Source organism: Ylistrum balloti, unplaced genomic scaffold (genome assembly GCF_031769215.1).
Source record: "Ylistrum balloti isolate Yb309-2 unplaced genomic scaffold, AGI_CSIRO_Ybal_v1 Utg371150, whole genome shotgun sequence".
In the NCBI taxonomy this organism is placed as follows: domain Eukaryota; kingdom Metazoa; phylum Mollusca; class Bivalvia; order Pectinida; family Pectinidae; genus Ylistrum; species Ylistrum balloti.
The window spans coordinates 181-72,269 of record NW_026782630.1 but is presented as its reverse complement, the minus strand read 5'-3'; the positions used below and the strand labels follow the sequence as shown (position 1 = coordinate 72,269).

Below are 72,089 nucleotides of genomic sequence, written 5' to 3'. Positions count from 1 at the left end.
TTTATTTATTTAATTGACATCGTATTTACGGAGAATCAATTCCAAAACAGTTGTGGGTTAAATATCAAAGTGTATAATCAATAAAACCTTAAATTAACCTTACTGAATTTACAACACATCAGTAAAGATAGTATAACCTTACTGAATTAACAACACACCAATAGAGATAGTGTAACCGTACTGAATTCACAACACATCAATAAAGATAGTGTAACCTTACTGAATTCACAACACATCAATAGAGATAGTGTAACCGTACTGAATTCACAACACATCAATAAAGATAGTGTAACATTACTGAATTAACAACACATCAATAGAGGTAGTGTAACCGTACTGAATTCACAACACATCAATAAAGATAGTGTAACTGTACTGAATTAACAACACATCAATAGAGATAGTGTAACCGTACTGAATTTACAACACATCAATAAAGATAGTGTAACCTTACTGAATTAACAACACATCAATAGAGATAGTGTAACCGTACTGAATTCACAACACATCAATAAAGATAGTGTAACTGTACTGAATTAACGACACATCAATAGAGATAGTGTAACCGTACTGAATTTACAACACATCAATAAAGATAGTGTAACCTTACTGAATTAACAACACATCAAAAGAGATAGTGTAACCGTACTGAATTTACAACACATCAATAAAGATAGTGTAACCTTACTGAATTAACAACACATCAGTAAATATAGTGTAATCATACTGAATTTACAACACATCAATAAAGATAGTGTAACCTTACTGAATTTACAACACATCAGTAGAGATAGTGTAGTCATACTGAATTAACAACAGATCAATAGAGATAGTGTAACCTTACTGAATTTACAACACATCAGTGAAGATAGTGTAATCGTATATAATTAATAACACATCAGTAGAGATAGTGTAACCTTACTGAATTAACAACACATCAGTAAAGATAGTGTAATTTCATGATATACGGATAAAACATGAAGCCAAACCACAAAAGTAAAGATAATGTAATGATACATGTTTTAAAGTTTAAATATTACAAAGTTCGGTTTACCTCCATTATTGTGATATCTGAAGAAGAATATAAACATTACACTATACTGCATACTGCTTGTTAACGATTTGTTTTGGTTGTTTACAGGGCATTTGGATACCATCCCCTGGGTATAGACCAAATGTTAATCAGCCTTGACTCAGAAGGAACTTTGATTTGGGAACCTGGTATTGTAATGCAAACAATATGCGAGGTGAATATCGCCAAGTACCCATTTGACAGCCAGAACTGTGCAATACGTGTGATGTCTTGGATGCACACAAACAAATCAATGATTGTTGTTGTAGAGAAAAACAGTGTTGACATAACAGGTTACTACCCTAATGGAGAATGGGATCTGTTTACTACTTCCGTGAAGGCGTATTCCCCCGAGGACGGGTCCTATAACAGCGGGGAGATACTCCCCGGGGCGGAAGCCATATTGGAGCTAAGACGTCGGCCGGTGTACTACATCATCTCCACTATATTACCAATATCAATGCTGTCACTACTTAACGTTCTGGTGTTCATGTTACCCATGAATACAGGCGAGAAGATGACACTTGCTGTTACGGTCTTACTCTCATTTACTGTATTCATGAGTGTTGTCAATGACGTCATGCCGAAAACGTCAAACAGCATCTCCATATTAGGTAAGCTTATACACAGATTTTGTAACTTGTCACATGTACAGTATCAAATGGTTTCAATTTTATTAGGGTTAAACGGGCAAATGGTTCTTATGTCACGAGGGAGCTGTTGTCAGCTTTTGGTCGCTTTTTATAAAAGTAATGATTGAGATATCATCCCGAGGGTATGAAATGATGTTGCCAAACAAAAATTGCTCTGCTGTGAGATTTCCCTTCATATAGAGAAAGGAATTTCAACTTCGTTTGACATGGGATGCAGAGGGGATAAAGCAATTCAATGTTGTGTACGACAGCGGTGAGGTCATACTAAGGGCCTACACGAATTACTATTATCTAGGATCTATTATAAATGTAACAAGGAAATATATTAATGCATTCAATTAAAAGCGGATTCCATTCACCTGAAAGCTGGAAAAAATGAGAAATAGATGTAACTAGACATAGCAATTTAAAGTAATACTACGACACATGTTGGAAATAATAATCTCTGACACTGTTATATTTTACAAATGGATGTTCAGTTACCAACAGGCAGGTTGACTCCTGATTCCTTGACGTGTGTATCACAAATATACTAAAAGGATAAAGAAACGTAGGGTGAACTTTAAACCAGAAATTAAGTATGATATCGGGCTTCATTTAAAACGAAATTTTGTATACTTACAGATAAATTAAAGCTTAAAAATATCCAAAGTCTGTATTTTGCATCTGACAATTTGTTTAGAGGTACTAAGGATTAGATTGAATGGACCCATAGGATTTTGAAATTGAAATTGAACTGAGTCATCAATATCTTGTGTGTCCGCCGTTTGCTGTGTTCACGGCCCTTATTCTTCTGGTCATAGAGTTCATGAGAGCGTTAATCCGTCTTATGGGGATGTTGTCCCACTCTTCAATCAGAGCTCTGGTCAACTGCTCTCGAGTAGCAGGGGGTGGCTGGCGCTTTCGAACCTGTCTATCCAACTGGTCCCAAAGATGCTCGATCGGGGACAAATCAGGGCTATATGGAGGCCAATTTAGTGGTTGAATGTTGTTGATGGCCAGAAAGACTTGGCAAATCCTTGCTACGTGGGGCCTAGCATTATCCTGCTGGAGGATTAGATAATGCTGCTGTAAGAAAGGGATAGCATGGGGTCGGAGGATCTCATCTCTATACTTAGCTGCTGTTAAATTGCCATCAATAACAACCAATTGTGATTTAAACCCGTGTGAGATTCCTCCCCACACCATTACTGAACCGCCCCCAAACCTATCCCTCTCTACAATGCAAGCGTCCGTAAAATGTTCGCCACGACGTCGGTAGACACGTTGACGGCCGTCAGATCGATAAAGACGGAATCGAGTCTCGTCCGTGAAGAAAACTTGTCTCCACTGCCTCAGTGGAAACCGTCGTGGAGCATGTGCAGCGACCCAGGCCATACGACGCTGACGTCGAGCAGGGGTAAGGTGTGGACCTACGTAGGGGCGACGTGCTCTTTCACCAACTTCTCGTAATCGATTCCTTACAGTTTTTGAACTGATAGGACGCCCATGATTTCCACGAACATTAAGTGCACCCTCAACGGCTGTAAGGCGCCGATTACGCACATGAGACGACGATATAGCGATCCTGACGTCGTGACGTTACGCGCGGACGTCCTGACCTAGGTCGATCGGCCAATCGCCCAGTTTCCCGAAGACGTCTTACAAGACGTTCTATGGTGGAAACATTAACACCAAAGTGCCTAGCAACCTGATTTTGCAGCTGTCCTTGCATCAGCATCTGAATGGCCTGACCCCTCTGAACTTCTGTGAGTCGTGCCATTCTTAAAACGAATCAAATTCTCAATTAATTTTAGGGAAGCAGTTGGTCTGTATAAAGACTAACGAAGAGTGACTTGACCAACGCTGCATGAGACCAGAACAACACGGTGCACAATATTCTTGTTTTTTCCTTCCTCCATTTACCAGAGCTGCGCACTGTACCGTGACTAAATTTTCGATACATGACCAGGTGTAATATGACCTAATTACTCAATCCACAAAGTTTCACTTTATTTGGAGAACGCGTTTTCAAAATATCGGAATAAATATTACCCTGCGTTTCTTTATCCTTTCAGTATAGATAATGACTGCCTAAGATTTTGAAAAAAAATGTCCCTTTCCCAGGTGTTTAGAACATTTCAGCAGTTACCCTCGGCGATGTCTTGGTACATTTAGGTGTATACTTAGTGAGTAGCTTCAAAGGAATATATAGTTAAATCCAATCGAATTCCATACAAATATTAGCAGGATAAAACAACGAAAATGAATTTGCGATAATGACAAGCGATAACTAGTTTTTTAAAACAGTTTCTTTGTATGTCCATGGTTGGCTTTTCAGTTCAGGAAAATAAATTTGACTTTTTTTCAGCGTGAAGAACGCTAAAAGATGTGCATACCATTACAATACACTATCGTAAAAAAAACTATTGTCAACCATTTGCGTGTGTCAGGAAAGGTGGTATATTAATACCGGTGTTCCAAAGACTGCCATTTGACTTGGGCATTGAGTAATCATATTTCCAACCACTCCTATTTCATTACATTAACAGTGAAAAAGACATCATTTATGAAATGTTCTGTCAGACATTCAAGTGATTCCATCCACTAATGATAGATGATTTTTAGGATGAATTCTAAATTGATTCTTTTTTTTTTTTTTTTAATGATAAGATTGTAATTTACGGATTAATGGAATATGGAGAAGAGAGATGTATTTTTGTGACTGTTTAGGCAAAATATCTGCAAATATTTCAACGTTTTCATTTAGAAAAATAATTAAGAAACTGACTACTATGCCGTGTTGTTCCCCCAGTTTGTAGATAAATAACACACATTTCGATCCATGTGTGATATGCATGTCAAAAATGACGATTTTTTTCTATAAATACCGTTTGAAAGCCTACAAAGGCTTGAGCAGCTTGTTTCCCTTATTTATGTAGGGAGGGAGTTCTGTCGATCATCGACTCCAGGCCGATATATAAAATGTTGATAGAACGTCAGAATAATTTGGACTACGAGAAATGTTTGATATTTTGATAAAACAAGTGACCAGGCTCTATCGGTTGGAAAGATACCTTAACTGAAATAGAGTTGTATGTGTTGTACTGCATGATTTTAATATATCGTTGACGTTTCCCTCACTTCTCTATATTCTGATATCATGTAGTGTTCATTATCAGTTTCTTTAACAGTGTTAGAAGGATCCTATTCTGTCTAGAATTAATTGAATCGGACGTCCATTCAATAGCTTGCTGTACAAAGAGAAAATTGTCTCACAAATCACAAACATCTTTTTCAATTTGTTAATTAAAGACCTGAAGTTATATTGATTTTTTGACCCAGAAAAATGTCTTAAAACATGCCTTTTGCAATGAATGATGACTTAGCATGACAATAGTCGACAATATACCGTGCAAGTGTTAATGGCAAAAAGAAGAACACGATTCATTTACTGTATACATATAACAGGCTTCTGTATCAAATGTGTCTTCAGAGACGTTACCAATTTTACACAAAACGCTGCGAGTAATTTGAAGTATAAAAAATTTGACTCTGCAGCACAATTAAAACCGTGCAAAATGAACCTCGCAGAATCTATAAGTCAATCAGACACATCAGAATTTTACAGCTCTTTTAGTGCTTTGACGAATAAGATTGTACTTCTAGCAGCTTTGAGTCTCTAAGTTGGGCGCCCAGTATAACAAAGACTCCCTTATAAGGTCCCATGCGTACAGAACCTATAATCAGAATAAAGCGTATCCTCGGATTATCCTCAGGGATGTTACTAATTTACACTAAAACACTGATGGCACTCTGAACTATAAAAAATCGGATTCTTCAACACAATTACAACAATGCAAAATTAAACTTACGGATTTATTTAGTCAATCAGGCACTTCGGATTTTTTTAAGATTTCAAAAAGCGGAACTAAAAACTGTAAAACTGCAATGTTCTTATTATTGATAGGAATTACAATAGTTCTCTGACTAATAAAGTTTATACTACCAGAAGCTTTGAGCCCCGAAACTGTAAAACTACCAACGTTTTTATGGTATGGAGTGGACGCTGTGTTGATTGATATATGGTGGTGAAACAAAAGGACAGTTAAGACAACGTATGAATGGTCATCGTTCAGCAGTGAACCGCGGAGAGAATAAATGTTTGTATCAACATTTCAACCTCCCGGACAATTCCATACTGTCGATGAATGTCCGTATTTTGGAAACAAAGTCAAGACCTTACAAATAACCCCACCATCCTTCCGTAGACAACGTGAGAAACAATATATTAGACTCCTTGGCACTGCTGCGCCATATGGCTACAATGACCGTGTGGACTCTGTAGGAAATTTGACCAGTCCTTGATGCAGCAACACTAACGTTATGGCTTTATTCACTCCTCAAACTAGACTTAATCGTAGCCACGGACAGAGGCATTACAATAAATCTAGCGGATATAATGGATATATAAATGGATATATAATAGAAAATCAAATGGATACAGAAACCACTAGGTTCTTTAAACCTGTCCGTACAGATGTTTGCGATCCTCCAACAACTCGCCAGTTTATGAATGTTGAGTTTGTAAATAAAGCAGTTGATGCTATAGACATCAGTAATATATTACACTAGAAGTCTGCTCAAACTTTTCATGAAGGGTTCTAAATATCGTGAAACCCCGATGGTTAATTGGAATGTAAATTTCAAGATACTATGTATTCTGTTGAAAACTACGTCAGAGAATGGGCGAAACGGAAACATGCGGTGTTGGATTCACTTTCTGGGTGGGTTAAGTCTATTCGGTCCATCATTCGTTAAATAATATGCAGCTTGAAAAAAAAAAAAAAAACACAAGTCAGCTTTCCTTGATCCTGATGTTATATCCACACTTCAATATTCACATGACAGGTATGTTATTGCGCCTGCAGATAAGGCGTCCAATAACTTCACCCTGTATACAAAAACCTGGGCTTGCTTGATAACGAAGGAAATCCCGCCTATACATTACGCAATCTTTTCGAAATACTAGCTTATAATGTTTCGGTACTACAATCATTTAGATTGCCTATTAATGATAAGGACACGGACCTCCCCCGTCTATACTGGATCCCTAAGTTCAAACTAATCCATATAGACAACGTTTTATAACTGACTGGTCTAACTGTTCAACCAAGCCTTTGTATAAACTACTAACCGCCGTTCTAATTACTATCAAAAAGAGGAATTAGTAGTATGTGGATTTTGAAGAACTACGAGCTTTCGACCTTTCTTCACCACCCTCTTCTAATAACATCTCTTCTATAAGAACATTTGATTGTTAAAACCTGTACATGACCATACCTCATTCTAAACTGAAAGAACGCCTTCGTTCTCTTGTTATGAGAGCTGTCTTCTCCAAGAGAGGTGAACGGCTGTATAAACTTATTGTTTTGAACTATACTGAAGCATATTTCGTGAAAATTACGTCCAAATCAAGAAAGAAATATACGGAGGACGAAATAATAAAAATGATCGAGTGTCTGGTTGACAACATGTTCGTCGCGTTTGGTGGTAAGATCTTCCAACAGACTATTAGCAGTGGGAACTAATAGCGCGCCTCTGTTGTCTGACTTATTTTTGTTTCATACAAGGCTGACTTTGTTAAAGAGCTTATCAAAACCGGTCATAAAGACATTTCGTGCAAAGTTGTTTAATTTCACCTTCAGGTATATTGATGACGTCTTGTCTTTAAATAACAAGAAATTTGTTGACTACGTCCATCGTATATATCCACCAGAACTGGAAATCAAAGATACGACAGACTATTTCTTCTACATCAACTGCATGTCTCAATCTCTGATTGCGACGAAACCTACAAAGACAGCTTTCCACCAAGCTATATGATAAGCGTAATGATTTTAAGTTTGATTTGTGAATTTTTCATTTCTGGAAATCTACCACCTGTATCCACAATCTAAGTTATTTACATGTCGCAGTTGATTCGTTATTCAAGGCGCTGTTCCCATTATCACGATTTTCGTGCAAGAAGTCGTCAACTGGTGGACAAACTCGCAACACAGGGTTTTAAAACATGCAGGTTGGTGAAAATTATGGGAAAGTTTAACGGTCGTCATAGTGATCTCGTGGAGAAATACCATATTTCTTTGTGCGATATGAAGCTGGGCGTGTTTGCTGCTCGTTCATTTGTCTGTTGGTTCCGTTGTTGTATAGCTTGTTCACATTTGAAAACGCGACATCTCTTCCAGGGTTTACAAGGCGGGTGTTGTCGATGAAGCAAAAAACGCTTACTCTTTTGAAACATCTAGTCTGATTCTCCTTGTCCATTTTGAGAAGTTTCCGTGTAAACCTTTATTTTGTTTATATGTTGCCATGGTTTTATTGAATTTGATTTTGGATTATAATTACATGTTGGCATTTTCTAGCTGTTCTCCCTGTAATACCTCTATGCGGTTCTCTTTCAAGTCAAAATGCAGGTCTCAATAGATAACAATAATCACTGCAGTAGTCTTCAAAGTAGAAAATTTCACAAACTTATTAAGTTGCTCGTCCATTTCTAATTGATTTGATATACTGATACTGACTATGAAAATTGTAGTATTATAAACTCTCATTACATACTTCATACAGTGAACAGTGACTTTATGTTACAACATCCCAGAAAACAAAACACCCTTTACGGGATTCCTTACAACAGCATACATATGTCGAACAAGTATGGATTCCTCATTCCGGAAGAGAAATTAGTATCTTTTTGACCAGAATCAACAGAAGCAAAGTTACATCATGACAGCTCCACTTAGGGAATGTCTGAACCAGACAACTTAGGGGTACTCTATTGATTTGCGTTCGCATCCCCTGCAACTAAACGGAAATAAATGAATGCAAATTAGATTGGCGCTAATCGGTTAATTGAAACTTATTTGAAGTTGAACGTTATTTGATTTCCTATGTACTGTTGGACAGGACTTCATCAATCTTTTACAATCAAGTTACCAGGCCTAGACTACACAGAAAAGGACACGCACAAGTAACCTTCCAGTAGGTATAATAGTGACATGATTTAAAGTCATCTACGTTGTTGAAACGAAAGCTGCGTTTGTTTTTAACATTGTTGGCAATTTGGCGGAGATAGACGAGAGATTCACGTGTAGTCAATATAACACCATTCCGTTGCCGCCTTGCGTTTTAGAGCAGCCGAATAGCGTGAAATTCCCATTTTTATATTGCAATCAAGAGGTTGTAAAATTTTACAGCCGTTGTCGCTTCTGTTATCAATATCTTCATGTCTGTTACATGTTCTCACAATCCGATGTTCAGGTACCAGTGTCCATTCTGGTAATCTTACGTTCGGTTTAATCTAACCTTTCGCGTCACCAGGCGTTTCTGTACGCATATGCATGGTTTATTCGTGACCTGGCGCTCTTGTACCCTCAAATCCTTTTCCTGTTACCTGGCGCTCTTGTACCCTCACATCCTAAACCTGTTACCTGGCGCTCTTGTACCCTCACACCAATTACCTGTTACTTGACGGTCTTTTAATTTTTCACACCTTACTCGTAACAGTACGTGACTCACTTGTATGCTTACACTCTTAACTTGTAAAATGATTTGAATACTTACATCATTTATTTCCCTTATAGTGCTCTCGTACATTTGTTTGTTACTTGTTATTCCGACACCTTTCCACACTTGCCCTTTTGTCGTTATATGATAATCGTGTAAACGTTACCGTTATCCATGTTTTAATAGATTGAAGTATTCTCCATAACTGATGTTCTGTTTACTCAGCTAGTCTTCACTTTTTTATGGAACGGTTGGGAACTTTAATTTTTCATTTCAAAGTTATAGTATAGTTTTGTTTTTAGAACTAAGGCATTTACCAAATGTTCTGCAGTGTCCCATGACGCAGCCATTGAGTATTCGGGAAGTATGCACAAAGTTGGTCATAATTTAAGGTCACGTTTGACCCGAAATTCAAAACCATCCACGATTGAGTTTCCTGTATGATTTTGTTTTCATAGATTAAAAGAGATAATTAACTGCATGTTTAAACACACCAACTAAGCAAATGCGTACTTCGATTAAACTAACACCTAAAGCAAAGTATCTCTATTCCCTCAGGCATTTTATGTGTTGTCGTATTACAAGAATTAAAATATAATCGACATGTAATTGAAAAGCTTCATATTAATCTTTTAGGGTAATGGCTAACCACTCTGTTGTTCTTATGTTTAAATTGTAGCGACGGTTATTTTAAGAATTAGGATTTCGCTGTATGGTGAATTAAATTCATTGTTTAGCTCTATGTGTCCTAGTGCTATTCGCTTGTGCGTCTTGTACAATCTTCGAGATTGTAGATGGCAGGCACTGCTGATGGAATTTTATTCCGGTAACCTGCATGTCACTTTTAATTCACTCGAATAGTCGATTAGTCGAACTGGTGAGAGTATTCACATGTTCTCAAAGATGTTCTAATACCATCAAACATATCCTAAGTAAGAAATTGATTAAGTGATAGTGTTAATGCATCTCCCTAACCAGGTTTTACCTTTTCTTTTGGTCACACTGGGTTTTCCTTAGTCGCCTCAAAGGTTTCAAAATTGAAGCCATTAACATCGCTGACGAGAACGACGCAGTTTAATTCATTCTTTGTGTCTCTATTGTACCATATTCAGTAATGTCGCCAATTCGCATTGAAGAACTGGAACCCTGACGTCTTGTTATACAATAAGATTGTATGTCATTTTTTCTATCTATTGATAAGTTAGAATTAGAAAGAAACACCACATACGTAATGTTTAGATATCATATTGTCCTGTTACTACATCACAATGTATGTCAAGATTTTCTTATTCAAGCGTCGTGATAAAGCGCATTATAAACATGTTAAACATTGAATAAAATCTAATTCTTTGGTTTGATGACAGATTTAACAAAACCTTTCTATCTAATATTGATAACCTTGTAATTACAACATATTTCAGTAACTCTCATTTTAACAGTAGTTTTATAGTAGCATTACATGTGCGTCTTTTATACGACCCGCGTGAACAGATAGCTACAATTGAATGTCGTTATTTCAAACTCGAAAACATTGAATACTAGGCTTAACTCGAAGTATTTTTGAGTTATCTTTGAAAATGGTAACTGTATCTTATCTCTGATTTACATGCATTATATTAACTTCACCTTTGATAGATGCTTTGTTATACTGAGTACTGTATTTTATTAGGCACAAACTGCATCGAGTAACCAAGACATGTTTCTCGGTTAAATAGTGGCAAAGAGTGACTGACCGACACACGAGGTCAACCCGCTATAATTCACTTGCTACATATCGGTAATGTTTAGGGTATGCAGCAAGACCTCAATACCGTTTATCTTAAAACTGCTTTTATCCTCGAAACATCAATCATAGCACAGACACTTTTATGGGAAACACTTTCCATTGAAGACCAATATGGATATACACGTTTTTACTTTAGGGTCAAACTGTCGTCAATATTTCATTGTTAACATGGGGCAATTGGAGTACAAAGAAACGTGTGATACATGTATAAAATTTGCTGAAGGAATAATTCAATTTGAGTATTCATTTGAACGCAAAAAGCTATTGTATTTCATAACATAACTGAAAGTCGATATTTATATGACTTTCAATATAATGTTAAGGGTGACTACCATACGTTTCAAATTGTATATTTAATACATAACATAGATATATATAAATAACTTTCTAATAATATTTCTCTCAAGTCATTATTATAAGAACACTAGACCTTGGCCAAAAAACCAAGATTATATAGAATCTTAATACAAACTCAAAATGATTGAAACCAGGGCAAAGTATAAACAAAACATTTTCTGCTTTATCAACAATATCCGCCCTGTCATTCCTTGTCAGAGTAAGTAATGCTCTCAAACCCCAAGGTTATAAACAACGCCAACATCGGGTATGTTAAGGGCCAATAAAACTTACTGTTGCGTTTGAATAAAAAGAAAGTCGGAATAAAATCTGATGATGGCCAAAGAACTTCACTGTAGTCTTCATCATCCTACATTTCTCGAAACCAAGTATTATGAATATGTCGACTGTTGCATGCAAAATCTAATCTATGTCAAAGCGGAAAAGATTTAGAATTTAGTTTTATGACCCGTTTCGGTAACCTTTTCGATTCTAGCAGCCTTGTAAATAGTAAACAAAGCGAGTAGCACTGCTTGTTCCTATAGGTAGGCCAATAGTCTATATCAATGTATTACCAACAAACTTTAAACATATCAATCAGAACGTCGCTTATCGTCACGATTTCATCCTCATTTTTATTCCCCTTAGATCTAGATCTATTTACATAATACACTCCGTTAAAGTTACCAATACATTAAGTTCAACAAGATAACCAATGCCGATTTGATGGGTGCACACATTTAGTTTTCTTGTTTTTTTCCTACATTCTAAAGATGTTATTGCAAAAAGGATACTTTAATAATCCTGTTCCTTCATTAAAATGGATCAACGTTGGATAAAAATCATCAATTTAAGTAAGAATGAAAAACAACAACAAGAAACTGAAAACATCTTTGGTAAAGTTATCGTAAGTTATTGAACAAAAAATAATCTTAAAGAAAAGCTTCAGAAAAACACAAATAAACAAACAAATAAACAAACCCAGTTATGTTACCTTCTTCAGTATTTTATATAAATATTTTTTCTTCTTTTTTACCCCGGCGATATATTTTCATTAAAAGGTCGTTACTTGACGAATCGACCTTCGCTACCTAAATATATAATATTCTTAGTATGTACTTTCTTGTCCATATGAGTGTAATCCGATACAGATAAACAACGTTTCTGTTATGAGATTAGCTTTGCCCTGGGTAAGCTATGGTCTTGTATCGTGATAACAGATCCCATTACGACAAAGTACACTTGTCGGCAACACTGAGTGTAGGCCACCATTGATCCACATCTATCATGTGGTGTTGGTTTCCATCATTGTGTTATTTTGCATGTGCCACTCTGTGTTCAGTCTATAATCACATGCTAACCATTTGGTGTTAGGAAATAGCTCATGCGGCATTTGTGCTAAAAAGAAAATATCCTACTTAAAAATCATAACAAAGCTATTCGTCATTGCCAAGTACACATTTTGCAGGAACAACGTGTTGACACTATTTCGATACGCTCTATATCGTAAAACAATGGTATATAACCTGTGATGCAGGTCTTATGTCCTGGCATTCTTGGTGACAACAGCATATTTCTATATCGGATTGGACATCAGAGGTCTTGCTATTCTTGAAGACATATTAAATATGACAAATGGCGTTATTTATTTAAAGTCTGAATGATTGTAAAAACCGTGCTTGATTATAACACGACAAAAGAAGATATCATTGACTTTGCACGTTACTGACGACAGTGCTGAGTTAATTCATGATTATAGTACTGTATGAATTAACATTGACATATAATATAACTGAATGTTTGTTGGAATGTGTTTTTGAACTGCCGTTCCAATTTTTTCAATGAAGAGCCACGTGTTTTCATCTTCCGTACTCCAATTGTATTTCACGCCATTTTGTTAGAAAAAATATTATTTGTTGTGTTAGTCTGACGTACTGATGTCCTCTTACGTGTTGATATCGAAATAACGACGCAAGCTCAGAATAGTCTGATGTTCAGAAGAAGCTTAGACTGAACATTATGTGTGTGGTTTATCGCAAAATAGGAATATAATGATGCAAGACACTAGAGTGTGAAGTGTTCAGTCTGTTTAGTTTGTAAATTCATACGTTTTGAAACAACAGATGGCGAATAATTGTGATATCACTTGACATTTATCTTCAAAACCCCTATACCTCTGGGTCGTGGGTTCGAGTCCTAAGTTGGGCAGTCACTCGGTACTGGCTGTAGGTCGGTTTTTATTCTTCGGAAACGCCGGCTTCAATCTACCATCAAAACTTGGCACGTCCTTTAATGACCGCGGTTGTTAATATGACGCAAATCAACAATAAAAAATAACCATCCTCATTTTCTTTTTTATATAAAATCCTAGAGTTCAAATTTGATTTACCAATTACCAATTAGCAAAAGTAATGTTAAAAGACAACCTGTGCTCCCTTCAGACGTCTGAAAAGAGCATAGCTATGTTACATCCTTCCATGGCTTTGCACTTGTCTTCATACTTTAAAGTCGCTTCTCCTTTCGCTAAAAATAATGATAACAATACTTGATAAGTAGTTCAGACCAGTCTGGATTATTTGGTCATGACTCAGTTTTTAGGAGTTGGATTTAGGGCAGATGATTTATATTTTAAAAAAATCATTACAATGTTAATACATAGCGTCGTCTTTTCACTTCATATTTTTGCATGTTACATATGACATGGCTTATGTTGTGTTGAAAGCATCGTCTCATTAACGTACCGTCTTAATTATTGCACCGTTTACATTAACACGAAAAAGGCGTTCTTTTCATTTCTTCAATTACCTTTTTCTGACCACGAAATTTCTTTATATTTATCTATGTAGATAATTCGTATAAGGGATGCTAGTCAATACGTTTTTACGATGTTTTCTTTTCAATCAATCCCATATTGTTGTAAAGAAAATAACTAATGTCGAAATGTAAACCGTTTTCATTTCTCATGATGGATGAAAATTTACACCTATAAAATTAAAAGGAAACCGAGACCAGATTTTCCGGAAGGGTAAACTTTTCTGTTTTATCAATATTCATATGTAAATCTTGGTCAATAAAAATTATATGTCATGTTATTATCTCAAATAAGAAAATAAGTACATAACAACGATACAGTATATGGTGAAGAATCACATGAGGCGGACAGCAAATGGAACAGGGATAGTAAAATTAATTTAATGTTACTAGAACTAAGCTGGAATTTACGACCATCAATCCAAACATGTGAGAGACAAATCCGTTTGATATGACAGCGATCGATAATCGGGGTCTATTGTGACTACTTTAACACATCAGTATGTTAAAGCAGGACGATAAAATCTTGATCAAACGATAGTAACATTAAAGACGTGCTACTGTTTATATCACGTGTTACAGCGGGCAGTTGTCTGGTGAGGCAGTTTCTTTGATTTGTCGACATGCTATATTGTTATATAGATGTGTTTTCTATTACAAATTGTTTATATGATCACAAGGGTATTGTGAACTTTATAAAGCTTAACATATCGAAGGATCGGGGTCGACCTTCGGTGTGAGATGTCTGTTCTATCGATTTCAGACCCTCCTTAATTACAGGGTTTTAAGAGATACGGGATGATGCGAGTCTTATAGTCACCATTCTAGCTTTATTGAAATATATCGATTCCTTTGAGCGAATTTGTGGCCGATTGTTTGGCTCTGAAGAATATATTGTCTTTTCTCAACCTCTTTGTCTCTTTGATAACATGACATTGATTTAACATCGACTTCATTAAAGGAAGAAATCCGTTGTAGCTAATTAGTCCTTAATTTCAAAGTTCCCCGTATCCGTTTTCAAATTGCCAAACATCCGTTCGATCAAAACCTCAACTTTCATTCAGTTCGGTAGGTACCCTTTACTACGTTGTCTTAGTATTTGTTTGACTATCCCCCCTAGAATTATTTCAGTACTAAATGTTCTATCACATACAGTTTTAAGACGACATTTTGTGTGCTAAACGTTGATGAAAAACGTTTCTGTTACACCAATGTTCTCCGTCAATTTGCTTTACTTTTCTGCTAGTAAACATTGATGCTACTTACCAAACATTCGAGTTAAAATTATTGTTATAGTTTTACAACATCATAAACTGTATGCATTTTTTTCGTGTTTAACACTAATGAGAATGTCAATGAAAGCTAATATTTGTGCTGAAATGCATACAGATTAAAACGTTAAAGGTGTGTGTTGTCAGCTACATATCTTTCTTATCAATCCAGTTATTTTGCATATAAAACAAAATGCATGTTACCTACTTTTGGATGTGAATAATGTTCCTTGAATTGCATATTTTTGTTTTTTTCTAAGCTCGCATGTCTACACTGCAAAGACTTTTCAAATACAGATAAGTACCATGCTTTTGTTAAAGAATAAACCGTTTTGCATAGTGGCATGGAAGCAACCACGATGTAAAAGAATATTGGCTTTGAATGGATGAAGAATGATTAGTACTTCGAACAATGAATGATTTTGCCTGGAGATAAAGCATCCAATAACTTGATCCCTGTCTGCAGGCATTGTTACATTTGCTGCATAAAAACAAAATCGTTCGATTACAAATGAAATCCTGCCACACATTATCCTATCTTTCAAAAGGTAATCATGCGTTAATATTGGAATCATTCAAATTTAAAGATAAGGACTTTGACCTCTCATTTCCATTCGATTCCCAAACTAAAAAAATCCATATGACCAACATTTGATTGCTAGCTAAACTAGTTGTTTAACCAACCCTTTGTCAAAGCTTCTTACTGCTGTTTTAAGATAATATATAATAAGAGTTACTGTTTCATTGTGTACTGTTTAGAATCGAAGATATGTGATTTTAAAGAATTCCAAACAGCGTTTAGCCAATTTTGTACATCCTAGTCTAATTTTTGTTTTGATGAAAATATTTGGTTTTTACACTCACTACAATTTCTCATTCTTAACTGAAGGAACGTGTTCGTTTTCTTGCTATGAAAGCTTTCAATCCAAATTCAGTAGAACGGCGTGTAAAAACATTTAGAAAATATCAGTTTCTGAACAGAATCATAATCAAAACATAAATTAGATAAAACTAAGGCAAATATGAACAAAAGAAAGATTAATATGAAGACTGCTGACAAGATACAAGGAGAATAAGACCAAGTGTTCCGGAAGTGTAAGCGTTTTCTTCCTCAATGGCTACACTCGTCATGTAATTATTGGTCAATCAAAGTAAGTAATGTAACGTTCCCAAATGAGAACAAGGTAATAAACATTACAACCACGAGGTGCACACTACGAGCACCAATTATTTACTACATCATGTCGCCTTAGGTAATAGAATGTTCCCTGGTAAGACCAATGCGACGTATGAACCCAGCCATAATCATTATCATTTTATCAACACTCGAAACCTAGTGTTTAGGGTTCTGTTGTCGAAAAATATATAAAAACAAAAACCGTGACACATTGGACAAGCGCTGCTACATGTTAACACCATTAGTTATGGATGCAGGGTCATATCTGTTCAGAATATTCACTCTACGGATATTGAAATCGTCTGTTGCAATGTCTATTTTTTCTTGTTGTTTGTGTTTACATAAATTATATTCAAACAGCATTATTTAATATTTAAATCCCTTCAGCGTTGGCACTACATGATATAATTAAAGGATTTAAAGAACTGTTTATCACATAGAGTGCATGGATGTTCACGTTTGCACTATTGCATGGTGATAAACAACATACTTTATTAAAAGTCAAATTAGAACCTGTCTCATACAGCAAGAAATGAAAGAAAAAGAAAATTAAAAGGGTCTTTTTTTTCTGTTTTGCCACGGAACTTCTTTCCAAGTAAAATTATACAGATGTTCTATCACGTTTTTCTAAATGAGCGATGCGATGTTTGCCTTACATCATACAAGTGGACATTAAATTCTCTAACAAGATAGTTTAGTGCTTCAGAATGTCTGTCGGATCGCAAAAAAAATCTTCGAAACACTTTTGTATATATATTTATATGTAGAATGTGAAATGTTCATACAGAAGTTAATTTGAACGTGTTACGCAACTTTACCTAATCTTTACCAAATTTTGAACATCTATTTATCAATAGGTGCTATCGTCATATAATTTGTCTTCAGACTTAATCTTAATGGAAAATCTGTTGTAGTTTGGCCAAAAACATTTTGTAATTTAGTTATTGAGATCCTCATTAGCTAAGATGTGATTCCCTCTTTTAAACCCGATTGTCGTGACTGCCATCATAATACTCGTATCACCTGATGATGCGAGTATGATCTGACCGTCTGACCGACTGTGAAAATAAATAAACTACAGATTGTGTCATTTATTCTTATCCATGAATGTAAATAATGTCAATATACAGTATCACTATTAGGCTTCAGTCATTTTTATAAATGTTCACATTTGTTTATCAGGAAATAACATATTGCATTCACTAAACAACATTGGTTTCACTTTAGACTTCGTTATGCTATGATTATGTTATGATGTCTATGATAACGTTAAGATCAGAGGTTGAATGTTTCAGCGCCTGTTAACGAGTCATAAGACTGCTACTTACATCGTTGTATAAACCATGTGTAACGTTTCCATTTATGTTTTGCAAGAGCCTGACACTTGTATTCATATCTTTTTACTAAAAATACCACTGAAAGGACAGGATTATATTAACTATTATTTATTTTTGCTTATTTTTCTTTTAGGACAGAAACTGTAAACAACAAGGTGCCTGTTTCAAAGTTAACCTTATCGAACTATCTATAATGATATCACTCTGTTCAAATAAGGTCTAGGCTGCCTTGTGTTGCCATCAATCAGCGCCCTGACCTGTTTCGCCGTTTGATGGTAATTGTTCTTTGGAAAACATATCGATGATCAATTGCCGACAGCTTAGCGTCAGTGCCATTCCTCATTAGGGCAATGTTGTGTTTGATCTACATCTGTACATCTTTAAGTTGTTGGTGGTGTTTTTGGTGGCATTCTTCAGTCCTTAGATATAATACGTGTAAATATCCACTAGCAGTGTCTACCACCTGCAAACTTGCAAATTGTACAAAAAGCATATATACAATTAGATCAACTTCTTTTTTCAACACATGGACATTTATTTAGTGGACTTAACACTGTATGCGCGCGAATATTACGATGAAAAAAAATTAGCCAAAAGAACACCGCTCCCTAATGATACAAAATGACAAGTGTTAGGAATGTCTGTTCATATTGCTATACAGTTGCATTTTTCTCTTGCCTGTTGAGAGTATCAGATTCTTTATGCTTTACAAAACAAAGGCTTTCGATTTGAACATATATCATGTTATGTTAAATGCGTAGTAATCAGCCAGTATGCTATGACTAGATAGAATGTCATCCTAAATGGCCAGATGATGCCCATCCGTGTGAAATATGCCAGTTTGAAGTGATCCTGGCATGACTGAACAACCATGAACATATTCATGATATTATTTTAAGGCATAACAAAATAACAAAAATATGTATACGTTTGTTTTCAGAATGAATTTGAAAATGCCTTATACTCTTGTCAATAATCCGGTGTAAGCTGAATTCGATGTTAATCGAATATTCAAACATAGATTTTAAGTTATGCGATGTAGAGCCCATTCCACATCATTTGTTTTGCAAATGCTAAATTTGTGAAATTACAATAATAGCTGAATAACATTGTTTAAAGTCGTCTTTAGAGCAAAAGAATACTGTATAACACAAAGTGTTTTTTTGTGTAGACAAAGAAAAACAAACACAAGATATTTACAAAACAAAACAAAAATGAAAATTAAAAAAAACCAAACAAATAAGACTTTCCATAAAAGGACTAAGTATACATTATGTAACATTAAAGATTTATCATTATTATTGAAAGGATGTCCATGATCATATAATGTTTTACAATATACATAACGTGTCAAGGAGGCAATTTTCAATACGTATTCTTACTCATATGGCAGATTGTGTAATATGAATTGTTAACATTTTGTTTTTGCAGCCGTTTACCTGACAATTTTGCTAACTTTGAGTGGACTCTCAGTCGCATCTACAGTGATGGTGCTTCATTTCCACCATCGGGAGAAGAAGTCAAGAAACCAATACGTCACTGAAAGGGTTGATGACGTAGTACACAACAGCCGTTTGTATAAGGTTTGTCGTCCTAATTCAAACAACAATCGTAGAAAAACAACACAAATAACGAAGAATGGACTGAGACCATCAACAGAGAAACTCCTGCAGGATTACATGGAGATCGATGACTCTGAGGCTAATCCTGTTCCAGAAAGCTGTTGCTTGAATTGTGCGTCTAAAGTGACGAAGTGGCAGTGTTGTATGAGAAGCAGAAGATCTCGAAAATATCTAGGGAAGGAGTTTGCCCAGAAACTAGATAATGTATTATTTTGTATAGTCACAATACTAACAGTGCTTTCCACAGTCATTGCCATGATATTGCTGATATATTGGTGATAATGTCGGATGTTTTGCATATTGGCAACGGGCGAATTTATTTATTCTTAAGCTGACTAAATGGTATATGTGTGCATCACTTATGATTTGAACATTTCCGGTGAACTGTAAACATCCTAACATGCACTTTAAGAATAACTTTTAAGAATGTCACAATCAAATTATTTGATTTGTCTATCTCTTTATTTTGATAGATCTGACGCGCACATGCACATATCAAATTTAAGTAGCTTCTTCTGAAAACATTTCTGCTTCCTAATTCTTTAAATTTGATTTAGAACTAGTAATGTCCAGACAATCTTTGGATTCAGCGTTATTAAAGTTTCAAACATTTTACGTGAAGCGATGTATTAAATCACTGATATCTTATATACGGTTGTGGATTATGTTAAAAATCGAACATTAATTAAAACATTTTACTGGTATGTGATTGACAAATGCAATTCATACAGGAAGTCTAGATGTGAAATTATCAAGGTAACGACGTTATATTGATCTCAATGTATTTATGGTTTTATTTTCCTTAAAACATTTCCGTTGTAGCATCCTAAACATTTTGCACCGGCACTGGATGTGATAAGCTATTTAATATTTCTAGTCTGATATCATACACAATAAAACTGAATTTATCATGTAGTCAATCATTCACATAAAAATAATTATATAGTTTTTCTATTGCATCAAACATAATCAATTTGAATATGCACCACATGTTTATCTGTTAGATGATAATTGATCATACATTATGTCAATGACCCAGTATGACTCAAAGTAACCACTTATTTGAATGTATTTGCTACGGCTATAAAATAACACCAACATTTCTATAACGAATCTGCATGTTTGTTAACCACCTTCTACTTACTGGTGTTCAGATTTAAGTTACATAACACTTATCAGATTGACTATAGGTACATATAATTGATCCACAGCTGACAATTGAAATCATTGTTTTATTGATGCTTACAAACAACAATAAACAGAACAAACAACTCTTATATTATGGAAGGTCGGATGTTTTGTATAAAGCAAAAGTAATTTTATTAGAAAAAGTCCATAAATCAAGATGTAACTTTTGATAGATTAGATGCCGGGTTCATTAAAACATGATTCATGGGATTATGTTACCACTACCCTCACCACAAAAGGGGTACATATAATTTAATTTGACCCTGTCAATTATAGATTGATTGCAAGAACAAGACTCCCGATGCCGCATGAATTCGCATATAATTAATACTTTTAAAACAGTTTGATTGGAAATGATCATTATCCAAAACAATTAGCAAATATATCAATTGTAAAAAACATTTTTTTTTAATTGGAATAAATTTGATGACAGCGATATTGACTAGTGTTATAATGAGTTACATCAGTCATTCGCTGTAATGTTTAAAAGAAATATCAATGTAACCTGACGATGTGGAGGCATATCGCTACACTGTTGTCCCATTTTCAATTTTTCTCTCTTTCCTTCTATGTTGGTGCTAGTTCAGTCGAATCTGACATTGAATTATAGCCCTGTGGATATGTCGATATTTTGTGTGTATTTTTTCTTAGGTTCGCTTTTACTGTTGTCCTTTGATTGCATTCTCAGCAGCTTAAACTTATCCTTTCTCTGCAGACGTGCAAAATGCATAAAAAATTGATTCATGTGAACTCTTTCTACAGTGCCAACCATAATAGCAGTAGTTCGTTCAGATTTATGCACAATAGGAGCATTTTGTCTTTTGTTTTCCTGATTCAAAATTCACCTCATGTTGTTTCAGTCATGGTTCCACAACATATGATAAGTATTATCCAAGTCGCACTTGATTCAGTCATCGTAGACTCGCTGTAATTTCTTGTCAGGATTTCTGGTAAAGATGACAGTTGACAGGTGTGGGAAAGTTACAGCCCAGATTTTGGAGAGATGTAGGGTGATGGAAGTACAGCAAGATTTTATGACTGACATCGTGAACCCGCATTGGAAAATAACGTATGGCTTGTCTTTCTCCCGCGAGAAAGATGCTACATAGCATCAACATCACTAGTGAAATAAAATATCTGCTTTAGTTTTGAAAGGAGTTCGTCGCGAATACATTTATAGTAATCGATTTATCAAATGCTTAAAGCATGAGTGATAATTTAATTGCATTTAATATTATGTCTTTTAGTATTCAATTACGTGTTGTAATTTTGTTTGTACAATTAACAAAACATATGTTCTATACACCAAAGCATTACTTACTAAGAGTTGTCCATATGTCTCACATACACGAGGTCTGCCATTGCACTTCCAATACTATTTATCTGACGTGAAATATATTATATGATAATTTAGATGTATTTTTACATGAAAATAATTATCCTAATAAATGTATATGTACGAATATGTTCCTAATTAATGTATATGTACCGATGTGTAAAATTTGTTGATGATCTCAATATCTCTAAACTGAATTTTTCCATTCCTAAATTGTGACTTTCCAGGATCCACAACCGAATGTGTTTACATGTCGCATTTGAGTCGGTATTCTCGCAAGAGGTCGTCAGTTTACTTTCAAACTCGTAATACAGGGTTTAAAAGATACAGGTTGATGAAAATTAAGGGGACGTTTTCGGTTGCCATAGTGATCTCATCTTATTTGTGCGATATAAAGCTAGGGCTATTTCGTGCTCGTTAGTCTGTCTATTGACTCCCTTGTTGCATACCTTGTTCTCATTTGAGAAGTTGGCATTGCTTACTTGGGTTGACCAAGGTTAACATGGCGGGTGCTGTCGATAAAGCAAACTACGCTCGCTTTCCGGAACACCTGGTCTTATTATCCTTGTACATTTATTTCAAACTTCTCCGGGTAAATCTTTCTTTTGTTCATATTTTGCCTTACTTTTATTGAATTTGAGTTTAGATTTTGATTATGTTCCCATGTTATTTTCTTGTTCTTTTTGTAAACGAACTTTTATGATATCGTATGATAAATATGACTTTTGTGATTGTTTAAAGGAATGAAAACGTGTGTGTGATTTCTTCTACTTCTGCACTTTGACTACAATATCATGTGCCTACTACATTAGTAAATGTAATGATATTTATGTAAATATTGTACCAATGATTGTGTGATTTAATTGTAATATGAACTGCATTTTCCTTATCATGATCAGTTCAGTGAAAGCAGGAAACCTTAAATCTTCGAAGGCCACTTTAGAACATTGGTTGTTAAACGTGTAATTCACTATAAGAAACAATAAAGAAAATACCAATATGTCCGCAAACATGATGCATTCCTTATTATGGATGGAAATATTGCATGCAACAGTTTCGTCTGTTTAGGACCGTCACTTTAAAGGTATCACGGAATAGAAATTGACGTTCCGATACGCCATAGTACAACCGGTTGGTGAATTATAGAAATCTTTACATGAACATCTATCACGTAAATGTATTCCTATTCTAAACCGCTGTTTAGGAACACTGTGTACACAGTGTGTAAACTACCTAGTTACTGATGAAAAATATAAGTATACGGAAAATAGGATTTCAGACATAACTTTCGACATTTTCGTAGCATAGCTTTGTATGGCGTTATGACAAAAATCAAAATGAAAGCGAAACAAGTGAAAGTCATACAGAATGAAAACAATAAAAAAAGATACTGACATGTTTACCGAACCTTAATTCAAACAAACATTCCTTGAAACTACGGCAAGCGATATTAATATCAAGAAAAAACATAACTTGTCATGAACATTAGCTCTTTTATATGGATGAACGTTAGAAAATAATTATCAAACCATTGCTTTAAATGAACTACAACCAAAAGTTGAAATCTGTCTTTATCTTATTTTTAATCCATCAAAAACTTAATGTACTTTGTACTTATTGTTCATGTTTCGTCATTTCTGATTGTCATTACATGCATTTAAATGCCGTTTATGATATTTTTAATTCATATATATATTGTGTATATCAAATGTGAAGGACACTATTGTAAAATATGTATTATAACTTGTCATCCAACATCCCTGAGAGGAAAGTGCATGCGAGGTAAAATACTGTATTAAATTTTTTTACAAGCTTTGCACAATTTAGACACTTTCTTACACATGATATTTACAGCAAATATTCTATTTATATAACACTTTCACTTTAAAATTTTTATCAATAACTCTACCATGTCTAGATAAAATATTGTGAACATCTACTAAAATGATCATCAAACATATGTTGTGTTGTTAACTTCGTCTTTAATTCATGTATTTCTATAATTCCTTGTGTAGATTACGATAATGAATTATTGTTGCTGTGCAACATGACATCCTAGAGGCGGACCCTCGGGTGTAGAGGTAAGTATGTCTTTTAAGTGACGACGTCAGTGCGAAAGATAACGTAATATACTAAAACTAGTGAAGAACGAGGCGTGAGACTTTGATGATTTAAAATGTTTTATTAATAAAATTTTCCTTTCCTAAACATGAATGAAGTCTTGTTTATTCAAGCGATACAACTGTTGATGAGTCAAACGTCTGCAAAAATGTTGCTAACCCAGACAACCTTGTCCCCCTCCCTGAATATTTATTCGAAATGAAATCTGATGAAGCGAGGACACATCACGAACATAGGCCATATTAAATCAGAAATCTTAGAAAATAAATTGCAAGTAATGTCACGTATACAAATGAGAACAAGATTAGCAACAACGAAACCACCAGACAAACTAATAAGCATCATACACATCCAACGTCCTAGGAAATCAAATATTTCGCTATGAGATCATTGTGACGACCAGAAAACTTCCCCATAATGGTCATCAACCTGCATCAATCACAAATTGAGAGTGAATCTGTCAGCTGTCGACTTCTTGCACTGAAATTGTGATATATTGAACAGGCATTGGAATATTACATAAACTGCGATATATAAAAACATGCATGTAGGTTGGTGAAGCAGGAATGTTACAAATCAGTAATGAAAAATTCTCAACAAAGAAATCGAAACCACTCTGATCATATAATGTATTGGCGAATTGTTCTTAATGTAATATTTAAGCGCATTATCTCTCTAGATGTTAGCTACAAATTTGAATAATGAAACAATTAAAAGAATAAGTCAATATCTACCATTGGTCAATCAATGCCATTTGCCAGTCAACAGTCTGTAGGCTTAAAGGTTATTGTGATCTCACTGAGAAATGTTCTATATCTGTGTGTGATATAAAGCTAGACGTGTTTGACGCTCGTTTGTTTGCCCGTTGGTTCCGTTGTTGTAACCCTTGTTCTCGTCGTGAGAACGTGACATTACTCACTTATACTGACCAAGATTTACATGGCGGGTGTCGTTGTTAAAGCAGAAGGCGCTTACCCTTCCTGAATACCTGTCCTTATTCTCCATGTGTTTTTTCGGGAGTCTTCATGTAAAGCTTTGTTATGTTCATATTTACCCTAGTTTTATTGAGTTTGCATTTTGATTCCGGTGACTTGTTGGTATTTCTTGTTGTTTTAGGCACAAGTTAACACGGGTAGTTGCTAAATCATCACTTAATGATTCAAGCACATGTTAATTGATCCTTGTTTTCAATTCAAGCTGACTAATCAAAAGTACGCTCAGTCACAGTCGTCTTCAAAAGTATCATTATAAGACGCTATTATTAAAACAGATAAATACCTTGACCCCAAATTAACCTGTTTTTAGTTGATATGATAGAGAATGGTATAAAGGAAGGTATACTTGAACATTATAGGACGTGTACTAAACAATGTAATTCTTTGACCACTCAACAACCTGAAACAAAGATACATTGTAGGTATAATTTAACGAACCTTCAAGATCCCCCAAATTTTGCAGCCCTTCATTATATTCTTGCAGACTTTCAAGATTTCATGACCAGCCATTTATCAAATATACAAGTACTTATCACAAAAGTAATGATCCGTTCTCACTAAAATTAGTAAAACACGGAATACAGATACATTACAGACAACACTGTTCCGTGTGAGTAATGGGTTCAACATTTAACAGTCTGTAGAATGATCTTTCATTTTACTTTGTTAATGTAAACTATTTTACAAGAAATGTATATGTGTAGATATCTGTCGTATAAAATAAAAATTATTATTGCATTGCGAATAGTACACAATATAATCAAACTGTATCATCAATTCTAAACACAAGAGTAATTATGTAAAATGTTAATTAAAAAAACGATATTTTTCAGCAACTTTACCAGAATTTAATTGCTGGCGACTGATAATATTTCTACATGCAAAAACTACATAAATATTTGCGAGAACAGGATGCAGTTTAGGCCATTTTGACATGCTCGATAAAATCTATATAATATTCAATTAAACAAAACGTAGTCAATATGTCATAATGTGATGCTTCGTGCGGCAGTAACATTTCTATCTTTGACCGATGTGGTAACCCCGCAAGTGCTGTGTGACTACCACTCAGCCAGCAGGACATAGCTTGCCTCCAAACCGTATGATAAACGTAAGGTTTGAAGACTTCAGTGTCATTAGACGAGTTTGGTGTTCCTTTAGTGCAACTGGTAGTATCGTTTTACAAAGCTCGATTTCAATTTGAGAACTGACAAATTAAGAAACACGCGACATGAAAACTTCAACAACGTTAAAGGAGAGGACTCTTACTGTTTCATCCTTCACCGTTCTGATCCCGATGTCAAGTGGCTTCTATCTTTGTCGCTACCATTTCCTGTGTTTGTTTTATTCAAGTTCAACACGATATCATATCAATAGGATAAGTCACTGTACCGTGTGTATTAGTGTTACTGCCAATCCTTATCTACAAAATACGCTTCATTCCTACTACAGAGTGTGACGTTGAGTTCGATATCAAGTAATTATAAAAATGGCCTTCCTTACTATTGTCTTACATATAGTTATGTAGCTTTTCCTGTGTGAAACGTCCGGTCTGGTATATACTCTTTTTGCTCACAATGGCAACTTGTGTACCAATATGAGCAGCTTTTCTATGCTATTTGTTACGGAGGTTGTATAAGATAATCTATAAATAAACACTGCCGAATTTTTGGGTGTTTCATTTCTTTAACATCTATCGGCATGGTGTTTGTAGATACACAATGATACCAAGCTCAAAAGGCCACCTTTTCTTACATTCACTATCTGTATATCAAGGCCACCTTTATACAAACACTATATGTCTATAAAGGCTACCTTTCTCCAAACACCATCTCTCTATAAAAACCACCTTTATACAACATTATCGGTCTATAAAGGCCACCTTTATACAAACACCAACTGTCTATAAAGGTCACCTTTATACAAACAACATCTGTCTATAAAGGTCACCTTTATAAAAACGCCATCTTTCTATAAAGGTCACCTTAATATAAATAATATCTGTCTATAATGGCCACCTTTATACAAACAACATCTGTCTATAACCGCCACCTTTATACAAACACCATCTGTCTATCAAGGTCACCTTTATATAAACACTATCTGTCTATAAAAACCACCTTTATTCAAACACCATCAGTCTATAATGGCCACCTTTATGCACACACCATCTGTCTATAAAGCCCACATTTATACAAACATCATATGTCTATAAAGGCCACCTTTATACAAACAACATCTGTCTATAAAGATCATCTTCATACAAACAACATCTGTCTTCAAGGCCAACTTTAGGCAAACAACATCTGTTTATAAAGGCCATTTGTGTACAAACATCATATGTCTATAAAGATCACCTTCTCATCATATAAAAAGCCACCTTTATACAAAACATCTGTCCATATTTATAAAAACATCATCTGGCCACCTGTCTATAAATACCACCTTTATAAAGGCCACCTTTATACAAACACCATCTGTCTATAAAGGCCACCTTTATACAAACACCATCTGTCTATAAAGGTCAACTTTATATCAACACCATCTCTCTATAAAGGCCATCTTTATACAAACAACATCTGTCTATAAAGATCACGTTTTTACCAACACTATCTGTCTATAAAAACGACATTAATACAAACATCATATGTCTATAAAGGCCACCTTTATACAAACAACATCTGTCTATAAAGATCATCTTCATACAAACAACATCTGTCTTAAAGGCCAACTTTATGCAAACAACATCTGTCTATAAAGGCCATTTGTGTACAAACATCATCTGTCTATAAAGATCACCTTTATACAAACATCATCGGTCTATAAAAACCACCTTTATACAAACACTATCATCTGATACAAACACCATATAATGGCCACCTTTATACAAACACCATCAAATACCATCTGTCTATAAAGATCACCTTTATACCAACATCATCTGTCTATAAAGGTCACCTTTATGCAAACACCATCTGTCTTTATACAAACACCATTTATATCAACACCATCTGTCTATAAAGGCCATCTTTATACAAACAACATCTGTCTATAAAGATCACGTTTTTACCAACACTATCTGTCTATAAAAACCACCTTTATACAAACATCCTCTGTCTATAAAGGCCACCTTTATACAAACAACATCTGTCTATAAAGATCATCTTTATACAAACAACATCTGTCTTAAAGGCCATTTGTGTACAAACATCATCTGTCTATAAAAACCACCTTCATACAAACACTATCAGTTTATAAAAACCACCTTTATACAAACACTATCTGTCTATAAAAACCACCTTTATACAAACACCATCTGTCTATAATGGCCACCTTTATACAAACACCATCTGTCTATAAAGGCCACCTTTATACAAACATCACCTGTCTATAAATACCACTTTTATACAAACGACATCCGTCTATAAAGGCCACATTTATACAAACACCATTTGTCTATAAAGGTCACCTTTATGCAAACACCATCTGTCTATAAAAGTCACCTTTATGCAAACACCATTTGTCGATAAAGGCCATATTTATACAAACACCATCTGTCTATAAAGGTCACCTTTATACAAACAACATCTGCATAAAAACCACCATTTGTCGATAAAGGCCATATTTATACAAACACCATCTGTCTATAAAGGTCACCTTTATACAAACAACATCTGTCTATAAAGGCCACCTTTATACAAACAACATCTGTCTATAAAGGTCACCCTAATACAAACGCTATATGTCTATAAAAACCACCTTGATACAAACACCATCTTTCTATAATGGCCACCTTTATACAAACGCCCATCCGTCTATTAAGGCCACCTTTATACAAACATCATCTGTCTATAAAGGTCACCTTTATACAAACACCATCTGTCTCTAATGACCACCTTTATACCAACACCATCTGTCTATAATGGCAACCTTCATACAAATACCATCTGTCTATTAAGGCCACCTTTATACAAACATCATCTGTCTATAAAGGCCACCTTTATACAACACCATCTGTCTATAAAGGCCATTTATGTACAAACACCATCTTTCTATAATGGCCACATTCATGCAAACATCATCTGTCTATAAAGGCCACCTTTATACAAACAACATCTGTCTATAAAGACCACCTTTATACAAACATCATCTGTCTATAAAAACCACCTTTATACAAACATCATCTGTCTATAAAGATCACCTTTATACAAACATCATCGGTCTATAAAAACCACCTTTATACAAACACTATCTGTTTATAAAGGCCACCTTTATACAAACACCATCTGTCTATAAAGGCCACCTTTATACAAACACCATCTGTCTATAAAAACCACCTTTATACAAACATCACCTGCCTAAAAAGATCACCTCTATACAAAAAACATCTGTCTATAAAACCACCTTTATACAAACATCATCTGTCTATAAATACCACTTTTATACAAACAACATCTGTCTATAAAGGCCACCTTTCTACAAACACCATTTGTCTATAATGGCCACCTTTATACAAACACCATACAAATACCATCTGTCTATAAAGATCACCTTTATACAAACATCATCTGTCTATAAAGGTCACCTTTATACAAACATCATCTGTCTATAAAGACCACATGTCTCTGCTCCCTCGAGTGGCCTTAATAGACAGGTGTTACTGTATACACTTCCAGGCTATAACTCTTTGTACATGTCAAAGTGTAACAGAGTTTTTCCTAATTAAATTAAGTCAACATCGGACCATTGTAAACACATGAAGTACAGTGTAGAACCAAGGGGCGAAATGGCGAAGCAATATCTGGAGCCACCAAATGTTTCTGGGGAGTGTTACCTCACACGTGTGATACGTCACAGCGAACACTCCAGATCTGTGACAGAGTAGACAGAGGTTATCTATCTAACACAAGCACTTGTTAATCATGGTTTGAAATATGATTACAATGACCAAAATGATTTCTTAAACAAAAACTAAGCAATTGTACTCGATATTAATGAAGACAAATGTCGGGAAATATTGAAAGGCAAGTAAACAAATTAATAAATCTAAAATGAAAAAACAAAACAAAACAAAATTCAAAGCAAAATTAAAAACAAGACAAAAAAATCTGCTTCAGTCCACATTAGTATACGTAGATTATATACATTTATCTGTAAATCTATCGGGGCTTTGTATCTGGGCATCTTTCAAAAAAATTAAATAAAAAAGAACATTATACTTTTTAGGCTAAACGTACTCAGTACGTACAGCCTATTGTGACGGCCTTCCAGACAAAATTTACCGATCCTGGCCTTTTCATTGGCTGAAATATCGAAAAGAGTTAGAGCCCTCTAGCGGCAATTTTCAGCGTAAATAATGCCGCGATCTTTCAAATCGCTATTTTAAAAGCATCCAAAATTAGTTTATATTTTTTATAACAATACGATTACTATATATTTCAAAAAAGAAGCACAGTGTGGTTGAACTATTGATAAATTTTGAGCAATATATTTTACGGAATTCTCGACAGAAGCGTACAGAACACTGCACGTGCGATTTGATAAGAAGCTAGTCTGGGGACTTGGTTTGAATTATCAACTAACAACACTTATAAACAAACAAAACTTACGAACAGAACATCAATTTTGCTTTAATCCTTGTCGTTGTGGCAAGATCGTCTTAATATATAACATCACTTTACCTCATTAGACGTCAAGAAATTGGACTGTTCCGATATGACACTTTTTCAGGTTTTTCACACCCACCACCATGATGCTTTTCCAAGTTTTTGAAGATAAAAAGTTTGCGCTTCGTAGGCAAGGTACATTTGGTGCTCATGATTTATTAATAATATATTTTTGATACTGTACTGATCATGATGTCGACTCTGTTATAACTTATATTTTTATGTCTTTTAGTTTTATTTGATGAAGGTTGATTGTGCTGATTTCTCAAGGTTTGTTAATGTGTATCAACGTTCCTTGAATTGAAATATTTCTTCAAACAAAGCGCGTATAAAAAAACCCAAAATATTCGTGTTTATAATTATCAATTAACTAGAACGAAATATTTCCATAACATATTTATTAATTTTGCATATTATGGTGACATTATCTAATGCATTGGAGATCAGAAATAGTTGTAGCAATAGTGAAAATATTGTAAATTTTGTATATATATGGAAGTCTGGTTTAATCTCAAAGAACTGTCTTTATAGACATAATTACTGGAAGAAAAGTCTAACCATGATATTTCAAGGAAGATAGGCATGTAAATACATTTAATGTAATTACTTACACTTTAATCGATCTGAAATGCTGTGTACACCTTATCTACTTTCCTCAACTACAAATATAATTATAATAAGTAAGGACTATTACTTTGCAATACATTCAAAATAAAGAAGTAGGTATAAAGTCCTTTCGATTTGTCTAAATCCTCATATTGATAGAATAGTAATTGCAACATCTTGGGTATTTCAAAGGTTTTATTTAGTCAACTTCATCATAGAGCTATTTATCATTTGGCTTGTTGGCGATGAATATATGGTTGTGTTTATTTTGTTATTTTTTTACCTATTTTGATTTGTTCACATTATTGTCGTCAAATTTGAAATAAGAATTAAAGAAGATATAAAATCGCTTAAAATTAAGATAAATTGCCTCTGGTTCTCTTATTTTAGTAATTTTTGCATTCCAAACCGTAGCAGTATGGGGAAAGTAATATAGCTTAGCGGTTATTTGTGAACATTTTTCAATACGTTTAGCTTTTCACTACTTTCAGTACTTTAATTTGTAATTGGAATCCAAATCTTATTAACGTATGGGATACTCACTATCATATAGTAATTTCTAACACTTTTCCTGATGTGAAGTATATACACTTATCAACCATACACACAGCTTTAATCTGTTTACTTTATCATCATAACATCGATCAACTTTTAGAGAAGGAATTAGCAGTTTTCACATACCCGATACTGGAATCGGTATTCCAGTCATAACTACCGCTCTAAGGAAACGAAGGAAATAGTTTTTTTTATAAACTAGAAAGATTGTTGTCTGCGTTGGTCGTTAACGACTTGTATACACTACATGTTGTTCCAATTTCATCATTACTTTGGAATAACATAACGGATATTACTGGGAAATTCCACACAAGTGACATAACTCGGGGATTGGAGTCACTCGTCAAATGTGTCTGTACGATCGGATTATATCGGGGGAAATGATGATGGTGTAGAAGGAGAATAAGACCAAGTATTCATGAAGGACACCCCCGCATGTAAACCCACATTATCAAATCAGGCCAAGGTTAAAATAACAACTTCAACAGGCATACTTAAGAGTATCCATAATAACATACTACATACAGTTTTAGCAATCCTGTTCGAGAATTCGGAAAACAAGAGGTGCATGGAATCCACTGGCGCCGACAGCTAGGTTAAAAATCTACGGGTTGTATGGGTAGTTTTGGGAAGAGCGGTTCATTAAGCAGCGTAGATTAGGTGTTTTTGTTTTTATTTATTTTTTTATTTTTATTTTTATTTTTGTTTTGTTTTTTTTTTTTTTTATTATTATTATTTTATTTTATTTTTTTTAAATTTTTGTTCATGTTTAAGTTTTGACATGTGAATAGTTTAAATAGGTGTACTATGACACATAGTTTTGATATGAGGGTATTTTGTTTCAGGTTGTGCTTTATGTAGCAGGGTAAAATGTGCATTTATTTTTCTTCCAAAATTTTAATTTGACATGTTTTTTATATCAAAACGTTTTCTCAATTTAAGTTTTGAAACAAGTTTTGAGAAATTTTACTACTTTATATCAGTGGGGATCTATGCCTGAATATTCAATAAGTTTCGTAAATTTTGCAAGGAATTTATAAATGATGGGCATGTTGCTTGGAATATCCAATTTAATTCCTCTGAAGGTTAACTGATATCTGTCTCTCCATCAAACTTGCTTGGTAGTATTTCAACTTCAACGACCAACTTAAAATGTCCTCGCTGTATCAAAATCGATTAATTCAATGTCACAGAAACGAACTTGATTCGGCGGAAAGGGTAAGACCTCGTGGCATTTAATCAAAAGACAGTACCAAAGATGATGTTGTTTGATGGTGGATGGGAAGTAAAGGACTCAAGATAAATACTATGGTGATTGGTATCTGTAACTTTTTCCTTTCCACCGAGAAACCAACATTGAACCACATCAAATGTTTAAGATACCTAATCTAAACTACTAGAACAGACAATAAATTGGGACCAGGCAAGATCAGACTAGAACAAAACGTCATTTTACTATGTCGTACAAATTGACTGAAGTACAATAACGCCGCACAGCTAACTAGATATATTTTGTGATCCACACAGACGGGTCTGTTTTCTGTTTAATGAAGTACTATAACGCCGCCCAGCTTACTAGATATATTGTGATCCACACAGACGGGTCTGTTTTCTGTTTAATGAAGTACTATAACGCCGCACAGCTTACTAGATATATTGTGATCCACACAGACGGGTCTGTTTTCTGTTTAATGAAGTACTATAACGCCGCACAGCTTACTAGATATATTGTGATCCAGACAGAAAGGTCTGTTTTCTGTTTAATGAAGTACTATAACGCCGCACAGCTTACTAGATATATTGTGATCCAGACAGAAAGGTCTGTTTTCTGTTTAATGAAGTACTATAACGCCGCCCAGCTTACTAGATATATTGTGATCCACACAGACGGGTCTGTTTTCTGTTTAATGAAGTACTATAACGCCGCACAGCTTACTAGATATATTGTGATCTACACAGACGGGTCTGTTTTCTGTTTAATGAAGTACTATAACGCCGCCCAGCTTACTAGATATATTGTGATCCACACAGACGGGTCTGTTTTCTGTTTAATGAAGTACTATAACGCCGCACAGCTTACTAGATATATTGTGATCCAGACAGAAAGGTCTGTTTTCTGTTTAATGAAGTACTATAACGCCGCACAGCTTACTAGATATATTGTGATCCACACAGACGGGTCTGTTTTCTGTTTAATGAAGTACTATAACGCCGCCCAGCTTACTAGATATATTGTGATCCACACAGACGGGTCTGTTTTCTGTTTAATGAAGTACTATAACGCCGCACAGCTTACTAGATATATTGTGATCCACACAGACGGGTCTGTTTTCTGTTTAATGAAGTACTATAACGCCGCACAGCTTACTAGATATATTGTGATCCACACAGACGGGTCTGTTTTCTGTTTAATGAAGTACTATAACGCCGCCCAGCTTACTAGATATATTGTGATCCACACAGACGGGTCTGTTTTCTGTTTAATGAAGTACTATAACGCCGCCCAGCTTACTAGATATATTGTGATCCACACAGACGGGTCTGTTTTCTGTTTAATGAAGTACTATAACGCCGCCCAGCTTACTAGATATATTGTGATCCACACAGACGGGTCTGTTTTCTGTTTAATGAAGTACTATAACGCCGCACAGCTTACTAGATATATTGTGATCCAGACAGAAAGGTCTGTTTTCTGTTTAATGAAGTACTATAACGCCGCACAGCTTACTAGATATATTGTGATCCAGACAGAAAGGTCTGTTTTCTGTTTAATGAAGTACTATAACGCCGCCCAGCTTACTAGATATATTGTGATCCACACAGACGGGTCTGTTTTCTGTTTAATGAAGTACTATAACGCCGCACAGCTTACTAGATATATTGTGATCAGCTTACAGATATATTGTGATCCAGACAGAAAGGTCTGTTTTCTGTTTAATGAAGTACTATAACGCCGCACAGCTTACTAGATATATTGTGATCCAGACAGAAAGGTCTGTTTTCTGTTTAATGAAGTACTATAACGCCGCACAGCTTACTAGATATATTGTGATCCAGACAGAAAGGTCTGTTTTCTGTTTAATGAAGTACTATAACGCCGCACAGCTTACTAGATATATTGTGATCCACACAGACGGGTCTGTTTTCTGTTTAATGAAGTACTATAACGCCGCCCAGTTTACTAGATATATTGTGATCCACACAGAAAGGTCTGTTTTCTGTTTAATGAAGTACTATAACGCCGCCCAGCTTACTAGATATATTGTGATCCAGACAGAAAGGTCTGTTTTCTGTTTAATGAAGTACTATAACGCCGCACAGCTTACTAGATATATTGTGATCCACACAGAAAGGTCTGTTTTCTGTTTAATGAAGTACTATAACGCAGTATAGTGATGTGTGTTTGTACAGATACACACTGATTTCTGACGAGACAATTAATGGATACAACTGTATATGTGATGTGTGTAGCCGATACACACCTTACTGATATATTGTGATCCACACAGTGTGTTTTCTGTGTTAATGAGATACACACTGATCTGACGAGTTGACAATGCTGTAGGATACACCACTGTATATGTGATGTGTGTTTGTACAGATACACACTGATCTGACGAGTTGACGATGCTGTAGGATACACCACTGTATATGTGATGTGTGTTTGTACAGATACACACTGATCTGACGAGTTGACGATGCTGTAGGATACACCACTGTATATGTGATGTGTGTTTGTACAGATACACACTGATCTGACGAGTTGACAATGCTGAAGGATTATTTAATGATATATGTGATCCACACAGTGTGTTTGTACAGATACACACTGATCTGACGAGTTGACGATGCTGTATGTGTGTTGTGTGTTTGTACAGATACACACTGATCTGACGAGTTGACAATGCTGTAGGATACACCACTGTATATGTGATGTGTGTTTGTACATATACATACTTATCTGACGTGTTGACAATGCTGTAGGATACACGACTGTATATGTGATGTGTGTTTGTACAGATACACACTGATCTGACGAGTTGACAATGCTGTAGGATACACCACTGTATATGTGATGTGTGTTTGTACAGATACACACTGATCTGACGAGTTGACGATGCTGTAGGATACACCACTGTATATGTGATGTGTGTTTGTACAGATACACACTGATCTGACGAGTTGACAATGCTGTAGGATACACCACTGTATATGTGATGTGTGTTTGTACAGATACACACTGATCTGACGAGTTGACGATGCTGTAGGATACACCACTGTATATGTGATGTGTGTTTGTACAGATACACACTGATCTGACGAGTTGACGATGCTGTAGGATACACCACTGTATATGTGATGTGTGTTTGTACAGATACACACTGATCTGACGAGTTGACGATGCTGTAGGATACACCACTGTATATGTGATGTGTGTTTGTACAGATACACACTGATCTGACGAGTTGACGATTCTGTAGGATACACCACTGTATATGTGATGTGTGTTTGTACAGATACACACTGATCTGACGAGTTGACGATGCTGTAGGATACACCACTGTATATGTGATGTGTGTTTGTACAGATACACACTGATCTGACGAGTTGACAATGCTGTAGGATACATCACTGTATATGTGATGTGTGTTTGTACAGATACACACTGATCTGACGAGTTGACGATGCTGTGTTATTCACGACTGTATATGTGATGTGTGTTTGTACAGATACACACTGATCTGACCAGTTGACAATGCTGTAGGATACATCACTGTATATGTGATGTGTGTTTGTACAGATACACACTGATCTGACGAGTTGACAATGCTGTAGGATACACGACTGTATATGTGATGTGTGTTTGTACAGATACACACTGATCTGACGAGTTGACGATGCTGTAGGATTCACCACTGTATATGTGATGTGTGTTTGTATACACACTGATCTGACCACTGTATATGTATATGATGTGTGTTTGTACAGATACACACTGATCTGACGAGTTGACAATGCTGTAGGATACACCACTGTATATGTGATGTGTGTTTGTACAGATACACACTGATCTGACGAGTTGACGATGCTGTGTTATTCACGACTGTATACGTGATGTGTGTTTGTACAGATACACACTGATCTGACGAGTTGACAATGCTGTAGGATTCACCACTGTATATGTGATGTGTGTTTGTACAGATACACACTGATCTGACGAGTTGACAATGCTGTAGGATACACGACTGTATATGTGATGTGTGTTTGTACAGATACACACTGATCTGACGAGTTGACAATGCTGTAGGATTCACCACTGTATATGTGATGTGTGTTTGTACAGATACACACTGATCTGACGAGTTGACAATGCTGTAGGATTCACCACTGTATATGTGATGTGTGTTTGTACAGATATACACTGATCTGACGAGTTGACGATGCTGTAGGATTCACCACTGTATATGTGATGTGTGTTTGTACAGATACACACTGATCTGACGAGTTGACAATGCTGTAGGATACATCACTGTATATGTGATGTGTGTTTGTACAGATACACACTGATCTGACGAGTTGACGATGCTGTAGGATTCACCACTGTATATGTGATGTGTGTTTGTACAGATACACACTGATCTGACGAGTTGAAGATGCTGTAGGATACAGCACTGTATATGTGATGTGTGTGTGTTCTGTACGATGCTGTGTTAGACGACTGTACACACTGTTTGTCAGATACACACTGATTGAAGTTGACGATGCTGTAGGATTCACCACTGTATATGTGATGTGTGTTTGTACAGATACACACTGATCAAATTAGAATGCTGTATTCACACTGGTATGTGATGTGTGTTTGACAGATACACACTGATCTCCAAGTATTTGACACCATGTTCATCATTGTTCACACTTGATATTAGCCTTGTGTTATGACAGATCATCTGATTTACTGTAAGGATATAATTTCGGAATTTGATTGGTTTGTCTATTACATGTCTCAGGTTGACAGAGTGGCTGGTATCATTCCATATTGTAGTGTATTTTCATTCGATTTCTTTATCATCAAATAGACTTCCGTTTTAGAAAGTTTGCCTTCGATGTCAATTACACCATTATCCTGTCTCATTCGTCAGCTGTTTCGTTTCCGGGTATATTAACTTGAGATGGGATCCATCCCTCTACACATTATATTTAATTTCGAGTGACAGATTTCATGCTATTTCTGGTGTCTATTGATTGTAGTATTGAAAAGACTAGATGTGAGGATGACTTCCATGCTTAGTTTGGTTTGATACATGCTGTCATCAGGGAAGACAACTCCTAGAACTACTACTTTATCTGTTATTTGATGTTTAGATTAACCCGAACTATATTTAACTTTTTTTATTTCTCTTCTATGATCGTCACAGATATTGCTTTGCCTCTGAGTGTTTTAGTTGTACTATCAGAATTTCGTAACTGATTTAAACTTTTTATCGATTTGAATATGGTCTAAGCCAAATTTCCTTAATGAAGTGATTACTTGATGATCGTAAACTGGTTTCCATGTTGTATTTTCTATAATTGATTTCTTGATATCTCTTAATGATTTATTAGATGTTAAGTCTTGTCCTAAAGTTTCCGTCCTACCCCAATATTTAAGAGATGGGATTACATCACTGACAGCCCTATGTAGAACTACAAGTATGCACTTGACATGGCACTGAAAGAGTTGTAGCAGACACCCAAAACGGATTTTCAGTATGTGTTAACTATTCACATATATATTTACTTTCCGACTTTAAATATATGTCTATTAATAACAAGTTCTGAATTGAAAAACAAATTGATTATATAGTGAATAGTATCGTGTCATGATAAATACATTAACGACAGGTTTCTGATAACAGAACATTGAGAAAACAGAACACCTGGGAAAAACATCTTTAAAAATTCTATATATATGGATTGAATAAAAACCAATCTGGTCTTTCCCACAAAATGATTATTACAACACAAATGAATACGTAGCCTGATATTTATCGTTAATTTATCTCAATAGAAATGTTTTTTATACGGTCAAAAAACTTCAACGAATTCACTAAATAAACTACTGTTTTAATTAGGTATATTACAAGTAATGAACTTAAATACACAGAAACAATGAACGTAAAATCAACATTCAACAAAAATTTGTCTTTCAAAAAGTCTTTTTTTAACAAATCCTCTGTATGGAGATTGACCCTGCTAAATCCTTTCAGACTTAAAACGTCTGATTGTGTGCGTGGGAAAGTTGTACCAAAGTATCTAGACGCTCCACGGATCACTGTATTGTTTCGTCCTTCAGTGTAAACATTTCACAGATTACTTAAAGTAAGCAGGTAAATATTTGTAGTTGGCATCGATAATTAATTCATATTCATAACTTCATACATTTTTGTTAGTCAAAGTAGCAACATATTCTTCTTGGTGGGTCAGTGTATCCATTTATTTCAAACTTGTTCATCCGAAGGTCATTTTCCTTCAAAAGATTTATTAAGCAATAGTCAACTCAGCAGACGGAATTCATATGAATCATATTTTCGGCACAAGTAAACGGCAACCTGACAAGTTTAAGTAGTGTATCACAGGCTTCGTGACAGACTTTGATGCACGCCCCAAAAGGAAGCAGTAACACATACAGCCAAGCAACAAAGAACGCTATTGGCCAAGCCAGCAACACTAGGATAAAGAACCACAGGATAGCATTTAATAGTCCAGCTCCTCCTCCACCTTTCCCTTCTCCCTGGCCTTCACCTTTGCCCATGATTTATATATGTCCTGCAAGGTAAAGGAAGATTTTTAAAAAAGAAATGCCCGATCGCTATCAGAAAAGTGAACGTTCATATCAAGGTATGTTTGTATAAATAGGTACAACAAATGATAAAAGCAACACCCACAAAAGGTCAAGAGGTCAAGAATGATAGCCATACCTATATAGATACGTGTTATTATATAACGATGGTATCAAAATTAGTGATACAAACAATTTATGACAATTTGTGAACATAAATGTATTTATTCTAACGTGTAAAGTTTAACGATCTCCCTAACCAAGGACAATGAAATGTTACAAGACAACAACTGGAGAGAATAATAACCGATAAATCATCTTCTCGTGATGTGTAACCAATACAATGATAGATAAAAACAAATAGATTAAAACAGTAATTTACATCTTAAAATACAGTCATGTCGGTTATCTAAGCCATGGGGATGAATGAAGAAATTTATGTGTAGTTTTCTGTAGGGTCACGTTCGGTTCAGTACTTTGCTGTTCTCTGGTTTTGTTTAGAAGTAATAACAAACAACACTCTCACCTTTTCATTACAGCAAATATCATTACTTTGGACACATTAACAAGACATACTGATTAACGAATATGTTTGCTAGCGGTACATAAATACATACATTGTACCCTAAGGTAATATTTTCTCGTTGCATTTTTTTTTTTTTTTTTATTATTATTATTTATTTTCATCACCAAAAGGAGCAGTTGTCACCTATCCACAACAGGGAGAGATAATTTGTTACTTCGTATCTTAGGAACCAGTTGTCCACGCACATGCTTATTTAGCCATTTTTTACTACAAAAGATGATGGTGTGAAACTGGAGAAAAAAAACGTATTAAGTTTTAATTAAGCCTAAATAACGAGTGTTAACACTATAGTCTACAACATGATAATGAATTAACATCAACATACCTTTGTTATAGAGATGTCTAATTGCTTTCTCTTCATTCAGATGTATATCAACCTTGTAGTTTCCACAGCTTTATCTCAATGTCCACTACAACAAATATTCACTTCCGCCAGCGTGTATGTAGGACATTGTCAACTTACTCAACTGGGAATGATCGGCACATTTCATCTCAAATCTGAAGCATCATTCATAATTTTCATCGATATATCCTTCGTCAGTATAGTTTGAAGTTTGATTTTAGTATAAAGTTCTTCAACAGTTAATATTGTGTGGTAAAATGCTGCAAGAAGATTTTTTTTTTATTTCAGACTGTGAGATGACATAATTATAATCTAGTGTTATGATACATTCAGAGTCACGAGACGTGAAAACTTACCTCGTCATGTCACAGTATAGGGTCGGTGTTACGGTGATTTATTTTAACGAGGTTTAACATCACCACAGTATAGGGTCGGTGTTACGGTGAATTGATTTAACGAGGTTTAACATCACCACAGTATAGGGTCGGTGTTACGGTGATTTCTTTTAACGAGGTTAAACATCACCACAGTATAGGGTCGGTGTTACGGTGATTTATTTTAACGAGGTTAAACATCACCACAGTATAGGGTCGGTGTTACGGTGATTTATTATAACGAGGGTAAACATCACCACAGTATAGGGTCGGTGTTACGGTGAATTGATTTAACGAGATTAAACATCACCACAGCATAGGGTCGGTGTTACGGTGATTTATTTTAACGAGGTTTAACATCACCACAGCATAGGGTCGGTGTTACGGTAAATTGTTTTAACGAGGTTTAACATCACCAAAATATAGGGTCGATGTTACGGTAAATTGTTTTAACGGGGTTTAACATCACCACAGTATAGGGTCGGTGTTACGGTAAATTGTTTTAACGGGGTTTAACATCACCACAGTATAGGGTCGGTGTAATGGTGAATTGATTTAACGAGGTTTAACATCACCACAGTATAGGGTCGGTGTAATGGTGAATTGATTTAACGAGGTTTAACATCACCACGGCATAGGGTCGGTGTTACGGTAAATTGTTTTAACGAGATTTAACATCACCACAGTATAGGGTCGGTGTTGCGGAGAATTGTTTTAACGGGGTTTAACATCACCACAGTATAGGGTCGGTGTTACGGTAAATTGTTTTAACGGGGTTTAACATCACCACAGTATAGGGTCGGTGTTACGGTAAATTGATTTAACGGGGTTTAACATCACCACAGTATAGGGTCGGTGTTGCGGTGAATTGTTTTAACGGGGTTTAACATCACCACAGTATAGGGTCGGTGTCATGGTGAATTGTTTTAACGGGGTTTAACATCACCACAGTATAGGGTCGGTGTTACGGTAAATTGTTTTAACGGGGTTTAACATCACCACAGTATAGGGTCGGTGTTGCGGTAAATTGATTTAACGGGGTTTAACATCACCACAGTATAGGGTCGGTGTAATGGTGAATTGATTTAACGAGGTTTAACATCACCACAGTATAGGGTCGGTGTAATGGTGAATTGATTTAACGGGGTTTAACATCACCACAGTATAGGGTCGGTGTAATGGTGAATTGTTTTAACGGGGTTTAACATCACCACAGTATAGGGTTAGGGGCTACAGGGAATTGATTTAACGGGGTTTAACATCACCAAAGTATAGGGTCGGTGTTACGGTAAATTGTTTTAACGGGGTTTAACATCACCACACTATAGGGTCGGTGTTATGGTGAATTATTTTAACGAGGTTTAACATCACCAAAGTATAGGGTCGGTGTTACGGTAAATTGTTTTAACGGGGTTTAACATCACCACAGTATAGGGTCGGTGTAATGGTGAATTATTTTAACGAGGTTTAACATCACCAAAGTATAGGATCGGTGTTATGGTGAATTATTTTAACGAGGTTTAACATCACCAAAGTATAGGGTCGGTGTTATGGTGAATTGATTTAACGAGGTTTAACATCACCAAAGTATAGGGTTAGGGGCTACAAGAAATTGATTTAACGGGGTTGAACATCACCACAGTATATGGTTCGGGGCTACAGGAAATGGATTTAACGGGGTTTAACATCACCACATAATAGGGTTCGGGGCTACAGGGAATGGATTTATCGGGGTTTAACATCACCACAGTATAGGGTTCGGGGCTACAGGGAAATGATTTAACGAGGTTTAACATCACCACAGTATAGGGTTCGGGGCTACAGGGAATGGATTTAACGAGGTTTAACATCACCACAGTATAGGGTTCGGGCCTACAGGGAATGGATTTAACGAGGTTTAACATCACCACAGTATAGGGTTCGGGGCTACAGGGAAATGATTTAACGAGGTTCAACATCACCATAGTATAGGGTTCGGGGCTACAGGGAATGGATTTAACGAGGTTTAACATCATCACAGTATAGGGTTCGGGGCTACAGGGAATTGATGTGTTATACTGTACCACATTAAAGGATCGTCATTATGACTTAAAGAGTGGAAGAGTGTGGTATATAATGCATTACAACAACGTCAGCATTTTAAGGTATAATCAGACGTTTCATTTGACGAATTATACTCATTATAACGATTCTTTTATTTTGAGATGATATCGATCTAAAATCCGGAACTATAAAATGACAAAATGTTGCTGTTATTTATACCAAGTCGCGCTCGCGCAGAATAGGATTCTTTCCTGTGAAAAATACTGTACATACAAACTTATAGCTGTGACACACCTGAACGATGACCTGGATAGTTCACTTCTTTAATTGTTAAAAACAATACTACCCAAATTGTTACCATGGCTGTCATGGTTCGGTGATTTTGAATAAACAATAGTGTACATAGAGTCTATGCAAGGATTAGGCTTTGAAATGCGCTTGTTTAGAATTAAAACCTGATGCAATTGTATGACACAAATACAAGCACTCTTTACCGAAAACAGAGTAATGAATACTAAACAGCCAATATAAGAGAAAAAACTCAATAACTTTCATTATTCACAGCCTAATAGAAATAAAACCATCTTTATTTTCAATTTTTTTGTGAAAACACATTTAACATTTATCCAATTTTGAAGTACATATAGATGTATTTGGGTAAATATTTACACCGAATTATATAATTGATATAGGTATTGATATGTAACACGTTGAATATAGAGATAATGTCACCCCAGTGTAGAATATGCTTATCTCGAACACCTGCATGTGGTTGACTTGTTGTAGATATTCTGATCTCACTCACTCCAGAGTAGAATTTGCTTATCTCGAACACCTGCATGTGGTTGACTTGTTGTCGATGTTCTGATCTCACTCACTCCAGAGTAGAATTTGCTTATCTCGAACACCTGCATGTGGTTGACTTGTTGTAGATATTTTGATCTCACTCAGTCCAGTGTAGAATATGCTTATTTCGAACACCTACATGTGGTTGACTCGTTGTCGATGTTCTGATCTCACTCAGTCCAGAGTAGAATATGCTTATCTCGAACACCTGCATGTGGTTGACTTGTTGTAGATATTTTGATCTCACTCACCCCAGAATAGAATATGCTTATCTCACACCTACATGTGGTTGACTTGTTGTAGATATGCTTATCTCCCAGAACACCTACATGTGGTTGACTTGTTGTAGATATTCTGATCTCACTCACCCCAGAGTAGAATATGCTTATCTCGAACACCTACATGTGGTTGACTTGTTGTAGATATTCTGATCTCACTCACCCCAGAGTAGAATATGCTTATCTCGAACACCTACATGTAGTTGACTTGTTGTAGATATTTTGATCTCACTCACCCCAGAGTAGAATATGCTTATCTCGAACACCTGCATGTGGTTGACTTGTTGTAGATATTCTGATCTCACTCACCCCAGAATAGAATATGCTTATCTCGAACACCTACATGTGGTTGACTTGTTGTAGATATTCTGATCTCACTCACCCCAGAGTAGAATATGCTTATCTCGAACACCTACATGTTGTTGACTTGTTGTAGATATTCTGATCTCACTCACCCCAGAGTAGAATATGCTTATCTCGAACACCTGCATGTGGTTGACTTGTTGTAGATATTTTGATCTCACTCAGTCCAGTGTAGAATATGCTTATTTCGAACACCTGCATGTGGTTGACTCGTTGTCGATGTTCTGATCTCACTCAGTCCAGAGTAGAATATGCTTATCTCGAACACCTGCATGTGGTTGACTTGTTGTAGATATTTTGATCTCACTCACCCCAGAATAGAATATGCTTATCTCGAACACCTACATGTGGTTGACTTGTTGTAGATATTCTGATCTCACTCACCCCAGAGTAGAATATGCTTATCTCGAACACCTACATGTTGTTGACTTGTTGTAGATATTCTGATCTCACTCACCCCAGAGTAGAATATGCTTATCTCGAACACCTGCATGTGGTTGACTTGTTGTAGATATTTTGATCTCACTCAGTCCAGTGTAGAATTTGCTTATTTCGAACACCTGCATGTGGTTGACTCGTTGTCGATGTTCTGATCTCACTCAGTCCAGAGTAGAATATGCTTATCTCGAACACCTGCATGTGGTTGACTCGTTGTCGATGTTCTGATCTCACTCACACCAGAGTAGAATATGCTTATCTCGAACACCTGCATGTGGTTGACACTTTTTCTTGTGTGGTGTTATTTCTGTATACATATTACAAAAGTAAAAATAGATACTTATCCCATCTTAAAGTTTCATAAAACATACATGTATCACACTTATGTAGAAGATGGAAGAAATGCATATCAATGTCATACATTGTACAATACATAGTCAATCATTTACTTTTAACACTGAATAATGATACCAGAAAGTCACATTATTTCTACTGAAGTATGATTCAAAGAAAACTATTTTTAAATTAGTTAATCAACATTAAATCTTATCATCAAAATATACAGGCTTATTTTAGTACTTAATTGGTCTAAACCAATTCGATTTTTCTTATCTCACATACGACATTGAAAAGAAGGCTGCATGACGCGTCATCCCACATATAATTAAAACTCGTTGTAATACTTCCACAGTTTTGTGAAAGGTAATTGTCGGGTTGACCAGAAGCAAAGTTTGAGTAAGCAGATAGACTTTCTCCATATTCGGTTCGCCAATCACCCTCCAGATCCAGGTCGTTTATTCCCAGCCAGATACGGTCAAGACCTGTATGTGATGAAATGTGTAAACACGACATAGACAACAGCAACAAATACTGACATGGCAACAGCAACAAATACTGACATGGCAACAGCAACAAATACTATGGCAACAGCAACAAATACTGACATGGCAACAGAATCATGAATGAAACTCAACCTCGATAAAAGTAGGACAAATTATGAACCAAAGAAAAATTTCATGCGGACTCCTGAAATATAAAGGCAAATAAGACCAGGTGTTCCATAAGAGTGATCATCTTCTCCTTTATCGATGACACCCGCCATGTAAATCTTGATCAATCCAGTTAAGTTCTTGATTAATCCAAGTCAGTACTGTCACGTTCTCAAACAAGGTAAGCAACAACGGAACTACCTGATGCACTAATTAGCACAAAACACATGCAAGGTTTCTTGCCATCCAGAAACGGAAAATTCACAATAGGGAAATTAAAATCATCACATTTATCACACAGGTTGGTAGAAAGCTGTCCTTATTTTGGTATAATTGCAGGAACATGCAACGTATACCGTAAAAAGAAATTGAAAAAAGAGAGAGAAAAAATCAAGACAATAATACTGATATAAAAAGCAGGCGGTTAGTTTGTTTTTCCTTTCCCCTATACCTCGACAACATGGCGTACATTCTGAAAACATTGATTTACAATGTCAAAATTACCATATTGATTTCGAAACGCAGACACAATTCAGCGTGTTTCAGCAATTAACATGTATCCTCTTTAGCCCAGCTTTATAACACAACACGAAGTAATGACTTAAAATGTTGGAACTACACCATGTATGAACATATAGAAGTATGAACAACACATTTTGGTAAGTATTTAAAAGAATGTTTTGTTGTTGTTGTTGTTGTTGTTGTTGTTGTTGATGTTGTTGTTGATGATGATGTTGTTGTTGTTGTTGTTGTTTTTGATGTTGTTGTTGTTGTTGTTGTTGTTGTTGTTGTTGTTGTTGTTGTTGTTGTTGTTGTGTATGGATGTGAATTAAATGTGGCACTTTACCTTTTCGGCAATATATGTAACATCTAGATAAAATTTAGAGATGTGAGGAAGCATTGGATTTATATAGAGTATAACTACTGGCATGACTGTTTATTGTAATCCTGCTTGCCATTAGTAAATATCAACAAATATAACCACTGGAGTTGGTACTCTACATCTGGAGACTTTACGACGCAATTATAGATATTTGAGTTCGTATTTATAGAAAAATCAGAAAGCGAATAACATAATACATCCTAGTGTTACAATGAAAAGGATATGGATCCACAGCTGTAGTTAAAACATTCTTCAGATGTCTACACTTGTTAAGTAAATATTGGTGTTATCTGTGCTTTAGATATAACTACAGAAACGGACGGAAGAAAAATGAAAGAGATACAAATATCATATAAAACACGTTGTTGTCTTGGTAACGGTAGTATCTCATCCCTGGAACATTAACGATCATATAGAATTTTTTTTTTACTTCATCTATAACATAGAAACATGCACTATTCGAAATACATTGTATTTAACGTATCCAGTCTTGGTCTTCAAATGGTCTACTGCATTCTGTTTCTATTACTATAGTGTCGCCCCTTAATTAGAAAAAGAAGAAAGTTAAACAAGAGTTTTCAATATTCATTAGGATATAACTGGTTCAGATACACAAATATATACTCTCATTTCACAGTATAGAAAGATTACCTCTGACTGCCATGTACTGTTGAATAGCCGACTGTTCAATACTGCTGTCAATGCTAGGAAGACTGGCACCTTCGGAGGCACATTCTATTTTGCCCTTCGTCCAAGTGGCTAGAGAGAGCAGCTTCCAACATGTGTCCGTAAATGCGCTACATTCGTATCCATTGATAATTTCGCTGACAACTAAAACATATTTTAACACGACGTTTTATTCTCGTCTATTCCAGGTTTTAATCAGTGATATTGACATTACTTTGTATTTTTAATCTGGACCTCCTAATGGTAAATATGGAAATATGATTCAAGGCCCTATAGAAGTCGGAAAGTATTGTGATACAAACTCCAATTAAATGTTTTTTTTTTTTTTTTTTTTGGGGGGGGGGGGGGGGGGGGATATCTGAAGAAAATCTTCCTCAATTTACAAGATTCGTGTCTATACATACTCTCCCTATGAAATTTGCCACAGTCGTTTTATGCGTCAACCCCCATTCTTCCCAAACCCATCCCATCAAGGCCTTTGGTAACAAATATAGATAACATGACATAAGTATTTGTTTTCAATCATATATCGATGATTACAGGGATCATAACTGTTATGTATTGCAAGTCTAGGGGATTAACAAATGTTCTGGGTTTTATTAATGTCACATAAATACAAAGACCGATGTTTAACATACCTTCATATTGAATGGTATTAGGTTTCCAAGAACAGTCGGAGATACTCTGAGAGAGCCTGTAGTTGAGGTGACAGATCTTGTTAACTGTCTCGTAGACAATGGACATACAACTGGCCATTTTACACTGCATCCCGCACTCACTTACGGAATTTACTACCCCTACAGTTGTTAACGGAGTGCTAGGAAACCAGTCTTCAAGTGCTTCATTCTTTACTAGAATCACTTGTCCAGATGAGAACAATACTGAAAAAAAAAACATAATTAGCAACATCAGGCAATTCTGATATCATGAACAAGTTTTTGTTTCCACATAAATGAAATAAAATACCAGCTTGCCAATAGTAACATGAAACTCGAATTCAAGGAAACCAGGCGAAAATATTGAGAGAAAGATTTATATGGTGACTCATGTAAAAAGTACAAGGAGAATAGAACCTGGTGTTAAGGAAGAGTATGCGTCTTCTGCTTTGTCGTTGACATATGACATGTAAATCTTAGTCAATCAGAGTGAGTAATGTCATGTTCCCAAATGAGAGTAAGGAATACAACAACGGACTACCACTTTCCCATAATGACCTTATCTTGAAATCTGTCCAACGCTTTCTTCTATGCGTCACAATATAAGCGAGTTAGAAACATGTTTCAATGTCAAGAAAGATATAACGTACATTTTGCGATTCATGTAATAAATTAACACGGGCAGGCAATTTATGTACACGTATAATTAAAATAGTAAAAAGCTGGCTCATACTTTTAAAAAGTTTTGAATAATAAAGTCACATTATGTATATTTTTCTCTAATATCTGTACACAATTTAAATTTGCCTTAGGTCTCCGTTGATACCGGCTCACATATGGAGTTGAGTTCACTGTTCAACCTTGCCCTGTGAGTCAGGTTGTGGGTTTTATGTCATGACAAAGACATACGAGAGAGGGTTTTTTGTTATTTTTTAGAAAGTCCACGTCTTTCCTAGTTCATTATATAGTGGTTTAACGATTGATTTGCCCGTTGATAGTATAAATATGAATTTCATTGCAATCTGAACTTGTCTTCCAATGTGACGTGTATACATTATCTCAGATTTATACCTATATATATCAATGTTTATGATTATAAGATTTTGTTAACCTGTTAAATTATGTTCACAAATTCTTATTTTCTTGTTGTTTTGTAACTATGTAATATGTAAAAGATTTTCTTACCTTTGAATGATATGAGGATATATGTCCAACCTATAAACATATTGAAAACAGACAAAAGCTGATGAATCAAAAAAATTATACGAGTCTTTGCAATAACTTCTGCCTACTGGTGAGCAGGGTTTCGGAGGTGTGACGTGTATTATTCTTATACGGTCTCCATATGTGAATAAAAATCGAACCGATCGATAATAAATCTCAACAAACTGGATATTGTAGAGGAGTGGCACTGTACGGTATGCGTTGTCAAGTTACAAAGGTGAAAGTGTTTGTAAATAAACCACAAAAGAAAATCATTATCATTTTTTATAAATTGTATGTTTACTTAGTAATCGGTCTATTGGAAACATAAGCAACACAGATCCATCTAAATGGGGTTAAGTAGTTGTGCTGTAAATGACGATGCTCGCTGTTGTTTCCATTTCCATACGATCTGTGAATCAATTCTCAAGTTTAAACATTCAAACGTGTTATGAAGGGGAATGTTACATGATACGGATGACATCAAAGAGCAAAATCTACGTCAAGGAACAGATTCAAATCAACAGATGGACATTTACCATCCAAGTGGATGCCGAACCATAGCTAGGAATTAAGAAAAGAAATATATTCAATAAACACCACTTGAAAATATTTTAGCAGATCTCTATGAGAATAAATCACAGGGTCTGACCATGTGAATTTGTTAAGCAATGTGGGAAAATATTAGTAAATTACCATCAGTCATCTTTAACAAATCCCTTTTCGAAGGTAAATCAGCACTTCAAGTGAAACAAGTCAAATCACTTCTATCTTCAACAAAGAAAACCTGATGAGGATCAAATTCTAACGTTAAGAAATAGTCTGGTCAGCACCTGTAAATTTCCGACAGAGTTTCAGTCACTCATAGTCTTCAAAGAATAAATACAGATCGTGTGTAAATGTGATACATCAAATGTTACTTGCATGCTTTCATGTAGCTCAACAGCGACTCGTGAAGAAACTTCAAGATATATCGCCCAACGTCAATTAAGAATGTTTGTAGAAAACGTCTGGAATATGGAGAATCTTCGGATGTATACCGAGTCAATGGGATGCCATAACAGACTGTATTAAGACATCTTTTAATAGTAAACTGATTTGCAAGAAATAACCGATTTGCCTTCTCACCTCTCCCCCTGACGACATTATATTATTTAAGGGAATATAGAGTATCCTGGATATTGAGACATCAGAGGTGACTTCTCAGATTTCATCTAAGCAAATGCTAAGTACTTTCAATTTAATCTAAAATCAAGTCTAATAGAGCTTTTTATGCCTCGGTATGATTAATGCAAATGATCTAGTTTTTGGTTGACAAAATATTCGCGAATTTTGTGGTAAGATCTTCTAACAGACTTATGGCATAATTATGGGAACCAACTACGCTCCTGTGTTGGCTGACTTGTTTTTGTTTTCATACGAGGCTGAATTTATTGAAGAGCTCATCTAAACAGGTCGCAAAGACCTTGCAAAGCCGTCTATTTTCACCTTTATGCATATTGATGTTGTTTTGTCATTTAGACAACAAAAAAATTATTGACAACTTCCATCGTAGATATCGACCAGAAATGGAAATCGAAGATACGACAGACTCTTCTACATCAGCTACTTCTCTCGAGCTTTTCTTCCATTGAAAGCAACATGGACTGATTTCCATCAAGTTGTATGATAAACGTGAGGATTTCAATTTCCCTATGGTGAATTTTCCATTTCTGGATAGCAGCATCTCCAAGCTATTTACATGTCACAATAGCTTCGAAATTTAAGGTCCTGTTCCCATTATCAGGACTTTCGAGCGAGAAATCGTCAACTGGATGACAAACTCATAAAACAGGGGTTTAAAAGATGCAGATTGACATTTCTTTATGGTCGCCGTAGTGATCACATTAAGAAATATTTTATTTTTTGTGCGACATGAAACTAGACGTATTTGATGTTCATTAATTTGCCAGTTGGTTCCGTCGTCATTATATAAATTGATCTCATTTGAGCCCGTGAAATTACTAACTTGGATTGACAAAGGTTTACATGGTGTCGTTGATGAAGCAGAAAACACTTACTCTTCCGGAACACCTGGTCTAATTTTCCTTGTACATTTTTTCAGGAGCCACCGCGGTAATCTTTCTTTTGTCAACATTTTGCCTTAGTTTTATAGAATTTGAGTTTGCGTTATGATTATGTTGCCTTGTTGGTATTTTCGTGTGGTTTTCTTTCTACATGTTCGTCAGCCTGATATTTTTAAAGTCTGGGTTATGGATGTGCTGATTATGTACTCGATCACGCGTTGTTGGTTAGTTCCCTGTTTTTTCATAAAAATATGTACCACGTCCATCCTGTAACATAACAGCTTTCCACTAATCTGTATGATAAACTTGATGATTTCATTATTATTATTTTTGCCGTGAGTTTTCCATTTTTAGATCGCAACATTCCTATTTCCGTAACCTATATTGTTAACATGTTACAAGCGTTTCGACTTTCAAGAGCCTGTTCCCATTATCACGATTTTCGTGGAAGAAGTAGTCAACTGACAAACACATAATACGGAGTTTCAAAAGATTATATTTTAGGCCGTCATAGCGAAAAATGTTCTATGCGATATGAAGCAGGATGTGTTTCATATTCGTAAGTTTTCCTGTTGGTTCCATTGATGAGAACCCAGCTCTCATTTGAAAACGTGAAATTTATTACTTGGATTGGCCAAGGTTTACATTGCGGGTGTCGTCTATTTTTTCTCCGTGCAAATCTTTCCATTGTTCATATGTTGCCCTAGATTTATTGAATTTGAGTTTGCATTATGATTATGCTGCCGTGTTAGTGTTTTCTTGTGGTTTTCTGTCTACATGTATCTATACGTTCATCAGCCTGATACAGTCTGGGTTATGGATGTGCTGTTTATGTGCTCGATCACGGGCTTTTGGTTAGTTCCCTGTTCACCGATGTAAAATTCTCTGCAACCTGGACACTTGCTTACATGTTGGTCATTTTGTGTGGTTTACCTTTTCGGAACACCTGATCTATATTCTCCTTGTACTTTCTCAGAAGTACCCGTGTAAATCTTTCTTTTGTTCATATGTTGCCCCAGTTTCATCGAATTCGAGTTTAGTTAAAGGTTCCATTGAATTGGTGCTACTTATCCTTCTTTTAATGACATATGTGTATTTACCAGTAGATCAAGAGGGCGATATTTAGAGCTGTTTTGACAATGGTATATTTATCCTAGTATTAGATTTTAATAGAATAAAAATATCACAATATTCAAACACTCTTGTTATGATACTGCGATATGTGCTTTCCCTTTCATCATACAATCCATGCGATATTTTGAGTATACTCTAGAGCGTTTTTCATTGGCTGCATCAGTCAGAAATCGATTATAACTTCTTGATATGAATAATGACATTACGTTATCAACTGCAAATAACGTACAGTTGGACCTTAAAATCTGTTAAATAATTTTTTTGATTAAATGTGTTGAAAATATCTTAAAAGTTTCTCAAAAAAAAATAGATACATCCAAGACTCAAGACTCGATTCATGAAGTCTAATATGAAATGGAAACTCCTTTAATATTCTATTTTATCATTTTCTTATAACGACATTTTATATATTACATGTAGTTATAGTTTGATGAATTCATATACACATGTAAAAGATATAATATGAATGCAAACTGTTTAGTATAATCAGGATATGATCACTATCGTTATCTATATGATTTTGTGTTTATTAATCAGTATAAAGAAATAACAACATACAAAATGCAGGATGGCGGCCTCCAGTAGTTTTGTTTTCTGATCATTTTCACAATAAAAAAGTTTCCAATAGGGACCAAGGGCCCCATACATATGTTTTTGTGGAAGATTTATGTTATTTTTATTGATAGTGACAATTAGTCTATAGTCAAAATATGAGATTGCCGCCTGTAAGTCATTTTGTTTCTGAACAGTCTCAAAATCGAACGGACACAACTTTATAACAAGAGAATGCTTTTGAAATTGATGAGAAACTCAATAATTGTTTCTCAAAAATTGTTGAAGTATGGACCACGGACACAAGGTTATTTCAAAAGCCAACAATATGATAACGTTGTGTTAAAAGTAACCAAACCGGTAAAGAATTAAATAAAGATCAGTCAATGGTAGATTCCAAGGTCCCTCAGAGGAATCGTGTTTAACTCACTTGTGTGATCTTGTACAATCCTCTGAGGGAGGTCATAATTAAAATCAATTGTCCTTATCTAAACAGTCTGTTATCTCAGTAGCAGTGAAGTAAATTATTGTTATTTGCTAGCTTAAGAAGTTAAAGTAGTGTCATACCGCTTTCTGGAACATCTTTTTTGTCAACTTCAAACATAACAAGGTTGATTTAAATGAGCAACGTTCTTGGTGTTCCTTTTTATTATTAGTGTCTAGATACTCATTGATATCAAGAAATTGTATACACCGCGGCATCCGCAAATCTGTTATACAAGCTGGCAGAAAATGGTTCGCATTAAATTTGTCAAACGGTATTTTGAAATATATTTCAGAAAGTATCGGACTCCGGCATTATTTCGTAGTTTCGTCCGCTTTTTCTTTTGTACCAATCAACCAAAACGTCTGCATTGGTCCCTTTCCCTGAAAGAAAATCGTTTTTATAATAAGTTATAAATAAAAGTTCATAATATATAAATATCTATTTCAAATTTAAATACTTTCGCTAATAAAAAAAGAACAACAGATGTATTATACATACAATACATATCCAGGCAAACTCATTCAACTGACTCGACTATATTTATAGCCATGTACACTATATATATATTATATTCACATTATATCAATATATATATATATCAATATACATGTGTGTGTGTGTGTGTGTGTGTGTGTGTGTGTGAGGGTGAGGTTGTGTGTGAGGGTGTGTGTGTGTGTGTGTGTGTGTGAGGGTTCCTGTTATATACCTGTATTGGCTTATCAGCATTGTTCATTAGTATTCAAATAGTTGTATACCTCCATAAATATATATTCAATTCCAGTACCATCAGAATAGATGTTATATGAATGCTTTGTATTTTGAAACGACAGAAAAATTTTAAAGTTACAGGAGATTTATGGGAAGGAGCTAATTCTATCTTTATGCATTGCGTTTTGTTACATTCGTCGGTTAGGGACAATCAAAAGCATTCTTCACAAAGGAATTCTTCTTATAAGAAACTATTTATCAACTGCAATTATGTCATTTTATAAACTTCGATTTTTCCTTATTCCTGCACACTTAACAATAAGTTAAGCAGACAGTATTATATAGTGGAAATCTAATTCTGCATCATTTATCTGAAAAATGAAACTATAAAAAACAATTGAATTTTGAAAAATGATTTGCCGGTGCAATGTGACTCTGCTTTTAATTTATAATACATACATTTTCCGAATTGAAGAACACCAGTGATAATACCATATTTATAGATAATTCTGAAGTAATGTGTATTTTGAAGTTATAACGTTATAAAATGGAAAAACATACCTTAATTTCGACCTCTCCTCTTTCTTCTATTTGATATTGGTTGAAAATGTCGAGAATCTTTTTGGTTTCACAGGATATCTGAATGCGAAGTGCTACAATAAAACAAGATCACAACTTTGAGATGTGCATTGAATTTGGTAAATCTATTTATATCTATTCATACAATTTACATATAACCTTTTTAACGAACGGGTAGTAAATAATCACACAAATAAATGTATCAACGTCTTAAAATGGGTCTTGAAAATGTTTGTAAATTTAGAAAATACTTGTCTTGTCGTTAGCACTATACTTTCTATAATTTGTACCTTTCATGTCATGCCTACCTTCCGAAGTCGATTCCATCCGTGACGCTGTGTTCACCGTATCTCCGAATAAGCAGTATCGAGGCATGGTCAGGCCAACTACTCCAGCTACCACTGACCCTTTAAATAAAGTGCACTTATGAACTGAAACTTATACACATCTACGTTACCTTCTAGCTGCACATGTACATAGTGCATGAATTAGAAAAATGTAATGCATTCATTCATCTATACATCCATCTGTAAACACACACACACACCCTCACACACGCAATCACACACACACACACCCTTACACACACTTACACACACACACAAACACACACACACACACACATACATCATACATACATAAACACACAAACACACACATCATATATACATACACACACACACACAACACACACAACACACACACACAAACACACACACACACATACACACACACACACACACACACACACACACACACACACACACACACACACACACACACACACACACACACACACACACACACACACACACACACACGCACACACTCACACACACACACACACACACACACACACACATACATACATACATACATACATACATGACTTTTTATCGTCAGTTACCTGAGTGAAGGCCTATCCTGATCATCAGGCTAGTATCTGGGAGATGTTTAATACAGAATGACTTGACAGTGTGTCGGATCTCCAATGCCATTTTTGCAATATTGGTTGCATGAAGGTTTCCGTTCCGTGTAGGTAAACCAGACACTACCATATACGCGTCTCCTATCGTTTCGACCTATGGTAATATATGTTTATAGTCATTCACATAAAAGTAATAACAATTGGTATCTAAAAAATAATTTGTAAGAACGCAGCTCTCGGGCGCCACAACCCTTCAATGACTGGGGAATGGTAGATTGATTAGAGTTGCCTATCTTCCCATATGTGTTCGCAACGAACAGTATTCACAGGAGAAGTTGTCTCGTTCAGCAATCTTTTGATAGTTCCTAATGTTTATGATGATCACTGCCAGTGCAGTCATCAAAACGTCACATATTAATATCATAATGGCTTCGCCATAACAACTTATATTCCAAATATAATATCCAACCTGAGGAAAATGTTTCACAATTACTAAATGTTAAGTTGCAGATGGCTCATTGCGTGTTTTGAAATAGCGGATTTAGAAGATCTAAGATAACATCAAAGATACATTATAAAGCAACGTCTACATGTATTTTCTTTCTATTGTGTAATATAACGTAATGTTGAGTAATGTGATGTAAGTAACGTGTAACTTGGTAAAAAATTATTATTGGGGCTGTAAACCACCTTAATTTGTAAATACACTAAAATATTGATATAGTTGTATCAATCTACTGCTATATCCATTATATATCACTTCGATCAGTCCCAGGATATAGATGTGAGAGGATATTTCATATTTTTACCACAAAGTAGAATCTTTCAAAACACTATAATGAATGTACATAAAAAATAACTATACAAACCTTGTAGACATCCAGTTTACCAATTACCTTGTCAAATTGTGTATACAGCTCGTTCAATAATGTAATGACCTGAAACGATCTTAAAAGATTCAGTAGGTGCCAAGGATTATTTAAAACCTTCTTTTTGTTACAGTAGATTCAAAAGTATTTAAAAGTCATCAATTTATCATAACTTCGTGAATAGTATGCATTAGCAAATGATATTCAAGGTAAACTCATGAAAGGACTAAACAAACGACAAAGCTTGTTTTATAGCAATACAAAAGGTATAGTGTTGTATACACCACACCAGAAACGCCACACTCTCATCTTCTACTGGTTGTGTTATACGATCTTCTATTCTATTGACATAACCACCCCGAAGAAAATATTCAAAACACAAGAGGTAGCTAAAATATCTAAAACATCAGTGACACAATAGGCAATAAAATGTCCACTATGTTTCCATGTTATCATTTGCCTGTTGTTTTACATAACAATTGCACCATTAATGATTGTACTTATTAAACGCTTAAGTCCTTAACTGAACCAAAACAATCTTAAAAACACCAAGGGCAGAAGACAAACAAAAGCCGAAAAATAGGAAACATGCAAACATTTTCTTTAAAAAAGCTTTCAGGATTCCTTTCTTAAACAAGCCTATTCATCTTTAGTCTTGATTATCTACAAAAAAGTACCTTAAGGTAGCTGTAATTAGTCATCTGAATGAGTGTAATATGGGTTTAAACATATGCATGTAATCCTGGGACACAACACATTTTATTGGGATAAGAAAAGGATTTATTTCAAAACAAAACCTTTTTAAGCAATATGAAGTCTGTTGTTTACCAAATCTGTAGCTGATATCTAAATATAAAAACAATCAATTTTCAAAAAGTCACGATAGATGTGCAACCTGGAACATTTCTCATATACGTTCGAGACCAAGTCCATTATCATATCATATTATGTTGACAGTGTAGTAACAAAAAATTACAAACCTTCAATGATATATCTTATATAAGTCTAATAGAATTTAATTTTCAAAATTGAAAATGAGATTTTTAGGAAAAAAATGTCTGGTTTTCGTTTTTATTATTATTATTATTTTTTTTTTTTTTCTTTATTTTTTGAAGACGCGTTAGGATCTGTATGAGGAATTTTTTATACCTGCATCGGGGAACTTTGTGCTGCTATGTTTGTGAAGCCTACAATATCACTGAAGTAGATGGTCACACAGTCATATGATTCTGGTAGTACGTTATGTCCAGCTTCTAACTGATCTGCCACAGACCTTTATAGGACGAAATTAACGCTTATGACACATATCAATATTTTTATCGTACAAGGAAGTATTTGATAGTGATTAAGCAAAAAAGGATTTATGTAAAAAGTATATCCTCACAGTCCATTAAACGCAATCATTTAAACAAGTTTAGTAACACCAGTAACAAGAACTAAAATTGAATCATATTTCAGTGGTATCTCGAAAAGCTAAATTGACATAATAAATATGAAGTTTATTATGCAATAGAGTAAAAGTGTGGTTTCTTTCGCTGTATACTTACGCTGGTAAAAGTCTGTGTAGTAGTTCTACTGCCTTTTTCTTCTCCTCGAGGTAGGCGTCAGTTCGTTCTTGTACAAGCGTCTCTAGATTATCGGCATATTGTTCCATACGCTTCAGTAGGTTATCCATAATGTTACTAGAATTTGACCTTTCAAATAAAATAGCATGCGAGTGTGGGTACAAAATTTGTACAAATAACAAATGTCAGTCTTGTTCCTCTCATAAGTCGGTTCAAAAAAATTCATGCATTCATACAATTCATACACACACATGAAATCAAATAACGAAAGGGATTTAGAAATATATGATGAAAGTATTTCCTCGAGTAGTTATAGATTTGGTGTTGAAAAGCATGATACAGTTGAAAATAGAAATAATTTTGTAGTCAAGCAAATTTGTATGATACTGCAATAACATAAAGGTCTTTCATGTAAATAGGTTACAATGAATATATTTGATCTCATTCTTCTTGCAAATAATTCAAACATTGAATATAGTGACATCAATGTGAATGTTTACACTAATTCTGACCTTCCACAAGATGGCTAACATGAATATATCATAGACCACCAGAAACAAACGCACTCAAAATATGCGCTTACCACTCTTACATACATTGTGGATATGAATTCCTGAAAAGGACAGTAAGAGTAAGTGTACTGTCTTAGTGTTTTGGGCCATAAATTCAATAAGCACCAATCAAAATGTATCTTATTTCATCATTGCAAACTTACGAATTGATCTTTTTGAAATCACAAGCAATGGTATCAAAGGTCGGTCTTTGGTTTGCAACTTCGTCCCAACATATCTGAATGAGATGTTGCAGTTCTCTACAACAATCGGTCACGGACATGTTAGGGCGAAATGGGATCGAGGAAACTTCAGTCACACGTCGTATGATATCTGTTACGTAAAAAAAATGTTCTACGATGACGTCATTTTCCAAGCTTAAATGTCAAGCCAAAGTTAAGGGAAATCACAATATATTCCTCAGAAAATGAAATGTATCAAAGTATGTACATTACAGACTGAATCAGAATACAACTTTGACGTAAGAGGTTATAAAAAGAAATAATACAAGTTAAAATTACATATTTTGAGGTATTATAAATCTCAAAGAAAACATAAATGAAAAATTGTGTTAACATGTATAGGCAACTTAACATAGGTTTCACTATTAAGACATGGTAGTAATCGTAGTTGCTTCCCTTAGATAATGTCTGCTTATTGAAATAGTCTTACCATCTGCGTTCAAGTTCATGTCGGCATAAGGTGTGTTTCTCGTGGCAATTTCCTGTAGTATAATACCAAAACCGTATATATCACCCTTCTGGTATACATGTGCGCTCAGACTATTCAACTTGGATACATCTTCTCTTAGAATTTCTGGAGCAGTCCACAACAACTCTTTGAAGATGAAATAAGAGACTTCTGGTCAATGGTTATTTAATTATCACCCCTGATATATATTGTATTCAGTATTATTACCTAAGTACATGCGACATTCTTTCGTGAACGTTTCATTTTTATATCTTAACGACCATTGTCCAACGATTCCCGGCGACAATGCATTTTCATTATCATTATCATTATCATTATCATTATCATTTTCATTATCATTTTCATTATCATTATCATTTTCATTATCATTATCATTATCATTATCATTATCATTATCATTTTCATTATCATTATCATTATCATTATCATTTTCATTATCATTTTCATTATCATTATCATTATCATTATCATTATCATTTTCATTATCATTTTCATTAACATTATCATTATCATTTTCATTATCATTATCATTATCATTATCATTAACTGATAATTTTCATAGATAAAGTCGAATTGTTTTATTTCTAATCCCCTCTCTTTCAATTTTATTTTTTTTAATTTGGGACAATTTGAAAACCCAAACGATTATATTCTCTACATGTCGTTCGTTTTAACGATTCATAAACTTGATTTGGTGACATCCATGATTATACTGAAATCGCAGTAAATTCAATTTGGCTGTCGTCACTTTTCATACATATCGAGTTAATAATCTGACATTTCAGTTTGTTAAGAAATAAAATGTACTAAACAATCACAAAGTCTTTCGTCCGTTCTAAACATGTTTACTTAAAATACTAAGGCAGTGTGAGTCTGATTTACTTGATCACATTAATGCTATAAACCAATGGAAGACGGCATACTAATTATTTGACTGAACTCCGTGTAGATACGTATTCAATATTTTGTACAGATTCACACTTCTTTTTGTTTGAATATATACATCGTATATATTGAGTGAGTTTTTAAAGCAATGTCCTGTTGTTCTTTGCGTACGGTTGTATTTAACATCTATCTCTTAGTATTTTATTTCACATTGTAGCTGCAAATGACAGTACATTCACGTGACTGGATTTATTCATTTAAGATATACTTAATTATCTAACTACAAATGGTGGAGCATTTACATCATTAAAGTCAGCCATTTATAATACATTTAATCTTTTTGAAAACATACTGTTGTAGTTGATTTCCTTATTCTTCAGGACAAATTGCCGTTCTGTTGAATACACACTTGGGATACCGAAGTCAGTCAGTTTTAACATGAATCGACTATCTATCACACAGTTTGTACTGCTTAATCGTCCGTGATACTTCAGGGGGCTGTTCTGAACGTACTGCATACCCTGTAAATTAGAATTTCACAATAATGTAATGGCGACCTATCGCCATATTGATCGTCCAAGTAACAAATTGAACGCTTTGTTTCATATAAAGCTCATTTTAAAAAATGAAAAGATGTATCGTAATTATAAAAAAATAAGATAGAAAATGGACAATTATAACACTATAAAGAAATATCACTGCTTTCATACAAACACAAGTTTACACTTCATCCTTTTACATATAATGGAGTCCAAGATGATGCCAAAATATACTGATATCATATTATATATTATATAATAGTAATATTACTAAAACATACTGACAATGATTCCAGATTGTAAGAGACAGGGTATTACCGTAATTACAAATAATCTATTCCTATTATTGGACACTATATGACCATTGTCCTGAAGACCTGCTAAGTCTACAATGGTCATTCCATGACTTTATAATAACAAATATGAAAGATTCTGACATGCCAACAGAATCCTTATTCAAACTCAAACTCAATGAAACTACAACAAATATGAACAAAAAGAAGGTTGACATGGAGACTCCTGAAAACGTACAAAGAGAATCAGACTTGTGTACATCGACATCACCCGTCTGTAACATAGATAAATAAATGATATCAGCTTATCACAGAAAAAACCAGATATAACGGTAAAATTGAGACCTGATTGGTCACATATCCTAAAGGTTGTTATTTCGAACACGTTGTTATGTATTTTAGTAAGGGGCCGATAACTGCATTCTCATTTGGTCTTGTATGAGTTAATGGTGTTGACTATCGTAGTACAGTAAAATTACAGACCGCCTTCCTGCTTTTACCTTTATTATATCCCAGATAAGAGAATATCGAAAGGTCCAGTCGAGATTGATATCGTCATATTCTATAATGTCCTGCAAAACAAAATACATCCATTTAGAACTTTTCACTGGTGGTATGTTGTTTAGATGTTAACTGGTACGTTTAATTGGCGAATCTTTCAAAACTTGATAGCCGATATTGTAATTACACATAAAATACTACTGGATACAGTGTTAGTTTATTCTTTCTAATATTTTTTGTGATTGCCGTGTCCGCACAGGTACATTCTAATATCGATGTACGTGTCTCAAAAGTGAAAATGTCTGAAATGGAAAAGCGAAAATCAGAGTAGTATTGGAATTTGAAATCAGAAAATATGCAGACAAATTCAACACCCAACCCAAAGTGTCTGTATGTTTGTGGTTTCTACATTACCATGTCTTGACATCTCATTTGATAATATAACGTCTCTTAGTAAAGCATGCTTGTAATACATTTAAATAATTTAGATATGTATGTGTCTCAGATATATCACTCAAACTAAATAGAATCATTAATACATTATATTATCAGGAGGAATAACCTATTAGATATCGACAGATAATTCGGGTTTTAAGTATCATTCTCATGTTGTTTTTTTTAGTTTACCGTCTATTGCACCTCTGTAGTGTATAACGGTCATCTTTGAATAAATTCTCCGATTTATCAGTTGACTTAATTCCTTAAACGACATTTATTGAATACTCACGTAGACAGCAATCCAAACATTTGTTTTTAGCTTTAAGTCGATTCCGGCAGCATCAGATTAATTTTTCCATCTCGACATGGATACATTATGTACCATACAACAGTTGGTTTACCTGCAGACTGCCTCTAGAGCAGTATTCCATTAGTATTGCACAGTTGTCTGGCTCTAAACACGCTCCTACAAATCGTGCTAGGTTCTGGTGCTGCATGCTGTATAACTAGAGAGGGTGAGAGGAACGTTAGACTTTAACAAAGAAACATCACCTTACAATATAATCACGATGTAAATGACATGGTATCATAACATGCATGCACCGGTGAAATCAAGTGGGCTGGTAAACTGTTTGAATATACCCGATATGAAGCAATGGTTTGGTTTTCGTAATTAGAAAATTTTGCAACAATACGAAAATATAATGGATATTGTTTAATAAGACATTCATATACACGTGTATGTGTGTTATCGGAGAAATCTGGCCTACACGTTAAGAAGAAAATCAAAAAGGTGTTGTTGAAAATATCTGTAGTATATTTTGTTATTTCCCCGAAGCTTTAAATAACCATATCTGTTAAGGTTATGCATATCTTATTGAATTTTATATAGGTAAAAGTATAACAATATTTCTTGTCTTAACTATCACATTGTGATCCTCCGATGTTTATAATGAATCAGTACACAGTAATTGGTTCATTCTGTCGTCTAAATCATATTAAGCTGTAGTCATATTCATTCTTCTAGTTTTCGGAGTACACATATCAAAAGACATTTTCCATCTCGAAAGCCGTCAAAGTTAGGAACAAACGAATGCTGACTGAGCTTCACAGCCATATAAGAATATAAATTGAACTTTGAGGTATTTAATGATCTCAGGGGCAAAAAATAAAATGCTATATACAGTGTATATATACTAGCGAAAACAAGAAAACGCAAGTTGGGTTTTTGTTAAATAACGTTTAGACACATGGACGAAATTTACTTGAATTTAACACTGAGCCACCTCATACATTGTGAAAATGTTCTTCACTTATCCAGTTTACAATGACCCCGCTCAACGCTGCATACTTTCAGTAGAATTTTCAGGAAACTTACATACTATATGTGGTGGTAAATCATTACAAATCGAACATTCAAACAGCACAGGTCAGCTAAACATTAGTCTTTATCGAAAAGACTGAAGAGCGAAATGCCGCGATTGAGTGAAGACGATAGGGATAGGGCCATTGCTCCGATAATGCAGACATTCGCAAAGTCATATAGTCCAGAAATATGGTGTAAATGAGACAACAATATCCTGTTTAATTGGGCGTCGCAGAACCACAGTGAGATTTGGTAACCGCCCCCAGGAGATGACGTCCGCGCGTTACGTCGCGACGTCAAGATGTAGACATACGTCTCTCGTACCTCCGTAACAGATTTCAGACGGCGACGGAGCCACAAGCCAAATTGTCGGCTCTCACTGTCGGCCAGTGTGTCGAAGAACACTTAGGAATCGGTTGCGGGAGTTTCATTTAAAGCCAAGACGTCCCTATGTTGGCCCGCCATTTACGTTGAGGCAACACCAACGTCGAATACAGTGGTACTGTACACATGTACCTAATCGGTGTCGTTTGGCTCACTGGAGACACGTGATGTTCACTGGCGAGTCTCGTGTCACGCATTACAGGTCAGATGGACGACAACGTTTCATGGAGAACGATTTTCTTACACGTAACGGAAAGCGACAGATTCAGGGGAGGGACTACTATGGTATATGCAGGGATATCTCAAAGCGTTAAAACACCTCCCATGGTTATCCATGGCAATCTTACATCAGTAACATATCGGGATCAGGTCTTGATACAGCACGTCAAACCTCTTATCCATCAACGTAACATTACATTGTAGCAGGATAAAGCGAGGCCACACTGTTGCTAGGGTTTATCCTGACTTTCTGCCTCGGAACAACGTCCTCGTTCTTCTTGATTGGTCACCTAACAGTCCCCAGTCGAGCATTTGTGGAACGAGCTGGACAGGAGGGTCAGTAATCACTTCAACGTCCTATATAATCTCGCTTAACTCGCGCAGGCCCTTTTTCATGCATGTTATAATATCCTTCCAAGGATAATAAACACCTTGATGGGATCAATGTTAAGGAGAGTAAGAGCAGCGACTGAAACCCGGGTGGGCACACACGCTTCTGGTTTGGGTCAGGAAACGTCTGTTTTAACGCAATTCACACAAACGCCGTCTGTGACAGGTCAATAAAACACCAAAATGTATTCAGTAATGATAAAATAACCCCAACAATGGACTGATCATCAATGAATCATGTAAAATAATAATTATCGACAATAAGTGTCTTTTTTCTAGTGTGTATATCACTCGCATGTTGTTTCATAGTATCAGTCGCTACACCTTGACTTACAGATTCGCCGTGCTTATGAAGCAATGGACAACAGTGATGACGTTGATGGAAAGCATCTCTTTTCATTTTCATTCTAACATTAATATTAAAAGAGTAACAAAACGAAAGACGAGAGCTGATCGCACGTTAGATACCTATTAAGATATAATGAGTCTCCAATAAAGATTTTATCTGGCTGAACTTTTTCTCTTCATTGCAAAGGTTCATTAGATCACAAACTGGATATCTTTAGACAATTTCTCGCTCCAATGATGACTTGTTTTCAAGGTAAACACATCAGTTGTTGTGTGTGAAATGTTTTACTTACTTTGTGAAATTCTATTAATGTCTTTCTATTGAGCTCCACTGTCGGTATGGAAAGTTTCCTGATAGCAACAATGTTTCCCTTGCAGTGTCCGACCGAGGTAAACAACTGCTGATGGGTGACGTCCGTCCCCTGTGCGAAATAATGACACAATTCAAATATGTCCAATATATCCTTATTATTAGTCTTATCACCTCAAATAAATAACTGTTTTCGCGAGATAAGTGTTTTGTTCAGCTTATCGACAGCTTACCGCGGAGGCCAGCGACAGTCTGGACTTAGACAAGATCGATCCCTTCTTGTCCGTCTTTGATAAAACCACCTCCGACCAGGTTATCAACCAAGGGGTTTTCCCACTTTCTATTTTAGACTGTACTTTCCTGTAACAAAGTATAGCATTGCATAGCTAATTATTAGAAATTGGATGAGAAAATATGATAGGTTTCAGAAGAATACAAGAACTATCTACATATTTTCGAGTTAGATGATAATCTTGTTCTAGATGAACCTCGACAAATAGGAAGAAAGAAAACAATGGAAACTTAAAAAAAAAAAAAAAAAAAGGTTCATAGTTAATGTAGACAATAAATGATATCTTTATCAGATTGACTTATGTCAAAAGACAACAATCAAAATCAATGATAGGCCAAAACCCGATACCTGTAGATAAAAATTGACGCAGCCATTCCCACCAAAAGTACACTGGATAATGAAAGACTCAACGGAAGAACCAACTTGGAATCGTCGTTCTCATCTTAAAGAAAATATCAACAACTATTATATTGATTTTTACATAAATCAGTGTCAAACCTTTGTTGATATTTACTATATGATTATTAATATAAAATATCGTTTAAATTCCCGTCAATACAACAAACCCTTGGTACATAATTCTAGCCATTTTATCAGAAAAAATATTTATATTGTATATGAGCATTTATCCATTGTTTGAAAACACCGGTAATAAATTGTTGATATCAAATATTCTATCAGTAACAATAAGTATTGTTTGCGTATTGACCATTTGTTTGTTAAGATTGTTCCACAGGTGTTATCTTGTGTCCACACTCTGTGTTACTAATAACCCAGTCCTACACTCTGTGTTACTAACAACTCAGTCGTACACTCTGTGTTACTAACAACCCAGTCCCACACTCTAAGTTACTAACAACCCAGTCCTACACTCTGTGTTACTATCAACCCAGTCCTACACTCTGTGTTACTATCAACCCAGTCCTACACTCTAAGTTACTATCAACCCAGTCCTACACTCTAAGTTACTATCAACCCAGTCGTACACTCCAAGTTACTAACAACCCAGTCGTACACTCCAAGTTACTAACAACCCAGTCGTACACTCCAAGTTACTATCAACCCAGTCCTACACTCTAAGTTACTATCAACCCAGTCCTACACTCCAAGTTACTAACAACCCAGTCGTACACTCCAAGTTACTAACAACCCAGTCCTACACTCCAAGTTACCAACAACCCAGTCCTACACTCTGTGTTACTAACAACCCAGTCCTACACTCCAAGTTACTAATAACCCAGCCCTACACTCTGTGTCAGTCCTACACTCTGTGTTACTAATAACCCAGTCTTACACTCTAAGTTACTAACAACCCAGTCCTACACTCCAAGTTACTAACAACCCAGTCGTACACTCCAAGTTACTAACAACCCAGTCCTACACTCCAAGTTACCAACAACCCAGTCCTACACTCTGTGTTACTAACAACCCAGTCCTACACTCCAAGTTACTAATAACCCAGCCCTACACTCTGTGTTACTAACAACCCAGTCCTACACTCTGTGTTACTAATAACCCAGTCTTACACTCTAAGTTACTAACAACCCAGTCCTACACTCCAAGTTACTAACAACCCAGTCCTACACTCTGTGTTACTAACAACCCAGTCCTACACTCCAAGTTACTAACAACCCAGTCCTACACTCTGTGTTACTAACAACCCAGTCCTACACTCTGTGTTACTAATAACCCAGTCCTACACTCTGTGTCACTAACAACCCAGTCGTACACTCTGTGTTACTAATAACCCCGTCCTTCAAATTTAATATTTGACCTCTGCACCAGATAAGATCTCAATTAGAATGTAGAATGATTGCATGAAAGACATTTTTACCAATGATACAAAGTTCATTTTCATATCCACAAGCAGGCATGTCCACTGGCAGTCCGTTTGGCCACATGATTTCTATTCCAACAATAGCCTTGTATTCCTGAGTGGAACCCTGGAACACTCCAACGATCTGTGAAGAAGGATACAGCATCGATTCATATGATGACGATATTAGGAAACAAAACTGAAGATAACATCAAATGGTTACATCTTTTAATTCATTCGGACACTTATTTTGCCAATGCAGAACATTCTTTTATGAAAAATACAAATCATGAACACTTAAAAAAGGCAGAATATAAAGTGCTGCTGCTGAAGATGATGATGATAATGATGATGATGATGATGATGATGATGATGATGATGATGATGATGATGATGATGATGATGATGATGATTAAATTTTTAAAAAAAAGATTAAAAAAAGAAAGTATTCACATTGAAAGTTTTTGAAACAGGATCCGCCATGTGTAAAAAGTCAAAGTCAGCAATTCTGTCACCAAATTCATCAATAGCAACGGTCCCAGAGATACCTAAAATAAGAGATTTACATGTCATGGAAAGGTCGACTTTACATCTAGGTGGTAGCCTATAGGGAACGGAGCCGAGGAAAGGTCGACTTTACATCAAGGTGGTAGTCTATAGGGAACGGAGCCGAGGAAAGGTCGACTTTACATCTAGGTGGTAGTCTATAGGGAACGGAGCCGAGGAAAGGTCGACTTTACATCTAGGTGGTGGCCTATAGGGAACGGAGCCGAGGAAAGGTCGACTTTACATCTAGGTGGTGGCCTATAGGGAACGGAGCCGAGAAAAGGTCGACTTTACATCTAGGGGGTAGTATATAGGGAACGGAGCCGAGGAAAGGTCGACTTTACATCTAGGTGGTGGGCTATAGGGAACGGAGCCGAGAAAAGGTCGACTTTACATCTAGGTGGTAGCCTATAGGGAACGGAGCCGAGGAAAGGTCGACTTTACATCTAGGTGGTAGTCTAAAGGGAAAGGAGCCGAGGAAAGGTCGACTTTACATCTAGGTGGTAGTCTATAGGGAACGGAGCCGAGGAAAGGTCGACTTTACATCTTGGTGGTAGTCTAAAGGGAAAGGAGCCGAGGAAAGGTCGACTTTACATCTAGGTGGTAGTCTATAGGGAACGGAGCCGATGAAAGGTCGACTTCACATCTAGATGGTAGTCTATAGGGAGCGGAGCCGAGGAAAGGTCGACTTTACATCTAGGTGGTAGTCTAAAGGGAAAGTAGCCGAGGAAAGGTCGACTTTACATCTAGGTGGTAGTCTATAGGGAACGGAGCCGATGAAAGGTCGACTTCACATCTAGATGGTAGTCTATAGGGAACGGAGCCGAGGAAAGGTCGACTTTACATCTAGGTGGTAGTCTAAAGGGAAAGTAGCCGAGGAAAGGTCGACTTTACATCTAGGTGGTAGTCTATAGGGAACGGAGCCGATGAAAGGTCGACTTCACATCTAGATGGTAGTCTATAGGGAACGGAGCCGAGGAAAGGTCGACTTTACATCTAGGTGGTAGTCTAAAGGGAAAGTAGCCGAGGAAAGGTCGACTTTACATCTAGGTGGTAGTCTATAGGGAACGGAGCCGATGAAAGGTCGACTTCACATCTAGATGGTAGTCTATAGGGAGCGGAGCCGAGGAAAGGTCGACTTTACATCTAGGTGGTGGCCTATAGGGAACGGAGCCGAGGAAAGGTCGACTTTACATCTAGGTGGTGGCCTATAGGGAACGGAGCCGAGGAAAGGTCGACTTTACATCTAGGTGGTAGTCTATAGGGAGCGGAGCCGAGGAAAGGTCGACTTTACATCTAGGTGGTGGCCTATAGGGAACGGAGCCGAGGAAAGGTCGACTTTACATCTAGGTGGTGGCCTATAGGGAACGGAGCCGAGGAAAGGTCGACTTTACATCTAGGTGGTGGCCTATAGGGAACGGAGCCGAGGAAAGGTCGACTTTACATCTAGGTGGTGGCCTATAGGGAACGGAGCCGAGGAAAGGTCGACTTTACATCTAGGTGGTAGTCTATAGGAAACGGAGCCGAGGAAAGGTCGACTTTACATCTAGGTGGTGGCCTATAGGGAACGGAGCCGAGGAAAGGTCGACTTTACATCTAGGTGGTAGTCTATAGGGAACGGAGCCGAGGAAAGGTCGACTTTACATCTAGGTGGTGGCCTATAGGGAACGGAGCCGAGGAAAGGTCGACTTTACATCTAGGTGGTGGCCTATAGGGAACGGAGCCGAGGAAAGGTCGACTTTACATCTAGGTGGTAGTCTATAGGGAACGGAGCCGAGGAAAGGTCGACTTTACATCTAGGTGGTAGTCTATAGGGAACGGAGCCGAGGAAAGGTCGACTTTACATCTAGGTGGTGGCCTATAGGGAACGGAGCCGAGGAGATCGACTTTACATCTAGGTGGTAGTCTAAAGGGAAAGGAGCCGAGGAAAGGTCGACTTTATATCTAAGTGGTAACCTATAGGGAACGGAGCCGATGAAAGGTCGACTTTACATCTAGGTGGTAGTATATAGGGAACGGAGCCGAAGAAAGGTCGACTTTACATCTAGGTGGTGGGCTATAGGGAACGGAGCCGAGAAAAGGTCGACTTTACATCTAGGTGGTAGCCTATAGGGAACGGAGCCGAGGAAAGGTCGACTTTACATCTAGGTGGTAGTCTAAAGGGAAAGGAGCCGAGGAAAGGTCGACTTTACATCTAGGTGGTAGTCTATAGGAAACGGAGCTGAGGAAAGGTCGGCTTTACATCTAGGTGGTAACCAATAGGGAACGGAGCCGAGGAAAGGTCGACTTTACATCTAGGTGGTAGTCTAAAGGGATAGGAGCCGAGGTAAGGTAGACTTTGCATCTAGGTGGTAGTCTATATGAAACGGAGCCGAGGAAAGGTCGACTTTACATCTAGGTGGTAACCTATAGGGAACGGAGCCGAGGAAAGGTCGACTTTACATCTAGGTGGTAGTCTATAGGAAACGGAGCCGAGGAAAGGTCGACATTACATCTAGGTGGTAGCCTATAGGGAACGGAGCCGAGGAAAGGTCGACTTTACATCTAGGTGGTAGTCTAAAGGGAAAAGAGCCGAGGAAAGGTCGAATTTATATCTAAGTGGTAACCTATAGGGAACGGAGCCGATGAAAGGTCGACTTTACATCTAGGTGGTAGTCTATAGGGAACGGAGCCGAGGAAAGGTCGACTTTACATCTAGGTGGTAGTATATAGGGAACGGAGCCAAGGATAGGTCGACTTTACATCTAGGTGGTGGCCTATAGGGAACGGAGCCGAGGAAAGGTCGACTTTACATCTAGGTGGTAGTCTATAGGAAACGGAGCCGAGGAAAGGTCGACTTTACATCTAGGTGGTGGCCTATAGGGAACGGAGCCGAGGAAAGGTCGACTTTACATCTAGGTGGTGGCCTATAGGGAACGGAGCCGAGGAAAGGTCGACTTTACATCTAGGTGGTGGCCTATAGGGAACGGAGCCGAGGAAAGGTCGACTTTACATCTAGGTGGTAGTCTATAGGAAACGGAGCCGAGGAAAGGTCGACTTTACATCTAGGTGGTAGTCTGTAGGAAACGGAGCCGAGGAAAGGTCGACTTTACATCTAGGTGGTAACCTATAGGGAACGGAGCCGAGGAAAGGTCGACTTTACATCTAGGTGGTAGTCTATAGGGAACGGAGCCGAGGAAAGGTCGACTTTACATCTAGGTGGTAGTATATAGGGAACGGAGCCGAGGAAAGGTCGACTTTACATCTAGGTAGTAGTCTATAGGGAACGGAGCCGAGGAAAGGTCGACTTCACATCTAGGTGGTAGTCTATAGGGAGCAGAGCCGAGGAAAGGTCGACTTTACATCTAGGTGGTAGTCTATAGGGAACGGAGCCGAGGAAAGGTCGACTTTACATCTAGGTGGTGGCCTATAGGGAACGGAGCCGAGGAAAGGTCGACTTTACATCTAGGTGGTAGTCTAAAGGGAAAGTAGCCGAGGAAAGGTCGACTTTACATCTAGGTGGTAGTATATAGGGAACGGAGCCGAGGAAAGGTCGACTTTATATCTAAGTGGTAACCTATAGGGAACGGAGCCGAGGAAAGGTCGACTTTACATCTAGGTGGTGGCCTATAGGGAACGGAGCCGAGGAAAGGTCGACTTTACATCTAGGTGGTAGTCTAAAGGGAAAGGAGCCGAGGAAAGGTCGACTTTACATCTAGGTGGTAGTCTAAAGGGAAAGGAGCCGAGGAAAGGTCGACTTTATATCTAAGTGGTAACCTATAGGGAACGGAGCCGATGAAAGGTCGACTTTACATCTAGGTGGTAGTCTATAGGGAAAGGAGCCGAGGAAAGGTCGACTTTACATCTAGGTGGTAGTCTATAGGGAACGGAGCCGAGGAGATCGACTTTACATCTAGGTGGTAGTATATAGGGAAAGGAGCCGAGGAAAGGTCGACTTTACATCTAGGTGGTAGTCTATAGGGAACGGAGCCGAGGAAAGGTCGACTTTACATCTAGGTGGTAGTCTATAGGAAACGGAGCTGAGGAA

At 36.1% G+C, this 72,089-nt stretch overlaps 3 protein-coding genes and 1 long non-coding RNA gene across 4 annotated transcripts in view; 1 reads left to right on the top strand and 3 right to left on the bottom strand.

Moving 5' to 3' along the window:
• Positions 1 to 19,889, top strand: part of LOC132561137 (neuronal acetylcholine receptor subunit beta-3-like) — a 104,920-nt gene extending 85,031 nt beyond the window's left edge. Inside the window, exons 5-6 of the mRNA XM_060225866.1 lie at positions 1,142 to 1,686; positions 19,420 to 19,889. Of these exons, the coding sequence (XP_060081849.1) occupies positions 1,142 to 1,686; positions 19,420 to 19,889 (1,015 nt within the window). The remainder of the gene's footprint in view (positions 1 to 1,141; positions 1,687 to 19,419) is intronic.
• A 19,275-nt stretch (positions 19,890 to 39,164) lies between these two features.
• LOC132561147 (uncharacterized) lies at positions 39,165 to 40,874 on the bottom strand. The gene is made up of 2 exons (XR_009554684.1): positions 40,808 to 40,874; positions 39,165 to 39,883 (listed from the first exon to the last, which is right to left on the bottom strand). It is a non-coding gene; the product is annotated as an uncharacterized LOC132561147 (long non-coding RNA).
• A 4,867-nt stretch (positions 40,875 to 45,741) lies between these two features.
• Positions 45,742 to 50,291, bottom strand: LOC132561135 (C-type mannose receptor 2-like). The gene is made up of 4 exons (XM_060225865.1): positions 50,282 to 50,291; positions 48,365 to 48,607; positions 47,691 to 47,870; positions 45,742 to 45,988 (listed from the first exon to the last, which is right to left on the bottom strand). Exons 1-4 carry the CDS (start codon positions 50,289 to 50,291, stop codon positions 45,756 to 45,758), a joined length of 666 nt encoding a protein of 221 aa, XP_060081848.1. The 3' UTR covers positions 45,742 to 45,755.
• A 3,844-nt stretch (positions 50,292 to 54,135) lies between these two features.
• On the bottom strand, positions 54,136 to 68,064 carry LOC132561148 (atrial natriuretic peptide receptor 1-like; the record flags this gene model as incomplete). Its single annotated transcript, XM_060225875.1, has 17 exons — positions 54,136 to 54,204; positions 55,094 to 55,185; positions 55,420 to 55,518; positions 56,019 to 56,193; positions 56,909 to 56,977; positions 58,058 to 58,181; positions 58,456 to 58,602; positions 59,189 to 59,357; positions 59,697 to 59,861; positions 60,973 to 61,141; positions 61,953 to 62,024; positions 62,793 to 62,897; positions 65,392 to 65,520; positions 65,642 to 65,768; positions 66,049 to 66,142; positions 67,535 to 67,661; positions 67,970 to 68,064. Coding segments are annotated over 17 exons (2,027 nt in total), but the record flags the coding sequence as incomplete, so codon positions are not given.
• Positions 68,065 to 72,089: the final 4,025 nt, after the last annotated feature.

Excerpts from the sequence above, each read along its gene's own strand:
- LOC132561135 (XM_060225865.1), bottom strand. Across the intron at positions 47,871-48,364 it reads TAATACCATTCAATATGAAG|TTGTCAGCGAAATTATCAAT; the intron begins GTATGTTAAACA and ends AATATGTTTTAG. Across the intron at positions 45,989-47,690 it reads ACAGTACATGGCAGTCAGAG|GTCTTGACCGTATCTGGCTG; the intron begins GTAATCTTTCTA and ends CATCACATACAG.